Source organism: Nicotiana tabacum, chromosome 15 (genome assembly GCF_000715075.1).
Source record: "Nicotiana tabacum cultivar K326 chromosome 15, ASM71507v2, whole genome shotgun sequence".
In the NCBI taxonomy this organism is placed as follows: domain Eukaryota; kingdom Viridiplantae; phylum Streptophyta; class Magnoliopsida; order Solanales; family Solanaceae; genus Nicotiana; species Nicotiana tabacum.
In genome coordinates, this window is record NC_134094.1 from 124,020,287 (window position 1) to 124,092,375 (window position 72,089).

At 38.8% G+C, this 72,089-nt stretch overlaps 3 protein-coding genes across 8 annotated transcripts; 2 read left to right on the forward strand and 1 right to left on the reverse strand.

Annotated features, from left to right (window-relative positions):
• The first annotated feature begins 20,733 nt into the window (after nucleotides 1-20,733).
• LOC142169845 (uncharacterized) lies at nucleotides 20,734-22,097 on the forward strand. The gene is made up of 5 exons (XM_075231770.1): nucleotides 20,734-20,888; nucleotides 20,940-21,022; nucleotides 21,137-21,300; nucleotides 21,500-21,745; nucleotides 21,837-22,097. Exons 1-5 carry the CDS (start codon nucleotides 20,734-20,736, stop codon nucleotides 22,095-22,097), a joined length of 909 nt encoding a protein of 302 aa, XP_075087871.1.
• A 6,303-nt stretch (nucleotides 22,098-28,400) lies between these two features.
• On the forward strand, nucleotides 28,401-36,668 carry LOC107784138 (uncharacterized). Of its 6 annotated transcripts, none has more exons than XM_016605208.2 (11): nucleotides 28,401-28,542; nucleotides 29,277-29,435; nucleotides 29,585-29,710; nucleotides 30,289-30,549; nucleotides 32,972-33,300; nucleotides 33,386-33,496; nucleotides 33,588-34,075; nucleotides 34,439-34,607; nucleotides 35,404-35,643; nucleotides 35,743-35,877; nucleotides 36,064-36,668. In XM_016605208.2, the coding sequence occupies exons 3-11, from the start codon at nucleotides 29,605-29,607 to the stop codon at nucleotides 36,193-36,195; spliced, it is 1,971 nt and encodes a 656-aa protein (XP_016460694.1). In that variant the 5' UTR covers nucleotides 28,401-28,542; nucleotides 29,277-29,435; nucleotides 29,585-29,604; the 3' UTR covers nucleotides 36,196-36,668. The 6 variants fall into 6 exon arrangements, with proteins under 6 accessions (XP_016460694.1, XP_016460693.1, XP_016460697.1 ...); XM_016605207.2 differs by having other exon boundaries at nucleotides 28,412-28,547; XM_016605211.2 differs by lacking the exon at nucleotides 29,585-29,710 and having other exon boundaries at nucleotides 28,412-28,547.
• A 1,750-nt stretch (nucleotides 36,669-38,418) lies between these two features.
• LOC107784136 (uncharacterized) lies at nucleotides 38,419-41,579 on the reverse strand. Its single transcript, XM_016605204.2, has 2 exons — nucleotides 40,555-41,579; nucleotides 38,419-38,788 (listed from the first exon to the last, which is right to left on the reverse strand). The coding sequence occupies exons 1-2, from the start codon at nucleotides 41,273-41,275 to the stop codon at nucleotides 38,739-38,741; spliced, it is 771 nt and encodes a 256-aa protein (XP_016460690.2). The 5' UTR covers nucleotides 41,276-41,579; the 3' UTR covers nucleotides 38,419-38,738.
• Nucleotides 41,580-72,089: the final 30,510 nt, after the last annotated feature.

Genomic DNA, 72,089 nt, shown 5'->3' on the forward strand with positions numbered 1-72,089 from the left:
TTTTCCTTGTTTATTGTTTACTTCACTTTGTTTCCTTATATGTTGCTCGATTTTTGACTACTATATAAACCCTTCATTTTCCCTTCTGGGGCAGACTTTGAAATCGATTCTTACTAAAATTTGGGGTTTTGCTACTCTCTTGCTCGGTATTCTGTACTGGCCGGCTGAAAGCCAAGGCCATTAGCATCTTGTTACCTGTTCTTGGTGTGAGCATTGCCCTGAGTTCATCGAAACTCTTGGGAACTTTGACGCATCGAGGTTTCTGGGTTCTTGTGGATCTTTTGTTCTTTATTGTTGTCCGTTAACTGGTAAGCTACTTGACTCTTGTAATTTCATCCCTATGTGCTTTTGATTTTTACGTGTTCTCGCCTCTGAAATTCCCGGCTTAATATGTTTCTCTAGGTTACTTTTGGGCACGATTTTGTTAATTCTACTTTGTTCTCAGTCTTTTAGCATCTAACTTTTCCCTAATGCTGCTAGTTCTGAGTATGCCTAAGTCTGACTTGGATAATCTGAACATCTTAAGTGTATGGGTGTCTGGATGTTCCCTAATACATGTTTACATGCGTTGCCCTTAATCTCTATAGTGGATGCTTCATACTCGTGCTAGAACTTCATGTGTTAATTGTGACATGTTCACCTGCTCTTTTGTCACTCAACATGATCCCCCTACCCCATTAGTGATTGACTAAGATCTTGACAGTTATCTCAACTTGATCTCTCTACCTTGTTTGAACCATTTTGCATCATGACATAACTTAGATCTTCTCTAGTAGATTAGTCTATTATATCAATCCTAGAATACCCATATGTGTTTGCTATCACACACTTTCCTGAATCTCTGCAATGTCTGTCTTACATGTACAATGTGTTGCAATTTGTATTAAAAAACATTTCTATCGACTATGATCTTGCTTCCATGCTAATATATTTTCCAGTATGTCTCTTGTTCATTTGATACCTTGTCTCTTCCAGTATTTATCACAATGTCTAAATACTGATTAGTATGACCCTAGGATGCATGCTTAACTTAATTTGGATCTTTAGGTCTCAACTAGTTTAACTTCATGCATCTGTACATGATAATCTATGTATGCTTGTAGACTTGTTCTTCTCCTAATTCTCTCAATATGAGGTTGTCTATGTAATACTTTGCTATGTGTAAAATCCTGTTGAACCTACTGGCTTGCTTGATTAGTTGCTCTGTATGCTCAACTTGGTGTAGTACTTAATTTTTGTCCCTCTATCACTATCCACTCTCCTTACTTGCTACTCGTGCTATTCTGAATTCTCATTCTTAGCCGGCTGAAAACCAAGGCTATCTAGGTTCTATTGTTGGCCTCCCTAGTGTGAGCACTGCTTGGGGTCCAATTGAGACCCTTGTGAACTCTGACACACTAGGGCTTGGTCCTTAGTCACTCCCTCAATCTCAAACTATTCCTATTCACTGTATTTCCCCATGTTATGTGTTGTGTACTTGAATTGGCTGATTTAAATGGTACAACACTTGGTGTTGTGGCTAAGCGAACTAGTTCTGGACCCCTCTGTGGATCCCTAAGTCATGTATTGAGTGTGACTCTTTGTTGAAGGCCTGGGTATACTGTGTAAGAGATATTGAAGGCCCAGGCAATGCTGGGTATTTATTAGGCCTACTGTGGGCCTCTTATCACTGTTATGTAACACTGTTACTTTTATTTGTTGGGCCTGAAATAATATTTGTATAAATAATTGGGGTTGTTAGTAAAAGGGAGTGGGGTAGATTTTAATATTTACATGCGATGGGTAGATAACATGCTTATAGGACTTAATAATATATTTGCTATATGTGTCGCTCACTCTCTATGTACACTATAAATATCATGCTATTAGGGAAAGCACACACTCACACTACTTGTCTACTAGCAAAGCATGAGCTGAAATTCTTCAATTATCCTTGTTGCAACATATTATTAGAAAACATGCCCATAGGAAATAAATATCGTTGAACTTTCCTTCAATTTGCATTGCTAGAAATCATGCCTATAAGATTTGGATCATTTCATTTGCTACTGTATCGCACTGTTCACTAGAAGTCATGCCTATAAGATTAAGTATAACAATAAAATCATTTCCAAGTGCTAATCATTAAAGATCCTGCCTATAGGATACCACAATTTGCCTTAATATTTGTTAATGATGCCCATCTCAACATTGTTTATTATTCACTTAGACTACTATCAAAAGCGTGAGTAATTTTGGGTCTCTCCCGATAGATTCCACTGTCTTTACTACATAAATCACTTAGATGCAACATCTACAGGATTAATAACTAGAAATCTGCAATTTCAACAATCAATATGCGACAACTATACAATCTTGTCTATGGGCGACGCTTGGTTTCTGAAACTGCTTGCATGTCTTAACGCCTTGTCACATTGAAATCTTGTTTATAGGGATCTAAGTTCTTAATTCTGAACTGCTCAACATACAATTTGTCTTGCGTACATTTATTGTTTAAGTGTGGAGGCAAACTTGAGCCTTGACTGCCTATATGTGAAGTCCAATGTGTTTTGTCTATCGCCTAGTTTTGACATTTCCTAGCAACCTAAGTGACGTCTAGAACCGTCCAAAGTAAAGGCCCAATACCTCTTGGACCAAAGGTATGGGACGGGTAGTGCACGCGTAGGGTACTACTTAGAATTGAATTAAAGCACTTTTAGGTAAACAACTCTAACATAGTAATCGGGTAGCAGGAGATGATAGTCTGTGCCCGCTGAATAATATGAGTAACACCCCATCGTGAGGGAGTTATGAAGTATTATTTATGTTGCACGGGGTGATCCTTTAGGCTAAAAAACTTAGGACCCCCCCTCCTCTTTATATGTTGTTATTAGATCTAAATAATTGTATCCCTATACTCGCACTAAGATCTGATGTTGTAATAAAGTTCTTTGACTTCTAAATTCCCTTTGTTTATTTGATCACCTAGTTTAATCATAATCCACATAATCATAAGTTCGGCCGGGACCCACAGTTGTGGACCTCGAGGAGTGCCTAACACCTTCTCTTTGAGGTAACTTGAGCCCTTACCCGATCTTTGGTGGCGTTGACTAGCAAAACAAAGTCATTTGCATAATAGGTGCCCTAACACACCTTAAACCGTTAGGTGGCGACTCTTCTCTTTTAATACCTCCTTTTAAAAGAGTTGTCACACGTCGAGGCCCGCTTTCTCGCGAGGAAATCGCGCGATGGTAGGAAGTACCTGGATCTACAAAAAAAGATGTGCAGATGCGTAGTATGAGTTTACCACAGCGGCACCCAGTAAGTGCCAAGCCTGACCTCGGTTGAGTAGTGACGAGGTCAGGCAAGGGCCCTACTGGAAATAATAAAAGAGAGGGCGAAAAGTTTAACAATACCATAATAATAATGAAAATGGGAATGAATCAAGTAAGGAGTATGTCACAATTTAACTACACAGAATAAGGGCAAATAATACCTCACGGAAGAAAAACAGGAATTTACATATTTAATGAAAACACAAAACAACCAAAGGCAAGTGCAACCATTGAGAAGTATCAACAAGGGCACTCCCGAGGTACCGCCTCGTAGCCCCAAATCATAAATAAATTTACAATAATTCTTTTCCTTATATCAACGCGGGAGCCTTCACATTTAATTTTAAAGAAATCATTTTTTCCGAAATAGCATCCCACGTTGTAGCCACCCTTATCACACCACATGACTTCTAGTAGTTTCCCTATTAGCCACCCGTATCAATCCACCCTTATCTCACCGCATGCGTTTCAACACCCAGACCTTATACCACCGCATGCGTATCAATATCACAATATATCATAATTTGCACCTCAAGTGTCCAGATATTTCAACTTGCCAAAATAGATCAACAACAACATTGTTTTCCACAATAAGGACCTCACGGCTCAATCACAATGAACATAAAATCTCACAAAATATTCGGGAGTAAATAACTCAACAAAAATAATATTTCACAAATTTAACACATTGCCTCAATACCAAATTTTTAATGTCAAACACTTACTTTAAATAATAATTCAATTAAAAAATTCAACCATCAAATAGTGAGCACAGAACAAAAGAAACAAAGCTTCAACTAAACAGGTAAAGCAATTAGCAGGAAAAGGTAAGCCAAATTTAAAATATAAAAATAGACCAATTATGATAAATATAACAGGATAAAATAATGTAATCAATATGTAATAGAGACCTACACAATTTAAAGACATAATCTTTCACATTTAGCATGTGTACACACTCGTCACCTCGCGTACACGACTTTCCACACATCACAATTATCATATCAATACCAATCATAAGGGGAATTTTCCCCATACAAGGTTAGACAAGTCACTTACTTCAAACTGGAAAATTCTTTACTCCGCTATGCCTTTGCCACGTGAGTTGGCCTCCGAAAGCCTCATATCTAGTCACAGTTAATTCGATTTAATCAATACAATTTATTGGAAATTAATTCCATAAGAAAATACTAATTTTCCAACAAAATCCGAAATTTAATTCAAAACTCGTTCGTGGGGCCCGCATCTCGGAACCCGACAAAAGTTATAGAATATGAATGCTCATTCAACAACGAGTCAAACCATACCAAAATTACTAAATTCCGATAAAAATTCGGCCTCAAATCTTCAAATTTAACCAAGAGGGTTTCCAAATTTTTTCAACTTAAATCACCAATTATTAAATGTTAAAAACTACCATAGATTCAGTACTTTAACCAAAATTGGATTAAGAACACTTACCCCAATATTTTTCTTGAAAATCTCCCAAAAATTGACTCTCCCCGAGCTCCAAATCGCTAAAAATGGAAAATGGGACAGAACTTAAAAACATTCTGTCCAAGCATTTCTTCTATGCGATCGCAGACCAAGTCCCGCTATCACAACGCACAAAACTTTCCACTGTCAAAATAACCCTATGCATTCGCGGAAAAGTCCACGCGATCGCGAAGCACAGTCTCCGCAAACCTACGCGATCGTGAACGCCTTCACGTGATTGTGAAGAACAAAACGCGTGGCCCAGCTTCTTCCTCCTTTCCTCTTCGCAAACGCGACACGCCTCATGCGTTCGTGATGCATTGGCGTCCAAAGCTACATGATCGCATCCTTATTCTCGTGATCGCGTAGAACAAAATTCTCCTCTGCCCAACTTAGCCTACGCGATTGCGAACCCTCTCACGCGATCGCGTAGAAGGAAACTAGACCTGTGCACCAGAAAACTTCAGCAAAACACCAAGTCCAAAATTGATTTGTTAACCATCTGAAACTCACCTGAGGTCCCGGGGACCTCAACCAAATACACCAACAAGTCCTAAAATATCATACGAATTTAGCCAAAACTTCAAATCACATCAAACAACGCTAAAACCACGAATCATACTCCAATTCAAGCTTAATAAAATTAAGAAATTCAAACTTCTACATTCGATGTTGAAACCTACCAAATCAAGTCTAATTGACCTCAAATTTTGCACACAAGTCATAAATGATATAACGGGCCTATTCAAATTTCCAGAATTGGATTCCGACCCCGATATCAAAAAGTCAACTTCTCGGTCAAACTTCCAAACTTAAATTTCTATTTTTTGCCATTTCAAGCCTAATTTAACTACAGACTTCCAAATAATTTTCTGGACACGCTCCTAAGTTGAAAATCACTATACGTAGCTATTGGAATCATCAAAACTCTATTCCGGGATTGTTTACACATAAGTCAATATACAGTCAACCTTTTCAACTTAAGTTTTCATCCTTGAGACTGAGTGTCTCAATTTATTCCAAAATCTCACCGGACCAGAACTGACTACCCTGGCAAGTCACAATACAACTATAAAGTACAGAATGAGCAGTAAATGGGGGAACGGGACTACAACTCTCAAAACGACCGGCCGAGTCATTACATCCTCCCCCTCTTAAACAAACGTTCGTCCTCGAATGAGTATAGAGACATACCTGAAGTGGTAAAAAGATGAGGGTAACAGATACGCATATCATGCTTGGTCTCCCAAGTCGCCTCCTCGACCGGATGACCCCTCCACTGTACTTTTACTAATGCGATGCTCTTCGATCTTAACTTTCAAACATGTCTGTCCAAAATGGCCATTGGCTCCTCAACATAAGATAGGTTCTTGTCCAACTGGACTGAGCTGAAGTCCAACACATGAGATGAATCGCCGTGATATTTCCGGAGCATGAAAACATGGAATGCTGGATGAACTGCATTGAGACTATGTGGTAGTGCAAGTATGTAAGCCACATCTCCAACTCTCTCAAGAATCTCAAAAGGCCCGATATACCTACGGCCCAACTTGTCCTTCTTCCCAAATCTTATAACACCGTTCATGGGCAAAACCCGAAGAAAGACCCGCTCACCAACCATGAATGCAACTTCACGAACCTTCTGATCCACATAACTCTTCTGTCTAGATTAGGTTGTACGAAGTCGATCCTGTATCAATTTAACATTTTCCAAAGCATCCTGAACCAGGTCTTACCCAACAGCCTAACCTCGCTCGGTTCGAACCAACCTACTGGAGACCGGCACCACCTACCATATAAGGCCTCATATGGAGCCATCTGAATGCTCGACTGGTAACTGTTGTTGTAGGCAAACTCCGCAAGTGGCAAGAACCGATCCCAAGCACCCCCAAAATCTATCACACACACACGAAGCATATCTTCCAATATCTGAATAGTGCGCTCGAACTGTCCGTCCATCTGATGGTGAAATGTTGTACTCAACTCCACATGAGTACCCAACTCTCGCTGTATGGCTCTCCAGAATCGTGATGTAAATTGTATACCTCGGTCAGAGATGATAGATGCCGGTACACCATGAAGCCTGACAATCTCGCGAATGTAAACCTGAGCCAGCTGTTTCGAAGAGAAAGTAGTAACCACAGGAATAAAATGAGCTGACTTGGTCAATCTATCCACAATCACCCAAACTACATCAAACTTCCTCTGAGTCCGTGGGAGACCAACAACAAAATCCATAGTGATCCACTACCATTTTCACTCTGGAATCTCTATCTTCTGTAGCAATCCACTCGGTTATTAATGTTCATACTTCACCTGCTGACAATTTAGGCACCGAGCGACATACTCCACTATGTCTTTCTTCATCCGCCTCCACCAATAGTGATGTCTCAAGTCTTGATACATCTTCGCGGTACCTGGATGAATGGAGTGCCGCGAACTGTGAGCCTCCTGGAGAATCAACTCACGCCAACCATATACATTGGGCACATATAACCTGCCCTGCATCCGTAATACACCGTCATCTCCAATAGTGACTTCCTTGGCATTACCGTGTTGAATCGTGTCCTTAAGGACAAGCAGATGGGGGTCATCATACTAACGTTCTCTGATACAATCATAAAAAGAAGACTGAGAAACCACACAAGCCAAAACTTGGCTTGGCTCGGAAACATCCAATCTAACAGACTAGTTGGCCAAGGCTTGAACTTCCAAGGCTAAAGGCTTCTGTGCTACTGGTAGATATGATAAACTGCCCAAACTCTACGCCTTATGACTCAAGGCATCGGCCACTACATTGGCCTTCCCGGGATGATAGAGAATGGTGATGTCATAATCCTTAAGCAACTCCAACCATCTTCGTTGTCACAAGTTAAGATCCTTCTATTTAAACAGATATTGCAGACTCCGGTGATTGGTGTAGACCTCACAAGGGACACCTTACAAGTAGTGCCGCCATATCTTCAAGGCATGAACAATAGCTGCTAATTTAAGATCGTGTACAGGATAGCTTTTCTCATGTACCTTTAATTGTCTGGACGCATAGGCAATCACCCTACCGTTTTGCATCAACACTGCGCCAAGACCAATGCACGACGCATCACAATACATAGTATAAGACCCTGAACTTGTAGGCAATACCAATACTGAGGTTGTAGTCAAAGCTGTCTTGAGCTTTTGAAAGCTCTCCTCACATTCCTCGGTCCACCTGAACGGAGCACCTTTCTGGGTCAATTTAGTCATAGGTGCAGTAATAGAAGAGAAACCCTCTACAAATCGGCGATAATACCCTGCCAAACCAAGGAAACTCCAGATCTCCGTAGCTAAGGACGGTCTGGACCAACTCTGCACTGTGTCAATCTTCTTCGCATCTACCTTATCCCCTCGCACGAAACTATATGACCCAAAAATCCCACTGAATCAATCCAGAATTCACACTTTGAAAATTTTGCATATAACTTCTTTTCTCTCTAAGTCTGAAGCACAGTCCTCAGGTGCTGCTCATGATCTTCCTAGCTCCGGGAGTACACCAGAATGTCGTCAATAAATACAATGAGGAATGAGTCAAGATAGGGATAAAATACACTGTTCATCAAATGCATAAATGTTGATGGGGCGATAGTCAGTCCAAATGACATTACAAGGAATTATAATGACCATACCGAGTCTTGAAAGCAGTATTCGAGATATCTGGCTCTCGAATCTTCAGCTGATGAAATCCTGAACGCAAGTCGATCTTAGAGAACACCTTGGCACCCTGAAGCTGATCAAATAGGTCATTAATATATGGCAATGGATAAATGTGCTTCACTGTAACCTTATTCAACTGGCGGTAATTAATACACATCTACATGGAACCATCCTTCTTCTTCACAAATAAGACAGGAGCACCCCAAGACGATACACTGGGCCGAACAAAACCCTTATCAAGCAGCACTTGTAACTGCTCTTTTAATTCCTTCAATTTTGCTGGGGCCATTCGATATGGTGGAATAGAAATGGCCTGAGTGCCCGGTAACAAATCAATGCCAAAGTCAAAATCCCTGTCGGGTGGCATACCCGGAAGATCTGCTGGAAATACTTCTGGAAAATCCCTTACTACCGGAACTGACTCCACAGTAGGAGTATCAACATTAACATCTCTCACATAGGCTAGATACGCATCACGCCCCTTATCAACCATTCGTTGAGCCTTAAGAAATGAAATAATCCTGCAAGGAACATAATCTAAGGTACCTCTACACTCTAGCCGCGGTAGACCTGGCATAGCCAATGTCACCGTCTTGGCGTAACAATCAAGGATAGCGTGATAGGGCGACAACCAGTCCATGCCTAGAATAATATCGAAATCTACCATACTGAGCAATAATAAATCAGCTCTGATCTCAAAACCACTAATAATAATCAAACACGATCGATACATACGGTCAACAATAATAGAATCGCCCACGGGTGTAGATACATAAATAGAGGAACTCAAAGAATCGCGGGGTACGCCCAAATATGGGGCAAAATAAGATGACACATAAGAATAAGTGGAGCCTAGATCAAATAAGACTGATGCATCTCTATGACAGACTAGAATAATACATGTGATAACCGAATCGGATGCAATTGCCTCCGTCCTAGTAGGAAGGGCATAATATCTGGTCTGGCCTCCCCTTCTAGGGCGACCTCTACCTGTTCGACCTCCACCTCTAGCTGGCGGTGCAAGTGGAGTAGTAACTGGTGCAGTAATCATGGCCTGAGAAGCCTGAGGGCCCTGTGGAATAGGTGGAGCCTACGAAATCTGTGGAGGTGCACCCCTCCTGAGTCTAGGACAATCCCTCATTATATGACGAGTGTCACCACACTCAAAATAAGCCCTCGGAGGACGTGGCTGCTGGGACTGGCTCGGGCCTGATCGACTGGACTGACCGCTGAAAACACCCCGTGCAGAAGGTACAGTAGACACTGGCGGTGCATAATATGGAACCTGAGGTCTGGGAGTAGCTGGAATACCGCTGGAAGTGCTCAATGAATAAGACGGCTCACATAGCCTCTACCATGATGGGCTGCAGCTTGGGCACGAGAACTTTTATATGTGCTAGAATCTCGGGGTCTCTTAGCTTCCCTCTCTTCTCTCTCTCGGATCTGCATGCCCTCCAATCTCCTAGCAATACCACCTGCTGGTATGCGAAGTCCATCTCCAGCTCTCGGGCCATACTGAATCTGATACTAGGGTGGATCCCTTCAATAAATCGACGGACACTCTCTCTGACAGTAGCAACCAGGGCTGGTGCATGCCTAACCAAATCATTGAATCGGACTGCATACTTCGATATTATCATAGATCCATGGCGCAACTGCTCAAACTCGGCGCGCTATGCATCTCTGAGAATCTGAGGAACATACTCCCTCAAGAACATATCTGAAAACTGAGTCCAAGTGAGTGAAGCTGCCTCAGCCGGACTATCCAACTCGTATGCTCGCCACTACTGGTAGGCCGCTCCTCTAATCTAGAATGCCGTGAAAGAAACCCCACTAGTCTCTTCAATACCCATAGTATGGAGGATACTGTGGCACTCCTCAAGAAAACCCTGGGCATCCTCTAACGCCAAGCCACTGAAGGTAGGAGAGTGGTACTTCTTGTACATCTCGAGCCTGAGCTGCCCCCCCTCTGAAATTGTTGCCCTAACCTCGGGCCGAACTGGGACAACTGGCTGCACTGCTATAACCTCTGGAGTATGGTCAACCTGGGCCCGTAGCTCTGGGGTACGGGCGACGGGTGTTTGTGCTCCTCCCCCGGCCTGAGATGTGGCAGGAGCAAGTGGAATCAACCCTGCCTGAGCTAGAGTGCCAAAACATGCTCAAAAACTGGGCAAGAGTCTCCTGAAGTGCAGGGGTAGTAACAGGCATCTCAGGTGCCTGCTCTCCAACTGGAGCTACTGGTGGCTCCTATGTAGCAGCTCGTGCAGTTGCTCTGGCTGCACCACGTGGTTTTCCTCGGCTTCTGGCTCGACCTCTACCCTAGCCCCGACCTCTTGCGGCTCTAATAGGGGGCGCGAGTGTCTGATCATCGGATCTGGTTGTGTGTGTCCTCACTATCTGTTAGAGAATAGAAAGACAATGGTTTAGAACTTCGAAGTCAACAAATGCGCACGATAAGGAATCAAAGAAGTGAACATTTTCCTAACAGTTCCATAGCCTCCCGAAGATAAGTACAAACATCTCCATACCGATCCGCGAGACTCTACTAAACCTGCTTGTGACTCATAATACCTATGAACCTAGAGCTCTGATACCAACTTGTCACGACCCCAATTTCACTTCGTAGGATGTCGTGATAGCACCTAGTCTCTAAGACTAAATAAGCCTATCAATTATGCGGAATACAAAGCTGAAACTCAAATCTCAACATATAAAATAAATCAAACCGCTATTCAAATAGTTACAACTCCCAAAACCCGGTAGAAATAAGTCACAAGCTTCTAAAAATTTATTTTAAGTATCTTTATACATTAGAGTCTAAAGAGAATAAGGAAAAATAACATATAATAGGGATATAGAGGGACTCTGAGGTCTGCGGACGATGGCAGATATACCTTGAAGTCTCCGCGTACAGTCTAGCTCACTAATAACTGGTCTGGTAGGAAGTACCTGGATCTGCACAAAAAGATGTGCAGGAGCGTAGTATGAGTACACCACATCGGTACCTAGTAAGTTCCAAGCCTAACCTCGGTAGAGTAGTGACGAGGTTAGATCAGGGCCCTACTGGAAATAATAAAAGACAGGGCGAAAAGTTTAACAATATCATAATAATGAAAATGGGAATTAATCAAGTAAAGAGTATGTCACAATTTAACTACACAAAATAAGGGCAAATAATACTTCACGGAAGAAAAATAGGAATTTACATATTTAATGAAAACACAAAACAACCAAACGCAAGTGCAGCCATAGAGAAGTATCAACAAGGGCACTCCCGAGGTACCGCCTCGTAGTCCCAAATCATAAATAAATTCACAATAATTCTTTTCCTTATATCAACGTGGGAGCCTTCACATTTAATTTTAAAGAAATTGTTTTTTTCGAAATAGCATCCCGCATTTTAGCCACCCTTATCACACCGCATGACTTCTAGTAGTTTCTCTACTAGCCACGCGTATCAAGCCACTCTTATCTCACCGCATGCGTTTCAATACCCAGACCTTATACCACCGCATGCGTATCAATATCATAATATATCATAATTTGCACCTCAAGTGCCCAAATATTTCAACTTGCCAAAATAGATCAACAACAACATTGTTTTCCACAATAAGGACCTCACGACTCAATCAAAATGAACATAAAATCTCAAAAAATATTCGGGAGTGAATAACTCAACAAAAATAATATTTCACAAAGTTAACACATTGCCTCAATACCAAATTTTTAATGTCAAATTGCTCTAGTGGTGAGCACCCTCCACTTCCAACCAAGAGGTTGTGAGTTCGAGTCACCCCAAGAGCAAGGTGGGGAGTTCTTGGAGGGAGGGAGCCGAGGGTCTATCGGAAACAACCTCTCTACCCTAGGGTAGGGGTAAGGTTTGCGTACACACTACCCTCCCCAGACCCCACTAGTGGGATTATACTGGGTTGTTGTTGTTGTTGTTATTGTTGTTGTTGTACTTTATTTAAATATTAATTTAATTAAGAAATTCAACCTTCAAATAATGAGCGCAGAATAAAAGAAACAAAGCTTTAACTAAACAGGTAAAGCAATTAGCAGGAAAAGGTAAGGCAAATGTAAAATATAAAAATAGACCAATATGATAAATATAACAGGATAAAATAATGTAATCAATATGTAACAGAGACCTACACAATTTAAAGACATAATCTTTCATATTTAGACTGTGTACACACTCGTCACCTCACGTACACGACTTTTCACACATCACAATTATCATATCAATACCAATCATAAGAAAAATTTCCCCCACACAAGGTTAGACATGTCACCTACCTCGAACTGGAAAATTCTTTACTCCGCTATGCCTTTGCCTCGTGAGTTGGCCTCCGAAAACCTCGTATCTAGTCACAATTAATTCGATTTAATCAATACAATTTATTGGGAACCCATATGAAAATACTAATTTTCCAACAAAATTTAAAATTTAACTCAAAACTCATTTATGGGGCCCATGTCTCAGAACCTCACAAAAGTTACAGAATATGAATGCCCATTCAACAACGAGTCCAACCATACCAAAAGTACTAAATTCCGATAACAATTCGGCCCTCAAATCTTCAAATTTAACTAAGAGGGTTTCCAAAATCTTCCAACTTAAATCACCAATTATTAAATGTTAAAAACTACCATAGATTCGGGTACTTTAACCAAAATTGAGTTAAGAACACTTACCCCGATATTTTTCTTGAAAATCTCCTGAACATTGACTCTCCCCGAGCTCCAAATCGCTAAAAATGGAAAATGGGACGAAGTCCCATTTTCAGAACTTAAAAACATTCTGTCCAAGCATTTCTTCTATGCGATCGCGGACCAAGTCCCGCTATCGCGACGCACAAAACTTTCCACTGTCAAAATAACCCTATGCATTCGCGGAAAATTCCATGCGATCGCGAAGCACAGTCTCCGCAAACCTACGCGATCGCGAAGAACAAAACGCATGGCCCGGCTTCTTCCTCCTTTCCTCTTCGCGAACGCGACACGCCTCACGCATTCGCTATGCACTTTTGATGTTTGGCATATTTCGATATGTGTTAATGTTACTTTACCCATGCTTTAACCACTTTTTGATGTTATTTAATCTTTAAAACACCCAACATGGTGTAATTATTGGTTTGATGACTAATTAAGTTATGTGTGACGATTTAAGGTGTTCGGAGTGCAAAATATGAAGAAAAGGTGGTTTAGCTAGAGGAAGAAGGGTTGGATGCGTCGCATCCAACCTAGGAAAACATCATCCTGCATGCAACCTTAGCAGTGAAGTTGTGCCATCGCGTCCGCCATCGCGTGCGAAACTGGGAAGTAGAAGTGAAGCTGGATGCGTCGCGTCCACCATCGCATGCGAAGCTGAGAAATAGAGGACAAGGTGGATGCGTCGCATCCACCTTCGCAGGCAAAAATTGAAATGGAGGATAAGGTGGATGCGACGCATCCACCTTAGCATCAATCCCTGAAGCCGAATTGGACTAGGAACGGGAGAGCTTTGGCCCACGACTTTTGTACGCAATATATAAGCTAAAAACGCCTCTTTTAGGGGATCGAACATATTGGGAAGGGGGAAAAAGCCACGACAAAGCTGTGGAGGCCGGAATTCATCAAGTTTCATCTTTCTCCCACCAAACTTAGTAATTTTTATGTTTCTTTATATGATTTGTTGTTTGGCTACCATGTCTATGTGGAGCTAAACTTCACGTTCTAGGGTTGTGGTTCTTTCATGAATATTGTTATTCGGATATTGATTTTGACTTCTTGATTTATCATATTAGTTTATTTATTCAATCTTGTGCTTAATTATTTAATTGCTTGATCACCAATTGAATATTATCTACGAATCTAGAATTGAACTCGAAAGTGGGAATTCTATATTGCATATAGGATTGAGTAGGGCAAGTTCTTGAACTCGGGCATCGGGGAACGGATTCGTAGTTAGGATAGACATATACCTAATTGCCTTGCTTGGTTGATTTACAGGAATTATAAATGCGTTCTTGTTGATTCTAACTCCATAGACATATAGGCGTTAGGTTAGCTTGAATAGGCGAGTAAGAACTCGACAGATTCTTATGAGCAATATTAACCCTGTCAACCAATAAGCTAGATAAATTAGTCGGTCAATTCAATTGAAGAATACAATAGGATTGTTAGATAGCCCATAACCCTAGATCGTTTTCATTACATTGATATCATTAAAATCTGCTCTTCCTCTGTTCAAAGTTTATTATTTATATTTTTCTTATTTAATTAGTTAGAATAAAATATTTTTAGATTTAATTCTTATTTAGATAATTGGGATAGTCTAATTTAGTTAATAGTTAATCATAAGTCCTCGTGGGTTCGACATCCGACTTTTAGTCACTTTATTACTTGACGACCGCGTATACTTGCGTGAGTGTGTTTGGTCGCAACAAGTTTTTGGCGCCGTTGCCGGGGAACTTAGAAATTTGCTATTTTTCTAGATTAGACATTTTTTTTTCTATTCATGTGTTTTTTATTATTTTATTTTAGTTAGTATTTTTTATTTTAGCATGGCATCTTGGAATAAAAATTGTTCGAATGATGGTTATTCTTATTTTGATGATCCTTGTCCATATTGTGGAGGACCCCACTGGTGGAAAAATTGTCAGAATGTTCTCCGGGAACGAGTTGTGCGCACAATCTCAATCCTTCAAGTGGAATATTTGTAATATGTGTGGTGGTCAAGATGGCCATTGGGATGGTTGTCCTAATTTTGTTCATCCTTCTCTGAGCCCTTATTATGATCTTTCTAATGATATTTCTGAGTTTGATAGGGGCAATGAAGTGCAGGATATGGAGCCTGATGCATATATTAGGGATATTCTGAGGCAAGTAGCAGAGCAACAGGATGAACTCAAAAAAGATATGAAAAGAATGAGGGCAGCAATCACAAGAATGAAGGCCAATATGGAAGAATTGAATGAAGAGAGCGAGTTTCAAGAAAAGGAAAATTTTGAAAAAGTGGAGATTTTGAGCCAAACATGGCTAGTGGAACAAGCTGAAAAGTTAGAAATATATGAGGCTCAACGTGAGGAAATTACTGATAGGACGAGACACTTTATAGAAGGAAGAGCTGAACTGGGACAGGAGATTGAAAATTTTGGCACTGATATTCACGACTTGGGAGCTAAATTAATTGCAAAGGTTGATGCGTCTAACGCCCAACAAAATAGTTCTGAGTTGTGTGAAGCTGAAAAGGAGCTTATACGCCAAATTGAGGAGCTAAAAGGGGAGAGTAAATCATTCGTCCATACTTGTATTGATGATGTCCATGTCGAGGAAAGCACTCTAGAGTCATGTGAGGAAGTAAATAATATTATATGTGAAGACTCTAGTGTTTGTACATATGAGGATGTAAAGAGTAATACAATTCTAAAGTTAGGGTGTATTGGTCCTCATTCCATACATTTTTCAAAATTGTGCTTGGATGATGACATGGAAATCGAGTCATCTGAGCCTTTGGAGGAGCCAATGGATGAGGAACGGGGTGCTTACATTCTTGAATTTGTCGTGCCAGAGAGACAAAATTACATACCTCATCCGAAGGCCAAGAAGTGTAAAATGCGATATTGGTTGCTTGGCCCAATTAAATGTGTCTCACCGCCTCGGGAGCATAATAGAAAACTGGAAGCCAAATTAGGGGCTCAATTCATAAGTTCGAGGTGGAGGCAAAAAGTGGTTCACGTCGTGTCGCTACGTTAAATCAGGCGCTTGTTGGGAGGCAACCCAGCGTTACTGCTTTCTTTTATTTTTGTTTACTTTTTATTTTATTTTATTTTTATTATTTTGTAGTATTTATTTTTGTTTTGTAGGATTATGAGCATAGGAAGCAAAGCCATTAGAAGAGTGCAAAAGTGAGCTAGATGGTGAGGACTAAGTGTGGGGTGCCCACACAAAGGACGATGCCTGGGGGAAGTCTGAGTACCTCGTGAGCCGCTATTGCTTCGGCCTTTGGCCTACCAGGGAGTCTCGTTTACCCTCTTATTATTTATAATGTGCATTGAGGACATTGCAAAATTTTAAGTGTGGGGTGAGGAGATCGTTTGGATGAGTTTCTGTGCTATTTTAGCTTAGTTGTAGTACTCATTCTTAAGTGTAGTAGCTTTTGTGAAAAAAAAAAGAAAAAAAGAAATTAAAAAAAAAAAACGAAAAAGTAGAAAAATTGGACTTTTCCCGACGATTGATCTCCTAGACAGTTTTCTTGAGGGATTAAAGTCTAAACAAAAATTTAAAATATGTCTTTTAGCTTTCTTTAGGTAGTAATAATCCCCTGTGGTTTTTCTTTGTGCATCGGTTCTTTTCCATGGGATGTAGTTTGAACCGGGTAATTTTGTTTTCTTTTTAGAATAGAGTAGGAATGTAGGGAATAAAAGGAGGAAGAATGATGAACCTAGGTGACCTTGACTTGGTTGATACTGGCATATTTAAGCTTTTACATATGTAATATCTTCCCTTCTCACTCTGAAATTATTGATGATGCCGTGTTAAAACGGATAGCATGTTTTGTGGCACCTATTTCTCATTTTCTTGACTTGTGTTCACTTTGCGCTTAATGCTTAATATCTCGTGGCTCAGTGAATACTTGCATTGTTTGAGAGTCGGAATGTGACCGTCCTTAGCGAGTCATGTGCCATGTGTGGTGAGGTTTTTGTGTAGTCCATGTAATGTACTTGTGTCTAGAACTTGCCCGGTATGTGAGTTGAAGCGAAATTTTAGGTGATGCTCGGTTTGAAAAATGATTTTAGGCTTTCTTTGATCTTTTTGAGCTTATTGCTTATCACAAATAAAATCTATCCCTAGTTAACCCTTTTTGAGCCTGTAGACCTTTTATTTGGTACCCACATTACAAGCCTATACCCTTTTTATTCTTAATTGACATTGTTTTGATCCTTTTACCTCTTAAAGCACTTTAATTGTAGATGAGCGCTAAAAGAAGTAAGAAGGGACTAAGTGTGAGGTGACTTTTGAGTGGAACCAATGAAAGAAAGAAGGGTGCACTTATTTTGTAAAATAATACGCCACTAGCGAAAAAGAAAAAAAAAAAAGAGAAGAAAAATATAGAGGAATAAATTGTTGTCTTATTCTTGCTAGTGGGTATGAATTAAAGTAGTGCTTAAAGAAAGAGAAAATATTGTTGGGGTGATATTATTTGTGAAATTGAAGTGGTGTTGAAGAATTTGCGCTTAAGTTATTTGATGATGTGTTAAAGTGCTTAGGAAGTTGAGTCACTATTCCTAAAATATATCCTACCCGTCCCTTAGCCCACATTACAACCATAAAAAAAGTCCTAATTGATTTTAGATCGAGCGAGCTTACATTAGTAGAGATTTACATTAAGGGTAAGCCTATGGTACCAACTGCATGCATGCGACTTCTTTTTGTGAGAATGAGCGATTTTCTTTGTGAGCATGAGATTCGAATGTGTGGATTGATTTTACTCTCTCTGCTTTTGTTGTGAGGGCACATGGTTTCACGAGGGATAGGTAACGTTATTAGACTTCTCTATGATGTTGGTTGTTCAAGCCATGAGTGCATTGTGACATTGAGTCGGTTTTTGAGGTTAGGATTGTTATGAGCATGTTGTCTTTGTTCGAATATGTTTAAAGAAGGGCCTAAGAAAAGGGAAGTGTGTTGATGCATAGTCTAGAGCCTAATTGTAGCAAATAATCATGGTCATAGATGTAGTGTGCTTTGAACGATAAGAGTTTAATTTTGTTTCGTCTACTATATGATGGTTTGTTCGAGGACGAACAAAGGTTTAAGTGTGGGGTAGTGATGTTTGGCATATTTCGATATGTGTTAATGTTACTTTACCCATGCTTTAACCACTTTTTGATGTTATTTAATCTTTAAAACACCCAACATGGTGTAATTATTGGTTTGATGACTAATTAAGTTATGTGTGACGATTTAAGGTGTTCGGAGTGCAAAATATGAAGAAAAGGTGGTTTAGCTAGAGGAAGAAGGGTTGGATGCGTCGCATCCAACCTAGGAAAACATCATCCTGCATGCAACCTTAGCAGTGAAGTTGTGCCATCGCGTCCGCCATCGCGTGCGAAACTGGGAAGTAGAAGTGAAGCTGGATGCGTCGCGTCCACCATCGCATGCGAAGCTGAGAAATAGAGGACAAGGTGGATGCGTCGCATCCACCTTCGCAGGCAAAAATTGAAATGGAGGATAAGGTGGATGCGACGCATCCACCTTAGCATCAATCCCTGAAGCCGAATTGGACTAGGAACGGGAGAGCTTTGGCCCACGACTTTTGTACGCAATATATAAGCTAAAAACGCCTCTTTTAGGGGATCGAACATATTGGGAAGGGGGAAAAAGCCACGACAAAGCTGTGGAGGCCGGAATTCATCAAGTTTCATCTTTCTCCCACCAAACTTAGTAATTTTTATGTTTCTTTATATGATTTGTTGTTTGGCTACCATGTCTATGTGGAGCTAAACTTCACGTTCTAGGGTTGTGGTTCTTTCATGAATATTGTTATTCGGATATTGATTTTGACTTCTTGATTTATCATATTAGTTTATTTATTCAATCTTGCGCTTAATTATTTAATTGCTTGATCACCAATTGAATATTATCTACGAATCTAGAATTGAACTCGAAAGTGGGAATTCTATATTGCATATAGGATTGAGTAGGGCAAGTTCTTGAACTCGGGCATCGGGGAACGGATTCGTAGTTAGGATAGACATATACCTAATTGCCTTGCTTGGTTGATTTACAGGAATTATAAATGCGTTCTTGTTGATTCTAACTCCATAGACATATAGGCGTTAGGTTAGCTTGAATAGGCGAGTAAGAACTCGACAGATTCTTATGAGCAATATTAACCCTGTCAACCAATAAGCTAGATAAATTAGTCGGTCAATTCAATTGAAGAATACAATAGGATTGTTAGATAGCCCATAACCCTAGATCGTTTTCATTACATTGATATCATTAAAATCTGCTCTTCCTCTGTTCAAAGTTTATTATTTATATTTTTCTTATTTAATTAGTTAGAATAAAATATTTTTAGATTTAATTCTTATTTAGATAATTGGGATAGTCTAATTTAGTTAATAGTTAATCATAAGTCCTCGTGGGTTCGACATCCGACTTTTAGTCACTTTATTACTTGACGACCGCGTATACTTGCGTGAGTGTGTTTGGTCGCAACAACTTTCGTCCGAAGCTACGCGATCACAGCCTAATTCTCGTGATCACGTAGAACAAAATTCTCCTCTGCCCAGCTTAGCCTACGCGATTGGGTAGAAGGAAACCAGACCTGTGCACCAGAAAACATCAGCAAAATACCAAGTTCAAAATTGATCTGTTAACCATCCGAAACTCACCTGAGGCCCCCATGACCTCAACCAAATACACAAATAAGTCCTAAAACATCATACGAAGTTAGTTGAAACTTCAAATCACATCAAACAATGCTAAAACCACGAATCATACTACAATTCAAGCTTAATGAAACTAAGAAATTCCAACTTCTGCATTCGATGTCGAAACCTATCAAATCAAGTCTGATTGACCTCAAATTTCGCACACAAGTCATAAATGATATAACGGACCTATTCAAATTTTCAGAATCGGATTCCGACCCCGATATCAAAAAGTCAACTCCCACGTCATACTTCCAAATTTAAATTTCTATTTTTTGCCATTTCAAACCTAATTTAACTACGGACTTCCAAATAATTTTTCGGACACGCTCCAAAATCCAAAATCACCATACAGAGCTATTGAAATCATCAAAACTCTATTCTGGGATCGTTTACATATAAGTTAACATCTGATCAACCTTTTAAACTTAAGTTTTTATCTTTGAGACTAAGTATCTCAATTTATTCCGAAACCTCACCGGACCCGAACTGACTACCCCGGCAAGTCACTATACATCTATAAAGTACAGAATGAGCAGTAAATAGGGGAATGGGACTACAACTCTCAAAACGACTGTCCGGGTTGTTACATGATGACAATTGTACGTGGCACTTCAAGTCCACCAGCATAATCAACATTGTTCAAGGTTCTAAAATTTAATAGCTTGCACATATGCTCTTTGATGGACAACACATACATACAACGTAAACCAACTGCCATGGTAGTTGGCAGCATGGTGATGCCAAAATATGCAGATCCTAAGACAATATACACACCAAAAGATATATAAACTGACATGTTGTCGGATCATTGTGTAAACTTAACATACATGCAAGCTTGGAGAGCAAAGGAAAAGGCTTTGGAATTTTTTAGAGGTCATCTTGCTGATTCCTACAGCCGATTGCCGAGTTATTTGTATATTCTAGAGAAGACTTATTCGGAGTCGGTAGTGAAATTGCAGAAGACTGAAGATAATTGTTTCTTGTATGCATTTGTTGCACTTAGTTTGTCTATCAAGAGTTAAGAGCATTGTAGGCCAGTTGTAGTAGTTGATGGCACCTTCTTGAAGTCGGCATATTGGGGAATCATGTTAACAGCTAGCACAATGGATGCAACAGGTAATGTAGATAAATTGTAAAAATATTGTTATAAAGTTGTTTTTGAGACTGTATTTTTTATTTTCTTAAGTTTTATTACAGAAATTGAATTTCTTTTTGCCACTTGTGTGATAGGTAGCATATTACCACTAGCATACGCCATTGTTGATTTAGAAAATGACGTATCATGGAGGTTGTTTTTTGAGCAATTCAAACATGCATACGGAGAAAAACCAAATATGTGTGTTGTTTCAGACCGGAATGAGAGTATCTTGAAGGCAACATCTACTGTTATACTGGCATGCCATATTATGCTTGCATGTGGCATATTTAGACAAATGTAAGGTCAAAGTTTAAGAAGGGTCATCTAAAGTTAAGCAGATTGTACTTTGCCATGATACGATCATACACGCTTGATGAATTTAATGAAAGAATGTCAAAGATTGAAGAGATCGACACACGTGTTAAAGCATACCTATACGGTATTGGCTATCACAGATGGTCTCGGGTACATGCTACAGTGAACAGAACATGGACGATGACCTCAAACATTGCAGAGTCATTGAATGCGGTAACCAAAGATGCAAGAAAGTTGCTTGTAGTAGAACTATTAAGTACATGAGGACTCTTCTTGAACGTTGGACTAATGAAAAGTTATTGAATATAAAAGGGTACATTCACATACCTTGGGACAAAATACAACAAAGAGTTGGAGGACAACAAACATTATCACAGAAGATGAGAGTAAGCTATAGAAAAGTTGTTGTATAATTGTAGTTATTTTGTTTTGTATTTGTTGCTAACAACTTGTTGTGTGTTTGTAATGAAATTGTAGGTGAGGGATTCAACAAATTACATCCATACTGTGATAGATGGTGTGAAACGTTTCATTGTTTGCCTTCGAAACAAGAGATGTAGTTGTGGACAATTCCAGCTTGATGAACTTCCTTGTGTACATGCTTTGGCGGCTTTGAGGCACAGGAACAAGTCTTATGAAAACTATTGTTCTCCTTATTACATGAGGGAGAGCCTTCTGCAGACTTATGAAATACCAATAGACTCGCTGCCCGACGAAAGCAAATGGAATGTGCTATAGCATATAGCTGAAGAAGTTGTAAAGCCACCTACCGGGAAAAGGCAGCCAGGGAGACCTCAAAAATAAAGATACAAACCATATGGTGAAGTAAATGAAAAAAAGTACAAGGTTTTATGTGGCAACTGCGGAGTAGAAGGGCATAACAAAAGATCTTGTAAGAATGCTCCCAAAAGAAAATAAAAATTGATACAGTAATAAGTTTTTTTTTACTTAGTACTGTTGGTGATAATCTGTCTGTTAAGACATGAAGTTGTATTTGTTCTGTTCTGGAGAATTATAGTTGTGGTGTAAATGTGTTGCTAATTTGAATAAACATCGTCTCATAGAATGAATACTTGCTAAACAGATTTTAACTCTTAATGCAATTGGTTTGTAGTTATTTTGTTCAAATACTGGGTTTATTTATTACTTTCAGCCTTTCATAACAACACAACTAAATTGAATAGATTATGTATTTTTGTATATTAGTTGTAGAAATAATTGTAGTTATACTGTAAACAAATTATATAGTACCAAACTCGAGATCAAGTACTAACAACTTTCAACCAAAAAAAAGCCACAGATGTTGTATATTCTATGTATTAGAATTCTGGACAAAATAACAACACAAAAGGCAAAACAACTGTAGCACAAATCTGCTACAAATAAATTGCAGTTGACTCCTTCCTAATAAACAATTTGTCTACAACTTTACTACAATACAACTACATCTAAACACTTCAACTATAATTTTTCTACTGAAAAGGGCAACTAATTATTCTTTTTTCAGATTTGTGTTCTCTCGTTCAGACCTGGTGCCCCTTTTCTTCTTGCTAATCTTTCAGTCACCTCACTTTCACTAATTGCACCAAGCTCTTGATTTTTCCTAGCATAATCCCAAAGGAGCGCTCCATAACGTCGGCGATGTTGATCAATATTAGAAAGGTCTTCCTTTGAAATCGATAGTTCTCCAATGCTGACAAATTCTGCAAATGCCGCCACTTATACACCACAGTCACTGCAAAAAATAATAGGGGAAAAGTTTTAGCATTCAATATTAAATACAATTAATTAAATAGATAGAAGGAAAGCAGCACATACAGTGATCCTTCTTTTTGCTGGGGTATCTCACCGACCAACCACTGAATGTCAAGAGGGTCAGTAACACCTTTTTTAATGTATGCCTTTGTGTTCTTGTAGTTGATGTCTGGACGCTTGCCATAGAAGTTGGTGCATGACAAGTAGATAGGGATCATAATGGCAAACTTGTTGACAACAGATTCAACAAGTTTGTGATTTCGTAAAGAGACCATAGAATCATAAACATATAGAACCCTATCGGTGATGTCAAACACGGCCAACAACCAATGAAATTTCTCCACAATGTTTATTGGCATAATCTCAAAATTAACTTTTTTCCATACAATATTTTCAAGTAATCGGTACCCCAATATGTATTCTGCCACGACGTCCTCGGGTTTGACAACAACAAGCTTCTTATCGGCAGGAGTATTAATATACCTCTCATAAATTTTTTCAATTCTAGTCTTAAACATACAGTCAGTGATTGTAAATTGTGCTTTGTTTGCAGGATCATACTTTCCTCTCTTCCTCAAATAGTATAAAATAACATCAATGTGCTGCAAAAGAAAAATAGATTTGATTATTTCTCAATGTTTCATACAATTTAACTACAATTTTCAAACAAAAAATCTATATATTTCTAAAATAATAGAATACTATAGCTAATCATTAAATTCTGCCAAGGTATGTGTGTACCATGCCGCTGAGTACTTGCCCGGGATGTGCCAAAGTATAAAATTAGTCCTTTATATCAACTTTCTCCACTCCAAGATCAAACCACGGGTTGAGATGGTTATTTTTTAAAGTATAAGGTGTCTTCCTCCTATTTAGAGACATATCAAGTACAATTATTATGTAGTTTCAGTTTGAAATCCATAAATTATATGCACTCTATAATATGAAAAAATTGTACAATCTAACCTCTTTGAAACCGTATCGGTACCTAAATATAACCACTTATTGAATTCTTCCAATAAGTCAGGATCAACATCGTCTCCAATAACCCCAGTAAATGGATGCTTGATGCTGAAAATTGTAGGAGGTCTAACAGAAATGCTTCCCCCAGAACTGAAATAAGGGAGAAAAGGGGATCTGACATGCTTTCCAGGAACCCTTGTTCTTCCCAGATGCACAGGGGTTATTTCATCTTTATTTACCTCTTCGAACTTAACAATCTGTGAGAAGTTCTCTGGAAGCTCAAAATCATCAAGTATTACTGCCCTTTTTTCAGATCTGGAGCCATTATCCGAATCACCTACATTGATGTAGTCGGCTGGTGCTCCTGCAATATTTAAAACAAAAGAAAAATATTGTATGTTAGTTGCATTAGTTCTTTTGGGAAGATGAAACTTATATGAAAGCTATTGTTTTTTTCCTACAATTATATTGTAACATATAATATCAGTGAAATCTTCATTGCAATCATCTCCTTTTTGTATATCATTTGCTTGTTGAATGGGAGATTGCAAAGGCACAGTCTCCTTCTCCTCGTTTAAATGATCTCCTTCTATGCCAAGTTTTGCATCCTGTTTTGGAGAGTCCATATGCATTGTTTTCTTCTCTGTTACAACAAATGTGTACAACTTAATAAAATTGTAGATCATTTGAAATTAACATAAACTACATTATAGATAAATTGTAGTTTAATTGAAGTTAATTTATTTTGGATAGTCCACATGCATTGTTTCATTCTCTGTTACAATAAATGTATTCAACTTAATAATATTGTAGATCATACTGTAGATAAATTGTAGTTTAATTGGAGTAAATTTGTTGAAATGTTGTCCTGTAGCTGAGATGCAATATGCATTGTAAAATATGTTGATAAAATGTACTAAATCATACCTACAGTTTCTTCATCCAATGCCCCTTGAAATTGAGAAGATAATTCAACACCTACATGAACATTCTCCTCATTTTGAATGTCATTCATGTGTCATGTATCTAAGAAAATAATTGAAAATATAATGTAGATTATTTGTTTGTAGTTGTTAGTAATTTAGGCTATATATAGTTATATTGTAGATATAATGTAAATATAATATAGATTAGTTGTCATCAAATTATGTTATAATTATTAAAAAATATGTTTTACTGCTGCTGGCCAACACTGGTTTAGCACTACTGTCCGAATTTTGTTATTTGTTCTTTTCTTTGTAATGCTCATCATTTTTCGTAGAATACCAGTAAACTGCATTGGGAATTTGTTAGGATATGTATTTTATGAATACTATTATAAACATAAACATGGTAAAAATTATTGTCCAAAATAAATATATTTCGAATGAAACCTTAGCATCAATTGCCTGTAACACAGACTTGATGGAATCATTGAGTAGCAATCGAATGCTACCTAGTTCTTCAAAAACCTAAAGAACTAAAAATTGTTATAATGTATGTGTGTGTGTGTGTGTATATATATATATATATATATATATATATATATATATATATATATATATATATATATATATATATATATATATAATATATAAAGAAAATTAAAAATCAAGAATTAGGTGTACCTCTTTCTTGAAGGCTCCAGGGTCTGAACCGACCTACGTATTAAAATAGAAAGAGTTAAAGAAATAATTTGCATACCATAAATTAAAGAAACCAGCTAGGATTATCTTAATAAGTTACCTTATCAACATCTTTTCTTAATTTTCTTAATTATTTCACAATATATTTCTTGTCATCTATTCCCATTGCCTGCTTATGTCCAGATGGAGATGGAGCATCTGTCGGATGCTCGGCCTTTGTTTCAGCTTATTCAAGGATGTATTCAACTTTGTTTGGCAAATTTATTCTTGAAAGCTCTTCTGGGGCTTCAAGCATGTTGGTGAACTAAGAGAAAAAAAATGTGAGTGACCTAGTCGTAATATGTATAAAATTTGTAGATAATTTGTATTAAATTATTTGTCCAGAAGTGAAAAATATTTACCTTGTTCCATGAGGGTTTGATCATTCTATCTTCCAAAGAAGATATCCATATCTTGTCCTTACTAGCTGTCCAGTTAAGTATGCGGGGGATCGAATTACCAACCCTTGTAGCTATATCAGTGTTGACTGCAGAGCAACACTCATACAACCATATTTGCATAGCGAGTGCAAAACCTCGAATGAGATAAAAATGCACAGAAGGGTTGAGCTTGTGCCTAACAGACTGAAGCAATTGAGTATAAGCTTCGATATCCCATGTGAAATTCGCATACTACCCCGAGTCCACCAAGTAGAACCTAAAATGGTCTATCAAACCATTATCTTTATCTGAAGGACAGAGGAAGAATTCTATCATATACTGAATACACAACTTGACTGCATCCTCATCATTCACCCAACTACGACTGGTTATAATTTATTTCAAGTATGACTTCTCAACTTTTTCCTTGTTCGAAAAATAACTACTCATTATTTTACTGTCATACTTAGTTGTGTAACCAAAGTTTGTTACTTCTGTGAAACATCTAAGGCCAGTGATGAGGGCAAACTCCCTCAACCCAAAGTTCAGCCTCTCACCACCCTTTATCTCTGCTGTAAAAAAATCAGATCCGGATGCGTTCAATTCATACTTCATGAGAAGGTGAATTGCCTGATTTTGGATATATATTTTGGGTAGGGAAATAAAATGCCCAAACCATGTCTTCTTAAATAACTTTAACCCATTTTCAGATAATAACACATTGATTTGGCCAGGAACAGCAGGGTCGAATAATGTATGGAACCTAGTGATGCCATAATCAACATCATGTGGTGCAAAAAATGTTCGATTTTGCACCAAATGAAACAACAAGTTAAAAAAGACTTGTTTGAATATCAAAAATAAAATAAATACAATTCTACTACAATTTATATACAATCAGAAAGACATAAATATATTGCATACAAATAAGTTATAAAATTAGTAAACATATATAACAACTGACTACATCGAAGCTACAAATTATGTTTAGAGCAAGAAATTAGAAAATAACAACAAGACATAACATATACAATTTGTTTACAGAAAATGAAGCTAACATCTGCAAATAGAGCAACTAAATAAGGTAGTAAATCCCCTAATAACACGATTTAGAATAATAGGCTATAAATGTTCGATTCTGCACCAAATGAAACAATAAGTTAAAAAAAAAAGACTTGTTTGAAGATCAAAAAATAAAATAAATACAATTCTACTACAATTTAGCTATAATCAGAAAGACATAAATACCTTGCATACAAGTAAGTTACAAAATTAGTAAACAAATATGATAACTGACTACATTGAAGCTACAAATTAAGTTTATAGCAAGAAATTAGAAAGTAACTGCTACACATAATATATACAATTTGTTTACAGAAAATGAAACTAACATCTACAAAATAGAGCAAATAATAACCAATAAACCCAACTAAATTATGTAGTACATTCCCTAACAAAATATTTTTGAATAATATACAAGAAATCTACAATTTCGAGGAAAATGTAGAAAAGTTGATAACCAACAACAAATATACACAATGTAGATAAAATTTTTACAAATACAAAAAAACAAAAAGTATGTATAGTCATGAGAGTGAGAACAAGTTTTGTAGCTTTAAAAAAAATAAATTGTAACTACTAAAATTTTACCTTCTCCAATGACAGTAGGAAAAACTTTAAATTTTTTTTGCATGTTTTGGGATAACTTCTTCTTCGACGAAATCATCATCACGAGCAATTTCTTTGCCCTTTCGCTTTACTGATTTAGCAGATGTCGAATCTTCACCAGCATCCCTGTAATGTTTGAGTTTTGTTCGAGCTTCTGCCCTAACTTCACGAGGGGGAAGCTTGGACTTTATCTCTGGTGTGGCATGTGTCGATTTCACTACTTTTTTAGGTAAATCTTGTGACAAAACGCCTAAATTAAAAGTAGGAATATCACCAATATTAAATTTTTTAGGGCTATTATTCAAAACTCCTTTCTTCTTCATTGTAAGGGAAGGAAACGTAGGATTTAGAGAGAGAATAAAAAAAAATTGAGAGAGATTATAAAAGATTTTTGAAGAAATATGGAAGGAAGCGTTAACGGAGGGAGAGACTACACAATCGTGGGGGGTTATGGAGAGAGAAATGTGGGGGAGTGGTATATGTACGTTAGAGAGATTTTAGGAGTTAATTGATATTTATTAAGTTATTAAAATATATATAATTAGTAAATTGTATATGATTATGTAATTAAATTGAAACTTAAATAGGTAGACTAATAAGGTTTGAAATAGTTTATACCAAGCTGCTGTTAAAAACTTAAAACGAAAACAACAAACAGAAGAAAAGAAAAGAAGAAAGAAAAAAGAGGCATATCCCTTTGAAATCCTTAAAAATTCTCACTCTCAGAGAAATACACTTCGCCGGAGTTGAAAAGTAAGGTAATTCCTCTTGCTCATTCTTCAATTCTCTCGACAATTAGGTTGGAGATGGAGAAACCCCATTAAACCCTGCTTAGTTTTTTTCTTTTAACTTCTGTCGGTACTCGGTATAATTTCGATCTTTAATTTGTAGTTTTTTGTTTTATGGGTGAAAGAAGTCTATTCAAGTTAATTCTCTGTTAACTGTTATTTGTTAGATTAAAGTTCCATGGTTTCGCATAATTAAAGGCCGCCTCCGTAATCAGTAAACTTTGTTCCACAGGATAGAAGGCTGGTCCGAACCCGTTCATGAATTTGGGGTGGGGTACTAGGGCTATTAGACCTCTTAATTGTTCATTAATGAACTTTAACTGATATGTATTTTCTTTTTTTATAATGGTGGTACCCGGGCTAGCTTGCGTGCACCTGGATTGTTCCGCTGCATACTTGCTAACTCTCACAAGCACGGGGACTATATAACTCTACCTATCAAAATCAGCTAGTATATGAAGAAAATGTAATTTTTTTTTATCAATCACGTAGTGTGTTAGTAATGTTTGGACATGTAGATGTTATTGTCACTTAATATTAGGATTGATCAAAAACTACTAAAAAGGGATAAACGCAGAAAGCATGTCGATATAAGACATGCAGTAATGTTTTCATGTCTGCAGATTTATAACAAATTACTATCTTCCTTCTGAAACTTGTTCCAATGGATTGAAACTAGTGGCGTGTTTTGTTGGACAGGAAGCTGAGAATTGATTTCCTACTCAGGAGTCAGGACCTTAGGAGGATTTCTTCCCATTTATATTGTTTTTTCTAGATTTATGGTATTGCTTGGGTGAGCATTTCCTGGTCGTTGAATCGGATTTTAAATGTTATCTTATTGACGCGGTCATCTTCGAGGTATGATTGAAGGGTGAAGCATGCACATTGTATTCTATTCGTGCTGTTAGAGTAGCTGAGTTGATTCTCTAATGTTGCACATCTCTGTGATGACCTGGATTTGTATCATGCAGACATTAATATGCAGGCTCATGTTTTTCTTTTCTTAGGCATATTTGAAAGTGTTACCATGCCTCGTAAGGTAAATTATGGTGTTAATTATGAGGAAGACTTTTATGACTATGAAGATTACAATTATGACTATGACGATGGATATGATTCTGCAGAGAAAAATGGTGAGCGTTTCTCCAGCTTTTTTCAGTGCTTCACATCTAAAGGCTGCATCCTTCCTCTGTACTCCAACCCCCCCCCCAAAAAAAAAAAAAAAAAACCCACCCACCACACACACACAAAAAAAGAAGCAGAATCTCGTCATCTTTTATGTAGAAATATTTTCATTCTTCTCCAAATGTATGCAAGCAGCACCAGAACCCACGATTGTCTATTAAACTGCAATGCGACTTGCTGTAATTGTGTCCATTTTCCTCTTAATTTCTGGTTCATCCAGCAGTATCAGAAATGGTTTTGATAGGAATACTTTTTTCTGCTTCTAATTCGCAGTTTGGTTGTTGAATAATATCTTGAAATATGTTGGTGGAAAATATTGAATTAAATTTCTTCACCAAGTCAAAATGTGATATAAAAGGGTGCAAGGAATATTTGTTTACTCGTACAAGATTTACATTTGATTTTTGCATGCTTTCATGTTTATGGTTACTTTACCATGACTACTGGTCTTTGAATTAGTTTTTGTCCCTTATATACTAAAAGCTTAATTATAAGAACATAATATGTTGTTTACGTTTTGCTACAGGCAGGGTACCAGGAACGAATACAAAACAGGAATTCGTTAAGGCTGGCATCTGGTGTTGTTCCATTTGCACATTTGATAACAAAGATACTATGAATGTGTGTGATGTTTGTGGAAATACAAAGCAAGAACGGGTTAAGGCTGGGGTGTGGCGTTGTCCCATTTGCACATTTGATAATGAAGATACCATGAATGTATGTGATATTTGTGGGGTCCTTCGTAACCCATTGATCAAAAGTTGTGGCGGCAGCAAAGCTAGTGCAGGTTAGCAACTGACAATATGCTTGCAGAGCTCTGCATGTGTATCTATGTGAAATTTTTTACTACTTTTTAGCACATATTGCTAATGGTTTATTCAATCTCATATAGTAAATCATGAAGAAAAAATTCCCTTGCGGGGCTGGGGAGAGAGAACTGTTTTTATAGATAATATTTTTATTGCACGATTATTCTACTTGTTATCTCTAGTGAGAAACAGCAGGTTAAATTGCATATTAGTTCAAAACAAAAAGCTACAGAAGCTTATCTGCCCCTTCAGCACGAAACTTCTACCCACTGGGAAAGATGATTCATAAAGCATTCTATATTTAAAAGTGCTTCTCCGGCTGAATTTATCGTTGTCTACATTAGTGACACCTCTTTGTGGATCCTCTGTCATAGAGTCTCTCTCTCTCTCTCTCCCTCTCTTTTTTGTGGTGGTGGTGGTTGGGGGGGGGGGTAGTTTTTGCTGTTTATCATGCTCTCTAACAATCCGAAGGTGGATCTCTTTTTATTAGACTTTCTCAAGTATTTCACAAAATTGAGAGGTGAGTCGACTAAGATGCCTTATGTGTTTATTGGGTGCTCTGCCTATGCTTTAAAAAGAGGATGGTTCATCAAACTGGAAAGGCGAGCTGGTCACATCATTATTGTAATAACTAATTATTATCTGAATTAGGAACATATAAACAAAAAACTAAAGAACCTAAAGTAACTATTGTAAGATTTCTTTTTATGTATAAAAAGTTCTCTATTTAACTGGGAAGTAAACCATTGTATCCAAACTTAGTCATCCGTGGGCCCAAGCTTCAAGTACAAGCATAAACATCTAGAAACTCACAATTAACGAACATAACAGTTAGCCCATAAATGACGTCAGTGCCTACTCAATGGAATGAAACAAACATAACACATAACAATTGCAAACAATCAATTGAAAACATGCCATAAGCCGTATAGGGATGATATCGATTAAAAAGAATCAAGACACGACAATAGTAATTTTGAGGCTGGTTATTGGCATTAGTAAAAAGCATTGATGTTTGCCTAAAAGTTGGTGAGGTAACATGCCCCATTTATTGTTGCTCCAGGTGACACTCTAGCATTCTAAATGCCATTCACTCCAGGTTCCGAGAAATTGCTTTTTACTTTCCCGTCCATAATAATCTTGTTACTTCATCTCATTGTGGTTTCGAGATGAGGTTACGATCTGCTGTTGCTCACAGAAAATAGAAAAAGGAACCAAGTGAATAAGCTGCAAGATGCATTACATTGTCAAAGATCAGGTTGGAACACTTGATCTTATTGGGTTTAGTTGGTTATGATAAATAATACCTACAACTAACCTAGACGCTCTAACAACAGACCTTATTGCAGACACTCCCTCATGTCTAGATGATTGGACTGATTTTGTAAAAAGGAGTTCTTGTATATAAGTTTCCATCAACGAATACCTCCTGTTTGAGGGTTTTCTCCTTTTCTCAATAGGTTATTTACTTGTACCAAAAGAACCCTATTGCTCGAATTCCCCTACCCATTAATTGGTTCGTTGCCGCTTGATATGCTTTCGAGTTTCGACAACACATAATCAGAAAGGCTGGTGGAATATTATGATTGTAGGATCAGACATTGGTTGATTAATTTATTTTTTTGATAACGGTAGTGTGCCGACTAGCTGCGCACATCTCGATTAAATCCACCAGGTACCTGCTACCTCCCGCTAGCACATATATTGGGTAACTATGTCCACCAAGGCTTAGCTAATTGGGAAGAAATAACCTATTTTTTTGCCTCCAGTGGGATTTGAACCTGAGACCTCATGGTTCTCCGCCCTCTTCATTGACTACTAGGCACCTTGGGTGCAATTGGTTGATTGAATTTTACCATTGGATACATTCATTTTTGATAAATTGTACTGCCAAAAAGACATTCTGACTGCTGATGTAAGTGTGTTATAATTTTTAAAACTCTCCATTTGGAAGTGCCTTTTCTGGAATATGTGGTTACTAAATAAATTCTATTTGAGAGACCAGGTGATTATTGGTTAGTGGCCTCTTGGATGAGTAACTAAGATGAAAAATTCTTAGAATTTATTTAGATTCATCTCTGAATTGTTAATTGAGTGCTTCAATGGGAACACATGCTTTTGTTTTTCCTTTCCAAGATACAATTCTTTTCTTCTTTTTTTCTGATTTTCTTGGTAGCCAGGTAGTGGTAAGGTCTGCGTACACACTACCCTCCGCAGGCCTACTTATGGGACTATACTGGGTATGTTGTTGTTCTGATTTTCTTGGTAGGTCTTCATGAAGTCCCATTTTAAATTTATAATGAAGACTCACTTGTGTTAATTTCTACAATATTTTGTTATCCAGTTCTCTATTTTGAGAGTTTGACATCTTTCTTGTACATTACTACTCTCCTTTTACAGCTACTCTTGACAAAGTCTTACAGTCAAATGTCCCATCAAGTAAAAAAGAATTAGCTACTGAAGTTAAACAAGAACTGGTTACCGAAGGGCCTGCTAGCTCTTCTGCATCAACAGCAAAAGTTAGACGTGATAATATGAAGGATAGAGGTTCTTCTAAAGAAACTAGGGCAAATCATGGTGTCACGAGCAACATGAGCAATATGCCTATGTCATCAAATCCTTGCAATGCGGAGACCAGAAGTGCAACTTCACGATCACAGAGTAAATCTCAGAAAATTGTATGCCCTGACCAATTAGAAGACAGATTGGACCAGTTAAATCTCGCGATTGTAAGTCAAACTATTATCTGCACTAGATTTCAAACATTTACATTGTCTAATGCACTGATGTTACTCCGAAATTTTGACCATGTAGGTTGGCCATGTTGATTCTGGGAAGTCAACATTATCAGGAAGATTATTACACCTTTTGGGGCAGATATCTCAGAAGGAAATGCACAAATATGAGAAAGAGGCCAAGCAGCAAGTAATCCTCCTTTTAGCTTCTGATCCATTTTTGTTAATACATTGTCAAATCTTGATTAGCTGATTGATAAATCTCCTGTCTATCCAATCAGGGAAAGGGGTCCTTTGCTTATGCCTGGGCATTGGATGAGAGTGCTGAGGAAAGAGAGAGGGGAATAACTATGACAGTGGCTGTTGCCTACTTTAACACGAAAAGTTACCGTGTTGTACTACTTGATTCCCCAGGCCATAGAGACTTTGTCCCAAATATGATATCAGGTGCAACACAAGCAGATGCTGCAGTTCTCGTAATTGATGCTTCAATAGGTGCATTTGAAGCAGGGATTGATGTTACTGGAGGTCAGACAAGGGAGCATGCACTACTTATCAAAAGCTTTGGGGTGGATCAAATAATAATTGCTATTAATAAAATGGATGCAGTGGGATACTCCAAAGAACGTTTTGATACAATTAAGAATCAACTAGGATCTTTTCTTCGTTCTTGCAAGTTTAAAGATTCGTCAGTATTGTGGATTCCCCTGAGTGCCATGGAAAACCAAAATTTGGTGACAAGTCCGTCTGACGCAAGATTGTTGTCCTGGTTAGTCTATTGGTCAACTGCTAGCACTACTAGGAAGTGTAATGTTACTCGTTCTTTTCAACTTTATCTCGTTTGCATTGTTTATAAGCAGCTTGCATTGTTTATAAGCAAAAAGTTTTTAAGGAAGAGGCAAAACGATGGAAACAGTAGGATACATTACAAAGATACGAGTTAAACTGTATGGAACTGGAATTTAAAATAACAAAGTCTTCTCAAATATCAACAACCCAAATTTGCAAACTAATAGATAAAATGATGATTGTGCTGTTGTGTCAAAATTGCTGTGGTGATTTAGTGTCATAAGACAAATAGCTCGCAAAGCCCCTGTTGTCTTGTGTAGCTGATAATGAAGGTTAATTTCAGGTTTCAAGGTCCTTGCCTTTTGGATGCAATAGACTCTCTCCAACCTCCCCAAAGAGATTACTCAAAGCCTCTATTAATGCCGATATGTGATCTTGTTAAATCACCGTCACAAGGACAGGTGTCAGTATGCGGGAAGTTGGAGACAGGAGCTCTTCAAGTTGGAGAAAAGGTACTCAATGACCACTAATGCAAGAGAGATCCTTCTCCTTTATTATATACATGCTTTTAGGAGACTTGGGATGCTCGAGTCATAACTGAATAGTGAATCGTATTGGTGCCTATAGATTATGTCATCATTCTGAATATCACCCAGATTAACCTGACCCAAGCACTGCTCCCAGAAGGAAGTTCTGAGGGAGGCATTAGGCCTGTAAACTTGTATCCTAGTTTCCCGTCAAGGTGCTTCTACCTTGCATTTTTTCTGTGCAACGCTCTTTTCTCACTTTTTATTCTACAGTATTTTGAATTTTATTTGGGGTGTGTTGGGAGACGGGGGATGGGAGTTCAAGGCGGTTGTTTTTTGAGCTAGCCTTTGCATAGGGATTACTCTTGCTCAAGTGCTTTGGAAGGGGCTTCTGCACAGTGACAATAATAAGATAGGTACAACGGAGAAACACAAAGACATTTCTTTTCTCCCTATAATGTAAGACACCAGTGAATTAGAATGTTAGGGCTCAAGTTTAACAGAGTAATATGAGTTAAAGGGGACTAAGATAAGAAACAAATGCTTATGCTTTTAAGTTGTTAGGGTATTGTTAGGACATGATGTTAGGTCATTGTTGGGATTGCAATCATAATAATTTTACGGCGCAATCATCTATTGGGCAGTAACTGTTTAATGGTTATTAAGAAATTCGCCATCGGTGTTTTTCTATGGTGCAATCATCTATTCACCAAAACTTGTTTTGATTTCTTTACAAGGATAATAGTCATTCTTCTAATACCAAACTGTTAACATGTTTCAGGTTCTAGTTATGCCATCAAGAGAAATGGCAACAGTGCGTTCTTTGGAACATGATTCTCAGGTTTGTAACAGTACAAAAGCTGGAGACAATGTCACTGTTAATCTACAAGGTATAGACGCGAATCGTGTAATGGCAGGGGATGTGCTGTGTCACCCTGAATATCCTATTGCTGTTACAAATTGTTTGGAACTGAAGATTCTCATCCTGGATATTGCCGTTCCAATTTTGATTGGCTCTCAGGTAGCAGCTCTTGTTAATAGATCATTTTACCCTCAAAATTTGCAGTATTTCATGAAATTGTTAATAACTCTAGAGCCCTGGATATTTGAAAATGTGCAGTTGGAGTTTCATGTACACCATGCTAAGGAGGCTGCAAGAGTTGTGAGGATTTTGTCATTGCTTGATCCAAAGACTGGAAAGGAGACCAAGAAATCACCTCGATGTCTTCTAGCAAAGCAGAATGCTATAGTCGAGGTTTCTCTCAAAAGAAACTATTATGTTTATTCATGTGCTTCTGTTATCCATTTTAGAAGAAAATAATCTTGTGTGGGAGTGGGTGCACGAAAGGTGCTAGGCAACTGCCTTTGTATCTAGGTTAAGGTTGGATAATACCTACTATTTAAAAGAGATCTTAACTTTAATTTGTTTGTCATGGTTTAGGTGGTCTTGCAAGGAATGATTTGTGTTGAAGAGCATTCTAAATGTAAGTCTCTTGGAAGGGTGTCCCTCAGGGCATCAGGAAGAACTGTTGCTCTTGGTCTTGTGACTCGAGTTCTAGAGAAGAACGAATAGAGAAATTCCCTCTACTGGAATGAGGTGCGCATGTCCAAAATCCGCTGGTAAAGGTATACATCTACGAGGACCTGTAGCTTTAAACAGATGACTCACGGAATTGAGTGTCGTCCTTTAATTTATCTTCTTTCTCCTCTCGTGCCTGTTCTGGTCTCCGGTGGAGATCCACAAGTTTTGTAGTTGAGACGAATATTAATGATTCTACAGCGGCATAGCTCTAGACATGTTTTTCTTCCCTTCATTATACGTGTATCCGGAAATCTTCTAATAGGCTGCTTTTGAGGAAAAAGTGAGTATCTTTAGGGATGGGTCGTTCTTTACTTGTGTACATTGGCGGAATCTGGGAGACAATTTAAAGTTAATTTTCCCCTTTTTCTTAAGATAATAACTTCATGTTCTTAGGGACCCTCTATTGAGTGGCATATTTACCAGTTATGTCTTACATGTATACATGGACCTCCTTTATCATCGTACTTGTAGAATTTTAAGACTAGATTCATGCCTTTGGGACTGTAGACAGTAGCACTAAAGTTGTGATAGGAGCAGCCCCAAGATGATTATTCATTCTGGTAAAACCAGGCTTTATATGAGCTGTTCCTTAATCATTCTCTCTTTTTAATTCTGTTGTAGGTTACAGTAATGGTATAATTATGCACTAAACTGAAAATGACTAATGTAACTAGGAATATCTAAATTAAGTAACGTGTAGTACGAACGCCAAACTCGTGAGGGCTTGAGTTAGGAAGGTTATCTATTTCCTTTCCACTCTAACGAAGATGTGTATTACAATTATTTATGCTACCGCTAATTCAGATTTATACCGAGTAAGCTTGATAAGGGGCTAAAACGCTACATGTCAAGAAGTTTTCCATGACTCGAATTTGAGACATTATTTGATGAAAGATAGATGGATCTCAATCATTCCAGCACAGTCCTCGCAATTTCATTACTTGTTGATGGGTGGTTGGCAAACATTAATTTTCTTCTATCTTACTCAAGACAGAAGCAAAGAGATTTGCTTGGCTGAAGAATGATGATGGAGTGCATTAAATTTCCTATCATAGATATATACTACCTTCTTCTCTACTCCTATTAATCGTGAAGCTTTCTTGATCTACTATGCACAAGTTTTGGATGACAAGGGCATCCCTATAAAATATAAAATTCTAGGAACAGAAAAAGAAAAAAAATATATCTAAGGGGTTTGTTGAAAATGGTACAATGATGATGTTCAAAGAACTTCCAAAGTTGTTCTTCTCTTGTCTGATTGATATTGACCTATCGCAGTATTCAGAAAGTTAAGTCGATGTATAGTCAGAAGAGTGTTGCCCATTTCTTGTCTGTCTTATGTCTGTACCTTTTAGATTCCTCTAACTTACTAAAAGGTATAGTCTCTGGGTTTCAAACTGAAACTAATTAGTAGTACTACGTACTATCTTTTGGGTTTAGAAATGCTTAAACCCAAAGATGGTCAATCATTTACTGGAACAAAAAGTATAATATATAATCATTTAATCAACATACGTATCTGATGAAGCATTGTACCATTTACTGCACGTATGTTTCTGTTTTAGATTTTACCATGTTTTAATCTAGCAAAAATTTAAAAAGAATTAACCCAAATAGTCGTCTACCCTACCACTTAAACTAAAAATAATCGGTGATTGCATAATATATGTATATTTTATGTATTATTACATGTGTATATTGTATATAATCAATGTATATGATTAGAAAAAGTAAACAATTAATATGACTGGCTATTTGTGTAAAAATGTGAACGATTATGGGAGTCTTGGAGGGCCATCTCTCGCGCGCAAAAAAAAAAAAAAAATCTCCCTTTTGGTTTTCACTTTTTGTTTTAGCTTTGTGTCTGTTAAATTAAGGACTGACCAATGGGTTCGGATTTTGAGTTTATGAGTTCGAGATTTTAGATAGAGTTCAAAAAGACTATTTCATGAAAGTAAATTGTTGTATTGGGACATGAACTTCACTTGATTGATTATTTATTTATGGAAAGTTGAAAATTTGTGAGTCAAAGCTAGTAATATTAAGTATTTCAAATTTAAATGCTTCTCATATGAATATTAATATTGATGGCAAAATGGGTACTTGCAGATATTGAAGCTTATTTAGTAGTATTTAAGATAATGAAACAATATTTGATGCCCAAATGGGACATTCTAGACATATTTCACCCAAGAATTCAGTTAGTGAATTTGGTTAAACTAAGGAATGTGTTATATATAGAACAAATATGGTGAACAATTTTCTACTTTTGTTAGGCAAATAAGCATAGCACCATCACTTTATTGCTGAGGGGATGTTGAAGTCAAACTTCCAATTAATGCTCTGGTGAGATCCTTTGGTACATTCTCACCTGCCTTATTTGCCATCTTCCCTTTCTTTACGTATTTTAAATTTCCATATCGTTAAAATTCTATTAGAACCCGTAATTGCTTGTGTTTTGGTTGTTCTACTTGTTGTTGTTGTTGTTGTTGTTGTTACTATTTTCCTGATTTTTCCATTACTATATTTCTTCGCTATACTATTGTGATTTGCATGCTTGTTTGGAGTCGAGCAGTCTCTCTACCTGCACAAGGTAAGAGTAAAGCTCAGTGGCGGAGTCAGAATTTTTATTAAGGGATGTCAAAATATAAAGAAGTAAATACATGAAAAAGTCAAGGGAAGTCAACATATAGTAATATATACATATAAAATAAAAATTACCGAACTATACAGTGTAATTTTCCAGACGAAGGGGTGTTAGTTGATACCCCTTTGGATAAGGTGGCTCCGCCACTGATAAGACTGCGTATACACTACCTTCCCTAGACCCCATTTGTGGGATTACACTGAATTTATTATTGTTATTATTTAGAGTTCCTATTATTTATATGATGCTCAATGTCTCTATTTTCAAGAAGATTTAGCAGTCACTCAAAACTCAAGACTGAAAAATGGAAGGTGGGACTAGGGAAAATAATGTTTATATAATAGAAAAATAGAGTATCTAAACATACTTGAAGAAAAATAAAGTTTATTTGAAACGTTGATGTTCAAAAAAAGTAGTTAGGAAGTTATGTTTGGTAATGAATTTCATTTGGAGAAAAAATTGTAGATTTGTGAGTAAAAGCTACAGCCTCGTTTGAAATACAGGTTACTCCATATTTTTCAAGTGTTTCAGATACTAAAGTTTAATATTTGCAAATTCTAGGGGCAAACCAGTAATTGCAATTATGAACACCAGTTTTCATATATTCCCTCCGTCCCAAATTATCAGACTAATTTTTGGAGATAAATTAGATTAGATCGACTAAATATTTTAAAATTAAAATTAAGATAAAAACTATAAGTATCAGAAGTTACAATTTTTCTCATATCAATCTCAATATGAAAAATATATTTAAATATTGGTTAAAGTTAATATAATTTGAATTTAGTAAAGCAAACATGACCGAAAATTTAGGACGGAGGAAATACTTAAATATAGTGGGAGTATTACATTTCACATATATTTAAGACCAATAATTTACATTTTGCCCTGGTAAAAGCCATTATTTATTTTGATTTTGGAAGGATGCTATTGTCTGAATCCCACAAAAACACACAAAAGCAACTGAAACCATAAACCACTCCTCAAAAGTTTGAACCTAATCAAATATATCATATCTTATCAAAAGATTGAACCGAAAAGTCGGACCAAAAAGTAATCTTGAAATTGATATTAAAAACCCTTTAAATCCAAGATTTCAAATGAAAGAAACAAAAGGGACAACCACAAAAGGCCTCTTGTCTTTGTGTCCCCTAAGCCTAAGCCACATTAAATTTTACATTTTTAATAATTTTGTGACTTTAATGATTAATTGCTTATTTAGATGGACACAAAGGACAAAAAGTACCCAACTTCTGCAGATATCCTGAGTACAAATTCTTATCCTCTGTCCAAAGATATTAAGAAGAATAAAGTCATCACCAAATAACATTAAAGATTCGTTTGATACATTGATAAATAAAAATAATTTTGGGATAAAAATTTAGTATCATCTTAGTTTTGTTTGGTTATTAATTCTGAAATAAATAATTCCAGGAATAAAAAATAATAACGGATAGCTTATACCTGCAGATGATGGAATAATAATCGCAGGATAAATCAGTAAAATTGACAATCCAAGATTAGTGCAACATACAAATAACTAATCTCATATAACTAATACCAACATAATTAATCCCAACATCAATTATCTTCAAACCAAACGACCCCTAAAATTATGTAAACACACTATGATGGATTTCAATAACTTTTTATAGTAAGAACAATAAGAACAAAGTACTAAGTACAAATAAATCATTTCTTACCCTTCTTTTCTTTTCCATTGGCAAAAAAGGACCCCAAACCAAAGAGATTAGCAGTACCCTTAGTAATGAAAGTAGGTGGCACATTCAAAACAGGATTAATGCAAACCCCATTACCATAATTATGCCCTAATCCATAATTCTTTCTCAATGATGGCTTTTGTGACGATGGAAATGCGTAAAAATTAGCTGCAGATGTATTCATATTCTTCATTTTCTTGAATTGTGCATTGTTTTTCTGACCTTCTGAACCTGTAGAATTGCTACGTGATAGTAAAGGTAAAGACCAAAATGAGCTTTTCTTGTTGCTGTTTTCACAATGAAGACTACTACTTCTCCTTATCCGCCAAAAGGATTTGGTTTGATCCTTTGGGGAGGTTTCAAAATTTCTTGGGGTTGGTTGATTTGGAGGAGAATTTAAAGGTTGAGTCTTGGATATATTTTTCAAGATTTCTTGGTTTAAAGTGACAAACTTTTCTTGTAGTTGAAGAGGTCGAATTAAGCCATCTAAGAAAAGCTCATCTGCTGAAGAAGTTTCTGTATTTGTGCTGTTGGTAATACAGAAATCGAATTCAGAATTAGAATCTGAGCAAATTAATGGGAATTTTTCAGTGGCCGCAGCAGAAGAATTAGCATTAGCATCTTTTTGGCTAAGATCATCAGAAAAAGAAATTCTTGGACTTGTGACTAGACTTGGAGCTTCTGAGATCATATCAATTGCCATTTTTATTTTTATTTTTTATTTTTGGGTAGAATTACTGAGAGTAAATTGGAAGGATAGAAAAGCCTAAATCTTTGAGTTTTTTGTTGTAGTGAGAAGACAAGATTCAAATGTGAAGTGGGAGAAAAAGAAAAAATTCAGAGAATGGTCAGAAGTCAAAAGAAGAAAGGCTAGAAATATGGTCTAATGAATTCTTGTTTGCTTTAGTGGCAGACGGGACTAATGGCTTTTATGTTGAAAAATAAAAAATTTACTGTGGATTTAAAGATCAAAGGCAAGTCTGGTCCATGCACAATGAGTGCATATGGAAGGAGAGTTAAGAAGTACAATAAATTTATACGAGTTACCTTTGGGTTATCATTCGATGTTCGGTATTTGTATTGGGATCCGACTAAATTCAAATTTACTCCAAAAAATCCACATTGAGCCATATTGAGAGTAAAAAACTTTCTAACAAATGCATCTTTATACCCAGAGATCAAATCGAAATCTCTAATTATGTATGAGAAGTAGTTACCACTCCAATTTACCTTACTGCAACAAAAAACTTTTACTTTTGAACAAGTATTCAGAAAACTTTATACCATGGTTATCCTTCCTTACTACTATTATATTATAGTGTCCAAATTTAGTACTCATGTTAGTTTGCAAGAGTACTTGAGATATGACAATTTTACTAACAGCCTCAATTATAATGGAATATACAACATAGCATAAGGGTCAAAAATACTTTTACTGTGCGAAAAGGATTACTTATATCCTAGGTTATACTTTCGGTCCATCACTATTTTGACGTTATAAAATTGGTACAAAAATTTCCTTTCACCGTTAGGACCTTCCACCATGACAACGTCATCCTAAGTGGATTGATATCTCGGTGAGGTGGACACCATGTGGCATGCACCTCAGCATTCCAATCCATTTTAGCCCCTCCCCCCATTTCTTCTCCCACCACCACCACCACCACCTCCCTCGTCACCCAATTCTTTTCAGATTTTATTGCTGTATTCTAAATTATAAATTACGTAAGTTGCAAAAATACTATTCCCTCCGTTTCAAATTATATGAAGTACTTTCCTTTTTAGTTTGTTCCAAAATAAATGACACATTTCTAAATTTGGAAATAATTCAACATTAAGCTCTTCATTTTACTAATTTTATCCTTAATGACAAGCTTTTATAACCACACAAATGTCATGGCCCCACAAAACTTTTATCTCTTAAGTTTTTAAGACCACAAGTTTCAAAAATATTCTTTTTTTTAAACTCTGTGCCGAGTCAAACTACCTCATCTAACTTGAAACAAGGGAGTAACTAGGAAGAAAAATTTAGTGCTTTTTACCTTTCTGTCAAACTAGAACGAGAGTCAATAGAGTCGATGAGAATGTCCTTAATTATTTCACAGCATGTTTATGTTTGAAATTCTTAGTAAAAGTCTTTGTTTTTGTTAGCATTCTATCTATTGTGTCACATACTCTTTTACGAGACTAGAAAATTGTTACCAATACCTCGGTTTAGGTGACTCAAATGGGCGTATCGTTGGAGCTAAATGCAGCAGCAAAGCAAGTAGCTAGCAGAACTTTGGTTAAAGTATTAGCATACAACGCCTACACATTATTTCTTGCTTTTATTGTTTGTAATCAATCTTAAATGTGATGAATACTTCGCCACATGCCAACTACTGGTTTATTGCCACAATGCCAATCAATTACGATAGAGAAAGAGAGGAGTTGAGCATTTATCTTAAAGCATAATCAATCCCTTCTTGTGAATGTTCAGAATGATGCTGCATCTGGAAGCATGATTTTACTACTGAATTTTTTTTATTAACTTCCTTTAAATAATTTTTTTTTAAAAAACATAGATGATCACTCAAGTTTTATTCTATTGCTCCGAAGTTAGTAAACTATTTTTATAATAAAAAAGTCACTCAATTTGCTTAGATTTCATAAAAATCACCATGTTTTATTTGTTTCCTCCTACCGATTTTTTGTGATACTCTCGTTTTCATTACATAAAGTAATTTAATAATTTAAATATAATAAAATAAATGTTGAACTATCCGTAAAATTAACCTCTTCTTTTTTCTTTGCTTGTTCACTAAAATTTTGGAGGCTGATTGTGGTTGATCTCTTCTTTTATTGACTTTTAGCAAGTTCCAAATTTTTAATAGAATAAGAAAAGGAAAATAATCGTGCTGGCTTGGTAATACGCTCAAAATGTTTGTTAGTTCTAATCATTAAACTCGATAAAGAAACACGTGTTAGATAAAGATTATGGACTCCTTTCACTAGATAATTGATATTGGATTGCTGATAAACAAGAGAACATAGTTTAGCAAGTCCAGGAATAATTCATTTTGAATGCTTTTGAAAGTTTAGCACCTGATTATCGTTAATCAGGGAAATTAGTGAAGATTATAAATTTATTAGGCGTGCCATTGCCAATCATATTAACATATTGCTCTTAGATAGAATCAGTTATACATTTTTCTACGTGGTCATTCTATCCCTAATTTTATCCTTCTCTATGATGACCAAAATGTCAGGCCTCAATAAAATAATTACAATCATTATCAGGAGAAGGTGAACTTAATTTTTTATTAGTAGATTATACTTTAGTCAAACAACATTTAATTATGATTACTTGCAGTCTCATATAAAATATCACAATATCTATTAATAACCCCCCAAAATAGGAACACGTAAACCTTTATTTGTGATTTCAGAATTTTGCTGCATCTTGGATTATTTTTAGCATATTAAAAAATGTATGGATTTAAATAACTTAATATGCATTAGTAAATTTCAATTGGAATTAGTTGAGAGATTAAGTTGAAATTTGCATACATACTGGTCTCTTATTCTGCTATTGAAGGCATATAATAATAATAATAATAATAATAATAATAATAATAATAATAATAATAATAATAAATAATAATAATAATAATAATAATAATAATAATAATAATAATAATAATAATAATAATAATAATAATAATAATAATAATAATAATGTTACCCCAAAATCGGATAACAATTGAATTTATACGCGGTTTTAAGGATAAGTGATCTAATTTGATACAAAGTGAGAAATCAGATTTAATATGGAAGAATAAGTAGAAAAATAAATGCAAACCATGCAGATTGAACAACTTAAGCCTCACAAGGTTAACTTCCTTCGAATTTAGATGTGATATTATTGAAGCCAGAATAATATGAACAAAGTTGAAAAAAAATAGTATCTTGTTCTTTGAAGTATGTTACAATCCCCTCCCTGAGTTACTTAGTCCCCTCTATATATTTAAGGAGATTAGGCTTTTAAGACATTATTTTATATGAAATTATGTAGACCGTTAGCTTTTTTTTGACTTAATCCCGTAATTTTCGCCATAATGATTGGTTAATGGCAAGAATCACGGATCCTTGTCGGATGAGTTGGCAAAGCTCTTCTTCGAGGCCATTAGAAACAGGATCGGTCGTGCCTTCGGTAAACTCAATGGCAAATCTGATGGTCTTGTCGAACTTTGAACCTCGATATCGAGCTCGGTTTCATCTGTAACTTCGATCTCTTACAGATGTGCCGAGCCTGGTCTATTGTTCCAAATGCTCGATCATGCATCGAGTTCAGTTCTACCCATATATAGATAGTCTCCTTGTTTTTCGGAGAGCAAAGGATGAAAAACGATATGAACCCTCGGTATTCATTTCGATAAATCATGACGATGGATACATGACATAGGTGATAAGAATAGTGGAAACATCCCGTCAGTCCAGTCTTCGAGGCATTAAATGTTTGTCAGTTGACGGTCGGCTACTTCGGGAGATGAACCACCGCTTGAGAAACTTATAAATACCCTCTAATCCATTTATTAGAACTTTTTACACTCAAATTCTTCTTGTGTTCTAAGAAAATTTCACCTCCTTTACCATCTGGTTTTCTAACTGTTAGCCTCAAAGCTTCCTTTACCAACAACTTCTTTTCTTTGTTGTTTATAAACAAAAGGCAAAGACTTCAAAGTCTGTTCCTAAAAAAAAATACTTTCTTCTTCAAAACCTTCTGAAAACGTTTCTCATGCTACTACTGAGGAACCCCCTTTGAGATCATATATCCCTGTTGGGTGCCCGACTGTGGCTGACTTCAAGGTTGAGAATACACCTATGGTACCGGGTCGGTGTGAACCAGTCTCGAGGTACATATGTAAGATCAAAGAGTTTTTCATTCCCACAGCCATTAATCACCAAGACCTTATTCTCGAGCATAGACGAGGACAGGGACCGGAGCTGGTTTGGTCACTTTGTTCAAGTGAGGACTTCGGACTTAATCCCGGTTGTGGACATGCCATTTCCTAAAAAATGGAACATGAAACATAAGTTTAGCTTTGCTTTGGGTATTTCTTTTATTGCTTTTCATTCTGTTTGTTTCGCATCGATGTTATGTGATACAGTTTTAGCCCAAATGCCGGACTCCATTCCTGAACTTAAAGAGTGGGTCGAGGGCATCGTGACACGAATACCCTACTCCGAGCGCTTATGGCGTGAGCTCTCGAAAGGCCGATGGGAGGCCCATAAACATGGTAAGAGTTTTTCCCTAATAATATATTTGATCTTATGTTCTCATCATCGATTTTTGATCCGTTATATTTTTATTTTGCAGGTTTATCAAAGGACATTGAAATGAGGCCTCCATCAGCTGATGACGACATATACGCAGATCCCCCTACTCCGAAGCAGGATAAATAGAAGAAGAAAATAAAAGCTTTGAGCCCCTCGAACCCCAAAAAGAAAAGACCGAATAAGCGACTGATGTGCAAAACCAAAGATGTTAGTGCCCAGATCTCTCATCGGAATCACTCCATCGGTTAAGGGATGAGTCCGAAGAAGAAGAAGAAGAAGAAGACTCCAATCTGGTGGCCCGTATGAGGAGTGATTCTGAACTGCCTCAAGTCATGGAGGCCATAGAAGAAGTAGCGGCCGAAGCCTCCGAACCAGGGAGGGTCGAGGCCGTTTCTCCCCGAGCTGGGGATGTTGACAAAGGGAATTTGGACGGTACTTCTGGGTCATAAGATAATATACCTAAGGAGGCGCTTAGAGTGATCGACCTCTCTGGGCCGCTTTCGTTTATCGATTCAACGATAAACGAGGCCCATATGGTGAAAGGTTCCCTCAGCAAATGGGCCCAAGGAGCAGTAGATTCTCTTTATCACTTCTTCGATGGACTGGATTCTACCACCTTGGAGGATGTTACCAGGTTGGGCGACTTACCGGTACCAAAAAAGACACCGTCCCCGGGAGCCGGTGGGTCCTCTTCGAGCCCAACATTAGTGAATCAGTTCCCAGCTCTGAGTGTTGATCCTACTCGGAGACGGGCAATTTATATTTTTATCCCGGAGGATGCCTGGGTTCTTGGTGACCGAAGAGGATCAAACCAAAATGAACGAGGTAGAGGCGCCCTACCTATTCAACAAAGCTCAACATGTGCTAAATCGGGTAATTTCGAATGTCCCTTCATTATGTACTTAGCTTTAATCATGAATAATCTTATCATTTTTCTTTGTGTTTGCAGGCCTACGTGCTTCATCACGAGGCCTTTCTCCGATACCGGGAAGATTCAAAATGTTACGAGGCCGAGGTGATCGCGTCCAAACCTACACCACTATAGAGTAGCGAGGATGGTCGATGCAGTTTTACCCAACGAGGTCGGGATTGATTTCCACAGGGAGTTAATTTGGTTGGGAGTTAGGTATCTAACTAATATAGATGTGCGTGTTGTTCCTAATTGCACTTCCAAATATTGTAGCTATTGATTCTATTCTAATTTTATACTATAGTATGCTGAGAGTAAGGTAAGTACAATATTTTTGGTGAAAAGTTTCAAGTGTTAAAAGGCACTAGGGAAGTGACTTCCGCCTAGGTGAGTATCTAATGGGTATCAAGAATCTAGGACAAACTTGTTATGATTTAGGGTCGTTATAACTATCACACATAAGTGCTCACTCTATACCTCTCGGTAGTTTGAGTCACTTTGCCCGATTTTGCTTTCTCAAGCCCAAATGGGTGTTCATACAATACAAGTGAAATTGGCTCAAGCCGGGTATTACTATCTCTAGGTTTAACCCTTTAATTGGGGCTATCAATCTCATGAGTTCACCCCAATTCCTTGTTAGCCTAATTTTCCTAGACTTAGTCCCTCTTTCTCAAGAAGAGCCTAAGTCATAAAGGTATGAATCAGTGTTTGCAACCACTAATTCTACAATTTTAGCATGAATTAGGCTAAATATCACTAACCCATAAATAATTAAGCCCTAAAATTCAAGACCCATTAAATACCCACACTAGGGTTGGGTCACAACCTTAGCTATGGGGTCTAGCTACTCATAATAACAGCACAAATCAAAGATAAAGATGAAATATAAGCCATAATATTAAAGTACAAGATGAAAATCTAAAGTTTGAAGGTAAATCTACTCTAAAATTCCCCAAAAAGGGAAAACCAGTTGTTCACGTGCTCTCCTAAAAGTTTGAGGATTCGCGAACGCATAATTCTGACCGCGTCTGCGCTTGATATTTTGCGGCCGCGTAATAATGAGCGCGGTCCGCGTTTCTTCAATACTGGGCTTGGATTGGGCTTAGTTTCGCGGCCCGCATAATTTCAACCGCGTCCGCGTGTGCTTCCACTGCGGCTGCGTAATTTGGACGCGGACCACATTCTTCAGTTAGGCCCGACTTGCAGGGTCTCTGAACCTCAAGATGCGCTCTCAGCAGAATTCCCTTCGTAGCCGCGCCAAAGATTTCGCGGCCGCGCCTTTCCAACGCGGTCATCGGTGATTTTAGTACTCAAAGCAGCTTCTCTAAATCTACTTTTGCGGACCGCGTAATATTGGTCGCCTCAGCGGTGGTCCTTACGCGGCCGTGCTTTTCTGCCGCTCTCAGCGCTCCAGTCTCAGCCTTGGATTCGTGCAGGTTTGACTCCTTCATGAGTTGATTATGGCTTCTTTGCCTCATTTTGACCAAACCCTGCAAGCAAGCACATTAAGTTAGTTTTCGGGAATACCTTTACGCATTTTGACCCAAAACCTAAGCAAAAGAGAGCAAATAATAGGCTAAAACCCCTAGTTATCAACTCCCCCAAACTTAAGTTTTTGCTTGTCCTCAAGCAAACAAGGTAATTCCCACCTCCACAAGAAAAAGAAATGAAAATTTCAGCTGTTCTAAGGTGACTTCATCAAGCATCAATTGGGACTAACAATTACCCTCTACACAAATGCATTATCATCAACATCATGCTATGACTTTTTGAGTTCCATAGTTCTAATATGACACAAAAGCATCAAGAGTTGACTCAATTCATCAAGAAAGCTCGCTTTCTCTCGTAGGTCATTGTGGGTCCCATACTCCTCCTCTACTCTCCATGAGCTAATCTCACCTTATAGAATGTGTCACTCAAAACAAGGATTGTAAATAAGTACGCTTATCAATCTCAAAAGAATGCCACAAGTCCGGCTCTAAGTACCATAAGCTTGCCCCTTATGTAAATCACCACTAATGTAAGCTTACTCAACTTGAATTCATATAGGGCTTTAGCGGGATGTAATTAAGGCTTTTTGGATCAAGGTAGGATATAATGAACTATGATGGTTTCATCTTTCCTTAAGCACTCCATTTTCTCATTTCAGTTCATACTTTCTTGAATCTTTGAGTCATTTTCTTCTTCCTCAGGGGAACTAGAGAGACACATTGTCACTCTTTCTTGTTCATGACAATCATTTTTCTCCTTTTCCCATCATTCCATGCCTTTCAATATTGTTTTCTTTGAATCCCTTCAACCTTTTCTTTCTTTTTGACATATTTCTTTTTAACTCTTCATCCTTTTCTTTGCCTTTCCTTTTCATCAATTCTTTTTGTTCTTTGTACCTTTCATCACTTTGAAATTCCTTGTCTCTCCCCCAAACTTATGTTTTTGCTAATTACTCATCATGAATGCTAAGGAAAGATTGGGTGCCAAGAGAGGGTCATTATAAAATGGATGGAGGCTTGTAATGTGGCTATAGAATGAAAAAGGCTTAGGCTCAAAGGGGTTGACTAGGGATATCATATTGGTAAGGCTATGGAATCTCTCACAGTTCAAATGGGACCAAGGAGAGCCTACAATCACTTCTCAAGTCGAGCTACACTTAGAATTTTGCCTAGACAAACATTCAGGGCATGTTCTAGACTTATTGGCACGGGACTTGAACTTGCAATTCAATACCTCACTTCTCTCTCAAGATAATGGATTGTTAAAGAGAACAGAGTCGAGGGCCCACAACAACCCTAGATAAAATTGAAGATCACATATGGCTCAAAAAAACCATTTGATGATAGTTTTAGTCAACTCAAGAGTCTAAAGGTCACAACTAGAGCTATTCTTTGTCAATCAACTTGTTTCTAACCATGAGGTTAAAGGTAAATGTATTAGTACCAAGTGAAGCCTGCTTGATACACTCTTATTCATTACTACAACATATCAGAGCAAAAATAAAAAACAGACTCAATCCCTTAAGAAGGTTGTCACGCCATCCATCATTGGGAAGTGCCACCCGGTTCACACAATATCAACCTTTGGAAAGAACCGTGGCATTAAGAAAACCAAAGGCTTATTGATCACGCAGAAATGTAAAAAGAGGCTACAAACTCAAAAAGAAGCTACTAAAGGAAATAAGAAGCTAAGCTATTAAGGAAAATTATAAAAGAAGTTATAAAGTAAAATACGAAAAGTAAAATGAATATGTACAATAGGGGAGTGAAACGAATATACACAAAATAGAGATGAATATATACATGGAATGGTAAAGTTATATACATACCAAAAGTGAAAAATAACGAAAATAAAAATAACGATAAGTAAAAAAAATAAAGAAAAATAGTATCATAATTATTACATGCCAGTCATCAAAGTCATCAAATCAAAATAAGACCACCCCCCCCCCAAATAAAAGATAGCATTGTCCTCAATGCTAAAAGCAAAAATAAGAATAGGGACAAGATAGAGAGTAAAGAAAACTCCCTATGTGGTCTTTGCGTGCATGGGGTCAGGCTCACTAGTGGGGACCTCGGACTGCATAGGGTCATCAACTCCCTCCGGGTCCTCCAACTGTATCTCCAGGTCCTCTGACTGGGGCACCACAAATCCTCTCACCGGCTCTCTGTCAGCCTCCTGCTCTGATGCCTGTGTTGTCTGTGCTGCAGGGGCAGTCTCCTCCATAAGCAGGTCCAGTGGAATATCTCCGGTAGAAGTGAACTTCTCTACCTCCTTCTTCAGCAGCTCCACTGACTCTTTTGAAGCTTGAGTCTTCTTCATCTTTTTGACCTTCTTGCCCAGCTCCTTGATCACCTTCCCATGAGTATCTAATGTCTCCAGGATTTTCTTTTGGTTGTCCAGGAGCTTCTTCTGGGTGTCCACAAGCTCCTTCAATGAATCCTCCACTAATGGAGGTACCTGAAGCTGTGCTGGGGCTGCCTGTGCTGCGACTGCACTGGATAAGACAGACAACTTTGATGTAGCTGCCTGCAACCAGTTGTTGACGCTAGATAGCATCTGAGAGACCCGCAGTGCAGACTGAGGGTAAGCTAAGGAGGAAGGCATAGATAGTGGGGCTGTGAGAGAAGGCCCGGATGAGGAAGGTGGCATAGCAGCCGACGAACCCTCCGCTGTGGAAGGCTCGGAACCAGTGGCCACTACCATTGGCTCTTCAGACTGGCCAGTGGAGGTAGGGGCTTTGCCTTTGGACTTTGGGTTGTCTGCTCCCTGAAGGTTGTACCAAGAGAGGGGCCTTTTAGGCTTCACCTTCGTGTCAAAGTGTCTCCCTTCAACCCCCTTGTCCTCTAGGTACATAGTGATGAAATTGGGGTAAGGGTAGGAACTTTCCTCCTTCCCGGTTGCCTTAGATATGTTCTGGTCCATGAGGTTCCCCACATTTATTGGGTACCCCGCCATGATGGACGCTATGAGGATCGCCCAAGAGAGTGGAATGTCACTGTCATGTTGGCACGGATCAAGGCGGCTGCAGATGAAGGTGCACCACCCTTTGGCTTCAAAGTTAAGGGTGTTTCTGGCAATTAAGACTCCCGGTGTAAGCCAAGCGGTGTTGTCCCAGGGATGGCTATCACCTCTGCAAGCCATGGACGAGCTGCCTCATCTAATGCCACCTTCTCTAAGTACAGGGATTTGTCCATATCATCGAACCCGACATATGTGTTCAATGTCTTGCCATCAAATCTGATCTTCCGGTTCCGTACCTTAGTCACATAGGTGCCCTTTTTGATGTGGCCGACATTGGTGTAGAATTCCTTGACTAGGTACTCATTTGCTTCTGGCAACTTGCTAATGATGAATTTCCACCCCACTCTTTCATCAAATTGTCTCTTCATGTTTGGGTTGTGAGGAAGAAGGTCTTTTTCTATGAAATGTCGCTCAAGGGTGAGCGACCTTTGTGGCCACCATTCCCGAAATTACTGGTAGGCTTTCTCACTCACGAACCTATCTTGCCACATTGCCGGCTTTCTTGATCTAATCAAACCTCCAACCCGGGTATCACCACATCTCCCGTCATCCGGGACATCCTCTTCCTCATCAGTATTAATAGGAGCCACTGTTGAGGCCGGAGTTGCAGCAGGTGGTGCAGGTGGTATGGAAGTCTCACTACCTCCTCCTGAGCCATCAGAAGACCAAGACAAGGAGATAGATTCATTGACGAGGCGGTGGGGCTGTGATTGAGTCTCTTGTTGGGGTTGTGCAGCTTTTCCTTCAGAAATCTCCCAGGAGGGGACATATTCACTAGTCTCAGAAGAGTTGGGAGTGGGTCTTCGGAGGGTTTGCTTCTTGCCAATGACCCTTTTAGGTGCTAAGGTTGCAGTCTGTTTCCTTCTGCCCCGGCCTCGGGAGGATTCTCCCTTCCCTTGTGATTTCTCAGGACCGCCACGAGATCGCACCATTATCTGCATACACAATCAGTGAAAGCTCATTAGTATTGTGGTTCAATGAATCAGCAAAGGAAAGCAGATGAAATGAGCACATTATTTCTCGAAGCAGGGTGTCCGCTGACAGCGTAAAAAGGAGCGCGGCCGCGGAAGGGCCAGCACGGTCCGTGTAAAAAGGGGCGCGGTCCGCGAAAGAGTTGGGACCACACTACCAACTCTCTACACATTGGTTTTCGCTGACCGTGAAATAATGGGCGCGACTGTGAAATAACAGAAGTGAACCGCGTAAAAATGAACGCGACCGCGGAATCAATTTGGTAATTCTCTGAAGCTCATGAACGCGGTCCGCAAAATTATGGATGCGGCCGCGTAAAGTCAACCGCTGACCGCGGAAAAATCACCTCGGCCGTGAACATATAAGCGTAACCAGTTCGCACAAAAGCATGAACGCGGATCGCGTAATTTGGACCTGGGTCCGCGAAATTCAAATCATACTGGCACTAATGAATTATTTAAGACCTAGGGTTTCACTTAGTGCAAAAATGTAGGCAATTAACAGATCTAGTGAACAACCCTATCCCCCATTAGGCATTAAACATTACCCACATGCAATTTTAGCATCAATCAAGCATCATTTTGAAATCATGACACGTGTTAAACCCCCCCAAAAAAATAGTAAATTAGAAGAAAAGAAAATTAAAAGATAAAATTAATGTAAAGATTTGAGCATACGAGATATGGATTTATAGTAGGAAATTGCTTCTTGATTAATGAGATATAAAATTGAAAGTGTAAGAAAGGGGAAAATGAACAGTGGTCTATTTCGGTGAGAGCGTGAGGTTCGAAAAGTGTAAGAGTCCTAAGGACTTCCTATTTATACCAACCCCAGAGGTCCCATCAACTTACCTGAGCGCGGTCTGCGGAATTCCATCGCGGTCCGCGCTTTTTACCTTTCAAAGAGCCTTTTCAGAAATAGGTCCACTGAGAGCGGATTAACGGGCGCGGCCGCGTAAGATCAACGCGGACCACGAAATTATGAACGCGGACGTGAATACAAATTCAGAGAGTTAATATTCTGGACTTTTCAAGTCCGCGTCCGCTGACAATTTACGCCCCCGCGAAAAGCTCTCGTTGACCGCGAAATTTTGAGCGCGGTTCGCGTAATTCCCCACACTTGGGCAAATTTTTCCAGCAACAGTCTTGTACTGCACAAACAATTCCTACACAAATCTCACAACCAGTTAGTTCAAAATAAATCCTGATCTAAGAAGAAAATCAAAAAAGAAAGAAAAACACATGGGTTGCCTCCCAAGAAGCGCCTGATTTAACGTCGCGACACGACGCATGTTACCAACATCATTGGAAATTGATCAATGCCACCACATGGATGTCATCAAACTTGTCAAGGTAATTCTTCACTCGGTGCCCATTAACTCTGAAGATTTCACCATTTTTGTTTTTCAAGTCAAGAGCACCAAACGGAGTCACGTGCACCACCTCAAAAGGGCCACTCCATTTTGACTTGAGCTTTCCCGGAAATAGTCGTAATCGAGAGTTGAATAAAAGAACCAAGTCACCCTCCTTGAATTCTTTGTTCTGGGCATATTTGTCATGTAATTACTTCATCTTGTCCTTATACAAGGACGAGCTGGAATAGGCATGAAACCGGAATTCATCAAGTTCACTGAGTTGCTCTACCCGGAGATTGGCCGCTACATCCCATTCAAGGTTTAACTTCTTGAGCGCCCATATGGCCTTGTGCTCTAACTCAACCGGAAGATGGTATGCTTTCCCAAATACCAACCGGTACGGAGACATACTAATTGGAGTCTTGTACGCAGTTCTATAAGCCCACAAAGCATCGTCAAGTTTCCTTGACCAATCCGTCTGGTTTGCATTGACAGTTTTTGATAATATGCTCTTTATCTTCCTGTTGAAGACCTCAACTTGTCTACTAGCCTAGGGATGATAAGAGGTTGACACCTTATGATTAACACCATACTTGGAAAGTAAAGTGTGGAAGGCCTTGTTGTAGAAATGAGAACCCCTATCACTGATGATCGCCCTAGGAGTGCCAAACCTTGTGAAGATATTTTTCCTTAAGAACGCCACCACACTCCGTGCCTCATTGTTGGGCAAAGCTATAGCTTCAACCAACTTGGAAACATAATCAATAGAAACCAGAATATAAGTGTTACCACACGAACTCACAAAAGTCCCCATGAAGTCTATGCCTCACACGTCAAAAATATCGATCTCAAGAATAGTGGTGAGAGGCATTTCATCCTTCTTGGAACTTCCACCAGCTCTTTGGCATTCATCACACCTCTTAACAAGCTCACTTGCATCTTTATACAGGGTAGGCCAATAAAATTCACAGCTAAGAACCTTTGAAGCAGTTCTCGCCCCACCATGATGACCACCGTAGGGCGAGGAATGGCAAGCATCAAGAATATTCATTTGCTCCTCTTCCGGGACACATCTCCAGATCACACCATCATTGCAAATCCTGAAAAGATAGGGCTCATCCCAATAATAATCCAAGTTGTCCTGTTTGAGTTTCTTCCTTTGGTTAGAAGAGAGCTCACTCGGGACAATGCCGGTCATAAGAAAGTTAGACATATCGGCGAACCAAGGCATATCATTCAAAGACACGGAGAGGAGTTGCTCATCCGGGAACGAATCATTAATTTCGAGGCCATCGTGGGGTCTCCCCTCCTCTTCTAAGCGGTACAAGTGGTCCGCCACTTGATTATCACTTCCCTTTCTATCAATGATTTCAAGGTCAATCTCTTGAAGCATAAGAACCCATCTCATCAACCTAGCCTTCGAGTCCTTTTTGGTCATCAAGTAACGGAGTGTTGCGTGATCAGTGTGCACAATCACTTTGGCACCCATGAGATATGGCCTGAACTTTTCCATGGTGAAGACAATGGCTAATAACTCTTTCTCGGTCACCGTATAATTGACTTGGGCATCATTCATCATTTTGCTTGCATAATAGACCAAATGAAATATCTTGTTGACCATTTGCCACAAAACTGCTCCTATCGCAACGTCACTAGCATCGCACATGAGCTCAAATGGTAAGCTCCAATTGGGTGCGGTAATGATGGGAGTGGTTTTCAATTTATACTCGAGAAGCTCAAAAGCTTTCATGCAACCTTCATTGAGCATAAACTTTGCATCCTTTTCTAGCAGCTTGCACAAGAGGTTCACCACTTTTGAGAAATCCTTGATGAACCTTCGGTAGAACCCCGCGTGCCCAAGAAAGCTCCTAACTCCCTTGACGGAAGTAGGAGGAGGGAGTTTTGAAATAACTTCAATCTTCGCTTTGTCCACTTCAATACCGTTCTTTGAGATCTTATGGCCGAGGACAATGCCCTCCTCGGCCATAAAATTGCATTTTTCCCAATTAAGCCCTAGGTTGGTCTCTTCACATCGGGCCAACACTTTGTCAAGATTATCCAAGCATTCTTCAAATGAGTCCCTCATAACACTAAAATCATCCATGAACACTTCGAGGACATCCTCTACCATATCCGTAAATATTGCCATCATACACCGCTGAAAGGTAGCCGGTGCATTACACAACCCAAACGCTGTCGTGAGAATGAAAATGTGCCATACGGACATGTGAAGGTGGTTTTCTCTTGGTCTTCCGGTGCAATGAGAATCTGGTTGTACCATGAGTATCCATCCAAAAAGCAATAGTAGGCACGCCAGGCAAGTTTGTCCACTATTTGATCAAGAAAGGGCAGTGGAAAGTGGTCTTTGCGGGTCACTTTGTTCAGCTTTCTGTAGTCCATACATACCCTCCATCCGGTGATAGTACGAGTGGGGATCAACTCATTTTTCTTATTTGTGACCACAATCATACCCCCCTTCTTCGGTACACATTATACCGGTGAAGTCCATGAACTATTCGAAATAGGGTACACAACCCCTGCATCAAGCCATTTGATAATTTCCTTCTTGATGACCTCTTGCATAGCCTCGTTCAACCTCCTTTGATATTTCACTGATGTTTTAGCATCATCCACTAGTATAATTTTGTGCATGCAAAAGGCGGGGCTTATACCCCGAATGTCAGCCAAATTCCATCCAATTGCCTTTTTCCTTCTTTGAAGCACTGCAAGGGTGGAGTCTACCTGCACGTTAGTTAGGCAAGCATAAAGAATAACAGGTAACATGGAAGAAGGGCCTAAGAATTCATACCTGAGGTATGAAGTCAAAAGGCTTCAACTCCAATGTTGGTGGCTCCTTGATTGAGGGCTTTATTGGCGGAGTCTTTCGGTTTTCTAAGTCCAAGGAAAGTTTACGGGGCCCATATAAGTAGGATCTCATTCCTTGCAATGCATTTGCACATTCAACCAAGCCTTCCTTTTCATCATCCTCATGGTTTAACAACACAGCTTCCAAAGGGTCTTCCATATTGATCATGGCACTCGTGTCATCAACTATCATCTCCGTCACAAGATCCACAAAAGAGCAAACTTCATTGCTATTTGGTTGCCTCATTGATTTGCACACGTGGAATACAACTTTTTCATCGCCCACTCGGAAGGTGAGCTCCCGTGCTTCTACTTCAACCAATGCCTTCCCTGTTGCTAGGAAAGGTCTCCTCAATATTATAGGCACCTCATAGTCGACTTCACAGTCGAGAATCACAAAATCAGCAGGCAAAATGAACTTGTCGACCCGGACTAGAACATCATCAATAATACAAAGCGGCTTTTTCATTGTCCGATCCGCCATTTGTAATCTCATGGAAGTAGATCTTGGTTGCCCAATACCTAATGTCTTGAACACAGAATATGGCATCAAATTAATACTTGCTCCCAAATCACACAAGGCTTTTGCAAAATTGGCGCTACAAATGGTGCATGGAATTGTAAAGGCACCGGGATCTTCAAGCTTTGGAGCCATCGAGTGCACAATAGCACTCACTTGATGAGTCATTTTGATGGTCTCACAATTCATAGATCTCTTCTTAGTTACCAAGTCCTTCGTGAACTTGGCATATCCCGGCATTTGTTCGAGAGCTTCCACCAAGGGCACATTGATTGACAAACTTTTCATCATCTCAATAAACTTCTTGAATTGGTTTTCATTATTTTACTTTGCAAGCCTTTGGGGATACGGTGGAGGAGGCCTTGGCAAAGGGGCCTTGGCTTTAGTCACTACCGTTTCCGGTATGTCTATCACGTGTTCCCTAGACGGGTTCACATCATTTTGAGTCTCCTCCATGTTGTCATCAATATCGATCCTTACTCCATCATTCACATTCTCATCTTTGGCTTGACTCTCATCATCTTCTTGCAACACAACATCATCACTCACAATCTTCTTTGGATTAGAGGTACTTGCATCTCCACCTCTACCGCTTTTTGTGGTCACTGTCATAGCATGGCCTGTATTGTTCCCACCCTTTGGGTTTACTACCGTATCACTTGGTAGTGCCCCATTTTGGGGCGAGTATTTAATGATTGAGAAATTTGACCCATTTGTACTTCCAAGTTGCGAATAGAGGCAGTATGGGAGGCTATTTGGGCATCGGAGTCAGCATTCCTTTCCATCATTTGTTTGAACATATTCTCTATCTGCCACATCTCATTATTTGAAGAACTTTGCCCTTGATACGAATATGGAGGCGGATTGTTGGGTTGTTGATACATTGGGGGCCTTTGAAAGCCCGACCCCCGGTTGCCTTGATTATTATTATTCCAACCCCCTTGGTTTCCATTGCCGCCCCAATTGTTATTGTTGTTCCCCCAATTCTGATTGTTATTCCCCCAATTGTTCGAGTTGTTGTTGTTGCCATTGTTCCAATTCCCTTGGCCTTGGTTGCCCCAATTTTGATTGTTCCCTTGCGATCTCCATTGTTGATTTGGAGCATTGCTCCGTTAACCTTGGTAGTTATTGGCATATAACACTTCCTCACTTTGATCATCATAAGAATCGTCTTGATTGTAATCACTACCATTTTGCTCATTGATCTTGATTGTTTTGCAATTGTTGTCCACGCTGTCTCCTCTTGTTGACCATGACATTTACCCCTTCCATGGAATCTACTTGCTTTGTCCCTTGAGCTTGCTGAAGCTGGGCCTTTGCTAACTGATTCATAGTAGTTGTCAACTTGGCTATGGCTTGTCCATGATCATGAAGTTCCTTGTGAAGATGGATGACATTAGGGTCACCCTGAGGAACATTTTCCCGACTCTGCCAAGCTGAGGATGTGTCATCCATCTCATCAAGTATGTCACAAGCATCGGCATAATGCATTTTCATAAAATTTCTCCCAGCTAGCTGATTCACCACACACTGGTTGGTCGTGTTGATGCCCCTATAGAATGTCTACTGAATCATTGCTTTAGTCATATCATTGTTTGGGTAGTCCTTCACCATTATCCGGTATCGCTCCCAGATTTCATGTAGGGGTTTATTAGGTTCTTGTTTAAAGGCTAAGATCCCATCCCTCAATGTTGCCATATGACCCGGTGAGAAAATCTTGGCTATAAACTTTTCTGCCAACTCATCCCACGTGTATATGGAGTGGTTGGGTAGCCTCTCGAGCCAGTCCAAAGCTTTCCCTCTAAGTGAAAATGGAAAAAGTCTCAATCTCAGAGCGTCTTCCGACACGTTCGTCTGCTTGCTCCCCCAGCATGTGTCTACAAAACCCTTTAGATATTTGTATGCGTTCTGATGAGGAGCTCCATTAAGAAGCGCCTTTGCTCCAATAGGGTCAGCATGACATTTGTAATTTGAAAATTGCCCTCCCGAATCCGGGGCGGGACAATTGCACTTGCGTAACCTTCATTGGGTAGCACCCGGTGTGCTGCCCGTGGAGGAGGTGGGGGAGGGTTTGGAATGTTGCCATTAGCCTGGGGGCCTCTTCTTTGGACTTGAGGTTCTAGATTAACCTCATCCTCATCATTGTCATCTACCTCCTCCCCTAGAATAACATGTTCGAGAGCATTATTATGAGCAATTTGGTACCTAAAGCGGTTGATACACAAAATTTAGAAAAACAGAAGGAAAGAAAAATAAGACGCACAAATAGTTAGATAGATAGCCAACACCATCTGACTCCCCGGCAACGGCGCCAAAAAGTGATCGAGTCCAAACCTACACCGCTATAGAGTAGTGAGGATGGTCGATGCAGGTTTACCCAACGAGGTCGGGATCGATTTCCACAGGGAGTTAATTTGGTTGGGAGTTGGGTATCTAACTAATCTATATGTGCGTGTTGTTCCTAATTGGACTTCCAAACATTGTTGCGATTGATTCTTTTCTAATTTTATACTATAGTATGCTGAGAGTAAGCTAAGTACAATATTTTTGGTGAAAGTTTTCAAGTGTTAAAAGGCACTAGGGAAGTGACTTCCGCCTAGGTGAGTATCTAATGGATATCAAGAATCTAGGACAAACTTGTTATGATTTGGGGTCGTGATATAACCATCACACATAAATGCTCATTCTACACCTCTCGGTAGTTTGAGTGACTTTGCCCGATTTTGCTTTCTCAAGCCCAAATGGGTGTTCATACAATACAAGTGAAATTGGCTCAAGTCGGGTATTACTATCTCTAGGTTTAACCCTTTAATTGGGGATATAAATCTCTTGAGTTCACCCCAATTTCTTGTTAGCCTAATTTTTCTAGACTTAGTCCCTCTTTCTCAAGAAGAGCCTAAGTCATAAAGGTATGAATCAGTGTTTGCAACCGCTAATTCTATAATTTTAGCATGAATTAGGCTAAATATCACTAACCCATAAATAATTAAGCCCTAAAATTCAAGACCCATTAACTACCCATACTAGGGTTGGGTCACAACCCTAGCTATGGGGTCTAGCTACTCATAATAACAGCACAAATCAAAGATAAAGATGAAATATAAGCCATAATATTAAAGTACAAGATGAAAATCTAAAGTTTGAAGGTAAATCTACTCTAAAATTGCCCAAAAAGGGAAAAACCAGTTGTTCACGTGCTCTCCTGAACAAAAACTTAACCTAAAATTGATAAAAGGATCCATTTATACTAGGCTAAAATTTTCGAACAAAAATGCCCCTGCGGAGGATTCGCGGACGCGTAATATTGGTCACCTCAGCGGTGGTCCTTACGCGGCCGCGCTTTTCTGCCGCTCTTAGCGCTCCAGTCTCAGCCTTGGATTCGTGCAGGTTTGACTCCTTCATGAGTTGATTATGGATTCTTTGCCTCATTTTGACCAAACCCTGCAAGCAAGCACATTAAGTTAGTTTTCGGGAATACCTTTACGCATTTTTCACCCAAAACCTAAGCAAAAGAGAGCAAATAATGGGCTAAAACCCCTAGTTATCACGAGGCCCGGGAGCTTGCTGAAAAGAGGGACGCTTACAAGCTCCTCAGTGAAAAATCCCAAGCTGAACTAGAAGCGGCTCGTAGGGAACATACCGACCTGGTTGAGCAGGTAAGGAAAGTTTTTGAAGTTAGTGATGATGAGTTGGACTTAGTAGCTAATGATTTGTACCCGCAGGTTCAGAACAAATTTGACGTGATCGAACAACTCCGAGGGGAGGTATATGCGATCAAAGTCGACACCGAAGAGTGGAAGAAAAATATGGATCGCCCAGCCTCGGAGAAAGAGACTGCCGGGACACAGTAGGCTTCAACCGAGGTTCAGCTTCGGGCTGCAAAGGAGAAGGATCTGGCGCAGGCCAAAATGATCGAGGGACTCCAATCTCAGTTGAGCTATGCTGGTTCTGGTCAAGAGAATCTGGCCAAGGAGCTCGAGGCTGCCAATCCAGAAGTTATTACTGCCCGGAGCGAAGCTGATAAAAAGATGGCCCAGTTCAAATTTAATGTCGAGGCTATCCAGGAGCAGGCAAAAAACATGGTGAAGCATGCGAGGTGGGAATCACGAAGGGAGACATATTGACCGAGATCAAGAATACCAAGATATGCGAAGCCAATGCCCGGAGGCTGGCTTTTCCCGGGGAGGATTCCGAGGCGTCTGAAGAGTCGAGTGAGTCCGGTGGTGAAGAAGACCTCAAAGGTGATGACGCTACCTCTGGTGAAGATTAGACCACTTAGAATATTTTTTTTTTGTATTGTCTCGTTGTCGAGCCCATTTGGCCCTTGTATATAACATGTAACGGGGCTTGATATCTTTAGGTGTAGGGAATTCCTTAAGAAATGTAACGAGTGAATGCTCGAACTCGGATTAAGGTTTCCCTTAGGCTTGATATCTTTAGGTGTAGGGAATTCCTTAAGAAATGCAAGAAACGTTTTTTAGAACGAGATGTTTATATGCGAAGGAGACTCTTTTATTCTTGCACATAATAGTTGTACATCTATACATGTTTAGTGCCAAGGCTCGATTGATTTGAGAGGGCAAGGTTCATTTGACCGTTTGGCCCTTACAATAAATCCTGTTGATCGAGGCCCTTTAATCTCGAAGTCGAAATGCCATGTTAAATTCGATATCCCCGAGGATCTTGCCCCCCAGTGTATAAGGTTGATCAAATAGAGGCCTCAAATGCTGTTGTGATCATTGCAACCAGCTCATAGCCGTCCTTTGATTCTAAGTTAGCACGATTTACTTGTTGCCTCGTTATAAACCTTGCCGAAAAACCCAGTATCTTTCAGACCTAGTATATCGTATTATCCTTTATAGGTTGCGTGCAAGTGTCAGTTTGAAATGTAAAGAAAATGAAAGAAAGAATATGGGTCGTACCTTAGCAATAATATCGCTTTAAGTGAGTTATATTCCAGTTGTTCTGTAATTACTCGCCGTTCATTGTGCCGAACTTGTAGGATCCTTTTCCGGTGATCTCGATAATTTGGTACGGTCCTTCCCAATTTGGGCCTAATTTCCCTTCGTTCGGGGTTCGGGTGCTTAGTGTGACTTTTCTTAGTACCAAGTCCCCGACATTGAAGTATCGAAGGTTAGCCCTTCGATTTTAATACCTCTCGATCCGATGCTTTTGGGCAGCCAATCGAACAAGGGCGGCTTCACGCCTTTCATCCAATAGCTCCAGGCTCGTATTCATGGCCTCGTCACTTGATTCCTTTGTTTCATATCGAAATCTGATACTTGGCTCCCCGACTTCGATTGGCATTAAAGCTTTGATGCCACAAACTAAAGAGAACGGGGTGGCCTTGGTACTGGATTTTGAGGTTGTGTTGTATGCCCATAGGACCTCATGTAGCATTTCCTTCCATTTTCCTTTTGGGTCGGTTAACCTCCTTTTAAGGTTTTAGAGTATGGTTTTGTTAGTAGACTCAGCTTTTCCATTCCCAGTAGGGTGATAGGGAGTGGATAATATCCTTTTGATCTTATGGTGTTCGAGAAACTTACTTACTTTGCTGCGAATAAATTGTTTCCCGTTGTCGCACACAATCTCGGTCGGTAACCCGAATCAGCATACGATGTGGTCTAAGATAAAATCAATGAATTATTTTTCCCCGATCTTCTCATATGCCTGTGCTTCCACCCATTTAGAGAAATAGTCAGTCATAAATAAAATAAATTAAGCTTTACCGGGTGCCCGAAAGAGGGGCCGACGATGTCCATCTCCCATTTCATGAAAGGCCATGGTGACAAAACCAAATGCAGCGGCTCCTAAGGTCGATGGATCATCAGAGTGTACCTTTGACATTCATCACATTTTCGAACGAACTCTTTTGCATCTTTTTCCATGTCGATCCAGTAGTAACCGACTCTTAATTATTTTTCGAACCAGTGATTCGGCGCCCGAATGATTTCCACAAGTACCCTCGTGGATTTCCCTCAGAACGTACTTAGTATCCCCTGGACCTAAACATTTTGCAAGTGGACCATCGAATGTTCTTTTGAACAAGGTTCAGTCTTCGGCCAGGCTAAATTGGGAGGCTTTTGTACGCAGGGCCCTCGATTCTTTTGGGTCTGATGGGAAATGCCCGGTCATGAGATACTCTACGTACTTGTTCCTCCAGTACCAAGTTAGGCTCGTTGAATTGATCTCGGCGTGGCCTTATTCCACCACTAATCTCATAAGCTGCACTACTTCTCCTGAATTTAACTCGTTATCTTCGACCGGCGATCCCAAGTTAGCGATGGCATCGGCTTCGCTATTTTGATCCCGAGGTACATGTTACAAAGTTCATTCTTTGAACCGATGTAATGCCACATGTAACTTGTCTAAGTATCTCTGCATTCATTCTTCTGTGACCGCGAATGTTCCGTTAACTTGGTTTACCATAAAGAGGGAGTCAAACAAGAAGTCAAAGCTAATATAGAGAATAGATATCAGAATCAGTGTAGGCTTCGATCACCTTTGCTCCCAAGCTTTAGGCTAATTCAAGGCCTGCAATCATGGCCTCATGTTCTACCTCATTGTTAGTCAATTTCATAATTTTAATAGATTGTCTAATTATATTACCTGGTGGTAGCTTTAGTACGATACCAAGTTCGGACCCTTTGGCGTTCGAGGCACCATCTGTAAAGAGGGTCTAGATTCCCGAAGATGGACCTGAGTTAACCAATAACTCTCTTTCGATCTCAGGTATCAGGGCCGGTGTAATGTCGGTCACGAAGTCTGCCAATATTTGGGACTTAATGGTGGTCTGAGGTCGATATTCAATATCGTACCTACTTACTTCCACGGCCCATTTGGCCAATCGGCCCGAGAGTTCGGGTTTATACATAACGTTCCTTAACGGGTAAGTAGTTACGACACATAGGGGGTGACATTGGAAGTATGATTTTTGCTTCCTAGAGGCACTTAGCAAAGTGAGCGCCAATTTTTTAGGTGGGGGTATCTAGTTTTGGCCTCACCCAAGGTCCAGCTAACATAATAAATCAGAAATTGTTTACCTTGTTCTTCCCGAACTAGGACTCCACTTACCACTATCTCCGATACTGCCAAATACAAGTACAGTTATTCGTCTATTCTCGATGTGTGAAGTAGTGGCGGACTCGATAAATACCGCTTAAGTTCTTCCAAGGTCCGTTGGCATTCTGGGGTCCATGTGAAGTTGTTTTTCTTCTCCAGTAATGAGAAAAATCGATGACTCTTATCGGAGGACCTCGAGATGAATCGCTCCAGGGCGGCAATGCGCCCGGTTAGCCTTTGTAGGGTCTTCATATTGTTCACTACCATGATATCTTCGATAGCTTTGATCTTGTCGGGGTTGATCTCGATTACTCGGTTAGATACCATGAACTCGAGAAATTTACTTGATCCGACTCCAAACGTGCATTTTTTCAAATTAAGCTTCATGTTGTACTTCTTCAATATACTGAAGGTTTCTTGCAAATGCTTTAAATGTTCCTCTGCTCGTAGAGATTTAACTAACATATCATCAATGTAAACTTCCATCGATTTTCCTATTTGTTCTTCGAACATCCGATTTACTAGGCGTTGGTATGTGGCATCGGAATGTTTTAATCCAAACGACATTACATTATAACAGTATGTGTCATTTTTAGTCATGAAGGAGGTTTTTTCCTGATCACCTGAGTCCATCCGTATTTGGTTGTACCTGGAATAGGCATCGAGAAAACTGAGAATCTTGTGGCCGGCCGTGGCATTGATCATACGATCGATGTAGGGCAAAGGAAAAGAGTCTTTGGGGCATGCATTATTCAAATCTTTGTAATCTACACACATTCTAAGTTTATTTCCATTTTTAGGGACTACCACAATGTTTGCTAACCAATCCAAGTATTTAACCTCTCGAATAGACCCTATTTTTAGGAGTTTAGATACCTCATCCTTGATGAAAGCATGTTTGATCTCGGACTGGGGTCTCTTTTTCTGCTTGACCGGATTAATTTTTGGGCCCATGCTTAGTTTGTGAGTGATTATTTCTGGTGGGATCCATATCATATCAAGATGGGACCAAGCAAAACAATCTATGTTAACTATAAGAAATTGAATAATTTTTTTCCTGAGCTCGTGAGTTAGTCCTGTGCACAGGTATACCTTTTGATCGAGCAAATGCTCGATTAATACAACCTGTTCCAGCTCTTCGACCGTCGACTTGGTTGCATTAGAGTCATCGGGGATGATAAAAGATCGGGGAACCCTGTAATCACCGTCTTCATAAGTCTTTTGCTTATCTGATTGGATTGTGACCAGAATCAGTAATTGTTATTTGGCCTCTGAGTCGGCGCCAGAACTCGGTTCCTTCGGTGTTGTGAGCGTTGATATCAGAACCATTTCTTCGATGACAAACATCTCTTTTGCAGTCGGTTGTTCCCCGTATATTGTCATGATCCCCCCTGGACTAGGAATTTTAGCACTTTGTGAAGAGTTGAGGGTACTGCCCTCATGTGGTGGATCCACAGCCTCCCGAGAAGGGCGTTGTACCTCATGTCCCCTTCGATTACATAAAACTTGGCCTCTCGTATTATTCCGGCGGTATTTATCGGTAACGTCATATCTCCCTTGGTGGTTTTACATGCCATGTTGAACTCGTTTAGGACTCGGACTGCTAGCACGATCCTATCTTGTAGACCGAGCTATTATACGACCTTCGACCGAATAATGTTGGCCGAGCTACCTGGATCAATAAACACACGTTTAATTCTAGTTTTATTTACGAGTATAGATATTACCAGCACATCATTGTGAGGTTGTATGATCCCTTTCGCATCATCATCGCTGAAGGTTAAGACTCCTTTCGGTATGTAGTCTCGAGTTCGTTTCTCCCTGGCGATGGAGATTCTGGTGCATTTCAACATTGGCTCATGTGGGATATCGACTCCACCGATGATCATATTAATTACGTGTTGAGGTTCGGTATCTTCTTGTTCCATTTGTTAATTAGAATCCCTGTTCCTGAAATAATTCTTGGCCTGGTCGCTGAAGAACTCTCAAAGGTGCCCGTTGTTGAATAGTCGGGATACTTCTTCTCTCAGTTGTCGACAATCTTATGTTCTATGACCGTGAGTTCCATGATATTTGCATACTTGGTTGGGATCTCTTTGAGTTGGATCGGATTGCAGGGGTCGAGGCCATTTGGTATCCTTGATTCACCTGATGGCTGATACGATGGCATATGCGTCTATATTAAAGTTGTACTATGATAGCCTCGGCGCTTCTTTAGGCCAGTTGGCCGGTCAAAACCATTTTGGGTCATTATCCCCCGGTTGTGTTAACCTTGTTCATTTCTTATGGGGTTCCGCCCGAACCCATTGTTCCTCCGCTCTCCATTATAGGGCCGATATCGATCCCTGTTTGATCCTGATTCACGATTGATATCCCTATTGGCTCTATCAAGAGTCCTGGCGGGATATATAGACTCTAAAGATACCTCGAGTTGTTCATATTTGACTCTGATTTTGGATTTATACTGATTGTGTACATCGGCCCAGGTAACGGTAGGGTATTCTATCAAGTTTTGCTTTAATTGTTGCGAACCCACCGAGCTTTGAATATTGAGTCCCTGAGTGAAATCCTGAACAACCCAATCATCAGCGACTGGCGGCATATCCTTTTGTTCTATTTGAAAACGGGACACGAACTCCCTGAGTATCTCGTTCTCCTTCTGTTTGACTTTGAAAAGGTCTGATTTTCTGGTTTCTACCTTGATGGCACCGACATGTGCTTTTACGAAAGATTCTACAAGCATAGCAAATGAGTCAATAGAATTAGGAGGTAAGTTGTCATACCATATCATGGCTCACTTAGACAAGGTCTCCCCAAATATTTTCAGCAAAACAGACTCGATTTCATCGTCTTCCAAGTCGTTTCCTTTGATGGCACATGTATAAGCGGTCACATGCTCATTTGGATCGGCAGTTCCGTTGTACTTAGGTAATTCGGGAATACAAAATTTCTTGGGGATCGGTTTTGGGGCCGCGCTTGGAGGAAAAGGTTTTTGCACGAACTTCCTGGAATCCAGTCCCTTCAATATCGGGGGCGCTCCTGGGATTTGATCTACCCTGGAATTATATGTTTCGACCTTTTTATCGTTCGCTTCGATCTTCTTTTCCCATGATACTACCCGTTTTGTCAGCTCCTCGAGCATTTTTATAATTTAGGGATTAGTCCCCGACTCTCGTTCATTCGATCTTATCACAGCCGGTTCCGTTTTGCGAGTGACTTCTTGGGGTGGATCGGGTTCAACCCTGCTCAGTGCTTGGGCTTGGCTCTGCAAATGAGCTATCGCCACCTGTTGAGCTTGCAGAATTTTGAAGATCATACGTAGGTTGTTCCTGTCTTCTCCAATGTTTTGTGTGTTTCGAGCTGCTGATCGGGCTCCACCATGGACGCTATTTTCAAGGTTGGTAGACAAGTTTGCTTTGATGGCCATATGCGAATTTACATTAATCGGATCCGCGGTCCGAATTCTAACGACATCAGTGGGTGGCCTTGTATTACCGGGCACCATGTTGTTATTCTCACCTTGATGACCGGACTCGTTGTCGATATGTAAATGTGCTAACTGAAAGTTTGTCATTTTTAGCCTGAAATCAAAGACACTTCAAAGAGCAAGTGTAAAGCAGTGTGTGTTATGGAGATTTGTATCAAATAACCACTATTATCCTTAGCCTCACGGTGGGCGCCAAACTATTTACTCCAAAAATCGGATAACAATTGAATTTATACGCGGTTTTAAGGATACGTGATCTAATTTGATACAAAGTGAGAAATCAGATTTAATATGGAAGAATAAGTTGAAAAATAAATGCAAACCATGCAGATTGAACAACTTAAGCTTCGCAAGGTTAACTTTCTTCGAATTTAGATGTGATATTATTGAAGCCAGAATAATATGAACAAAGCTGGAAAAAATAGTATCTTGTTCTTTGAAGTATGTTACAATCTCCTCCCTAAGTTACTCAGTCCCCTCTATATATTTAGGGAGATTAGGCTTTTAAGACATTATTTTATATGAAATTATGTAGACCATTAGCTCTATTTTTGACTTAATCCCGTGATTTTCGCCATAATGATTGGTTAATGGCGAGAATCATGGATCCTTGTTGGATGAGTTGGCAAAGCTCTTCTTCGAGGCCGTTAGAAGCAGGATCGGTCGTGCCTTCGGTAAACTCAAGGGCAAATTTGATGGTCTTGTCGAACTTCGAACCTCGATATCGAGCTCGGTGTCATCTGTAACTTCGATCCCTTACAGATGTGTCGAGTCTGGTCTATTGTTCCAGATGCTCGACGAAGGGCTAACCGGTTTTGACCGTATACAAATAATAATAATAATAATAATAATAATAATAATAATAATAATAATAATAATAATAATAATAATAATAATAATAATAATAATAATAATAATAATAATAATAATAATAATAATAATAATAATAATAATAATAATAATAATAATAATAATAATAATAATAATAATAATAATAATAATAATAATAATAATAATAATAATAATAATAATAATAATAATAATAATAATAATAATAATAATAATAATAATAATAATAATAATAATAATAATAATAATAATAATAATAACAACAACAACAACAACAACAACAACAACAACAACAACAACAACAACAACAACAACAACAACAACAACAACAACAACAACAACAACAACAACAACAACAACAACAACAACAACAACAACAACAACAACAACAACAACAACAACAACAACAACAACAACAACAACAACAACAACAACAACAACAACAACAACAACAACAACAACAACAACAACAACAACAACAACAACAACAACAACAACAACAACAACAACAACAACAACAACAACAACAACAACAACAACAACAACAACAACAACAACAACAACAACAACAACAACAACAACAACAACAACAACAACAACAACAACAATAATAATAATAATAATAATAATAATAATAATAATAATAATAATAATAATAATAATAATAATAATAATAATAATAATAATAATAATAATGATTTTAATTCGTTTTCTTTATTAGTTTGGTTGATAGGAGGGTGCCATTTTCCCAACTACAGTAATGTTGCGGGGTATATTTGGCCCTTTTCCCTTCCTAGTTTGCCTATTGATATGATTCTAGTGATCCCAAATCTGTTCATCTTCGTCAAATACTAACATGTCCGTGAATTCTATTATTTTGACGCCTCTTTGATTCTTAGGCAATTTGAATTCTAAGCGAATTGTCGAATAGCCCTTGTTTCATTCTTAATGAAGGGTAGTACACAAATAAATGTCCCTATTACTAGTGGTGGAGCCAACAATACATATAAGAAAATTTAAAAATAAACACTAAAACGTCATAACGATCTAAAGTAACTTCTGAACCATCTTTATATTTTATGTAACTAAATAAAATTTGTTACTTTGTTCGGATATTTTCTCAATGAAAGGATTCAAATGAGCCCCTTTCCTCTTACTAGCTTGGAAGAAATTTAAGGTCCACCAAATTGTATAGAGAACATCAGTTCTCATAGAATACACACAATAAGAGTTTTACGTGGAAAACTCCCAGCTCATGGGATTAAAAACCACGACCTACACTCATAGGATTTCAACTTCACTAACCAAGCAACTTTTAGATTACAACCTATTGTAACCTAGGAATTAAACTCTTAATCCCTCACTTACTTGTAATAACTCTATTACAAAGCTCACAACTCGACTAACTCTAGTCAAGACCCAAACGCAAGGTTTATGATTTTACAAATGATTTCCTACACAATGCTTCTAGCTAAGCTAAGTAGGAATTACAAGTAAATCACTCTAACAAAGATGCAACACAACTAAGGACATATAATAACACAATGCTGGAAACTGGTCATTCGTTATATTATTCTTTGTTCTTGAAGTTTGGACGTCACTTGCAAGGTGGCAATACACTTGAGAGGAAACTTGATTAATTCTCGGATGTGCAAGTATATGTTTCCTTCATTGCTTCATGTTAATAATATCCAAGTGATGTCACTTGGATGATGCAAGTAAATATCTGGTTTAAGGTATTCCCCATAAAGTGACTGATGCACTGTTCACACTGTTACGTATGTGCAGAGGAACAGTTGCAGCGACTTTACAGCTGTGAGAAGTTGACTGGTACAGTCAGCAAGGGAATTAATGTCCATTTGTTCCCTCCATTGTCTCTTTGACTCTAGCTGTTGGAACTTGTGTTCGATTTGAGATTTGTTGTGCTTTGGCACCTTGAGGATATGTAACAGGTTCCCAATCTGATTCTTATCATAAAGTTTGTTAGATCATAAAAATATGAAAATGCACACATAACTTGAAAAGGCACACATAACTTATCACTATGTCCAAATGGGGTGTAGGCCAAAAGGAAGGCTTGGAGTCAGTTCACCACAAGATATGTTGGTTGCCAAAGTAGACTCCTCATTTTAGTCTTCAAATAAGATTTACTCTTCTATTTTTATAATAATAATAATAATAATAATAATAATAATAATAATAATAATAATAATAATAATAATAATAATAATAATAATAATAATTAATTAATTAATAATCACTTTTATTTACCCAAAAAACGGATAGAGTTGAATTTATACGTGGTTCTAAGGATACATGGTATAACTTCGTACAAATCAGGAAAATTGGTAAAAATATATCGAATATTGACGGTAAAAGAAGGGATAAATACAAACCCAAATTGAGTAGAGAGTAATTTAAAGATGAACAAGATGAACCAATGTACAAAGTCCGAAAAGGGATAATTTTATTATATGCGTATGAATCTTAATAATTTCTGAAAATGAGAGTGTATGAATGTCAATAATCTCTGAAAATGAGAGTGCATGAATGTCCCCCCCCCCACAGAAATGATACTCACTCTTAATATAGTGGAGGAATCCTACTTTGGATATAATTAAAAATACATAATGGGGATCCCATGATAGATTAGTTAATTAGCTTTTCCTTAATTCCTGGCGAGATTCTCTCCCCCAGTGCGACTACAATGGCTCTCTGTCTCTTGGCCCGATCTCAGTCGGTCTTGATATCGGTCGGTCTCTTGGTCTCGAGCTCGATATTGACTCGAGCTCGGTATTGATCGGTCTCTGGATCTTGAGCTCGATAACACCACTTCACATCATAGTTCGATTTGGACTCGAGCTCGGTATTGATCGGTCTCTGGATCTTGAGCTCGATAGCACCACTTTACATCATAGTTCGATTTGGACTCGAGCTCGATATTGACTCGAGCTTGGTATTCATCGGTCCCTCAATCTTGAGCTCAATAACCTGGCTTCAGATCTCATCTCGATATTATAATGACGACTCTCGGTCCATCATGTTCCAATCTCGACTAATTACACGAAGGGCAAACCCGGTTTTGACCATATACAGATAGTGCCCTCGTTTCTCAGAAGGAATGTGGCGAGAAACGATATGATTTTCCGAACTCCAACTAGGTGGGCAATGACATCAGTGATGAGCCCGATTATGACCTATGCGAAAAATGTCCCATCGGCCCAATTACCAAGACATTAAATGTTTGTCAGTCTTTGGTCGGCCACTACCGGTTCTGAACCGTCATCGTCAAGCCTATAAATATTCAAACTTTTATTCGCATCCAAACTTTTTACTCAAACGTTTTTCCTCTACTCTCGTGTCTTCTTCAAAAATCCCTTTGTTTCATATACTTTACATCACAAACAAACCCAATTCTTTTTTTCTTTATTTATCAATGGCGAAAACCTCCAAAACGGTGCCGCAGAAAGAGGCCGCTTCTTCATCACGCCCTACCAGTGGCGAGGATGTGGTAGAGCCCCGCCCCGAGGAGTTCGTTCCAGTAGGGTACTCGACTGTCATTGATTTTAAAGTTGAAAAACCTTCTTCGGTACCGGGCCGATGTGAGCCGATCTCGAGGTACCAGTGTTCAATCATCGAGAAAATTCTCAAAAAGTTAAAAAAG

Excerpts from the sequence above, each read along its gene's own strand:
- LOC142169845 (XM_075231770.1), top strand. The coding sequence starts at position 20,734 with ATGCAAGCTTGGAGAGCAAAGGAAAAGGCTTTGGAATTTTTTAGAGGT. Across the intron at positions 21,023-21,136 it reads TAGCACAATGGATGCAACAG|GTAGCATATTACCACTAGCA; the intron begins GTAATGTAGATA and ends CTTGTGTGATAG. Across the intron at positions 21,746-21,836 it reads CATTATCACAGAAGATGAGA|GTGAGGGATTCAACAAATTA; the intron begins GTAAGCTATAGA and ends ATGAAATTGTAG.
- LOC107784138 (XM_075231232.1), top strand. The coding sequence starts at position 29,557 with ATGCAGGCTCATGTTTTTCTTTTCTTAGGCATATTTGAAAGTGTTACC. Across the intron at positions 29,711-30,288 it reads TGATTCTGCAGAGAAAAATG|GCAGGGTACCAGGAACGAAT; the intron begins GTGAGCGTTTCT and ends GTTTTGCTACAG. Across the intron at positions 34,608-35,403 it reads CTCTTCAAGTTGGAGAAAAG|GTTCTAGTTATGCCATCAAG; the intron begins GTACTCAATGAC and ends AACATGTTTCAG.
- LOC107784136 (XM_016605204.2), bottom strand. The coding sequence starts at position 41,275 with ATGGCAATTGATATGATCTCAGAAGCTCCAAGTCTAGTCACAAGTCCA. Across the intron at positions 38,789-40,554 it reads CAATGGAAAAGAAAAGAAGG|GTAGAGAGACTGCTCGACTC; the intron begins GTAAGAAATGAT and ends TACCTTGTGCAG.